We start from the raw sequence: 72089 nt of genomic DNA, 5'->3' as shown, positions 1-72089 counted from the left end.
CCCTATGAACTGGTCCATCTTTTGATATCAGACACGCTCAGATACAGTTTAATCGTAGAGTTTATACTCATTTCCTTAACTTCTCTGTATTCTGAATTTGACATATGAGTTGCCCTTCACCCTGCTATGGAGGAATATGTGGTTGATCACTACTTTTATTGATTTTAAGAGGAATTTTTTAAAACTGAATTCAATTTGTCTATATAAAGTATAGCCAAGTTAGCAGATGGGCTCTGTGATCAAGATACCATGCTGAGCCGTCCCTAAATGTCTGTTCAGGTGCCAAACTCCATCCCAGGCCAGACCATATCTTACAGCAGGGGCTCTTTGAAGCTGGCACAGGTGACACTCCTATCTTCTCACACTTGAGTGTGCAAAGCCATCAAATCAGACTTTTTGTCTTCACATTTTACACTTTAATAGCTCAATTTATCAATTGATTCATTTGATACAACATATTTACATTGCAGTTATGATTTTAGGTCTTATCCGCCACAATTATGTGATGGGTTAACCCTTATAAATAACTGTAAGTTCTCTCTGTTCATAAAACTTCCCCTTTTTGAGAGATGGCATGGGGATTGACTGACAGGTCATTGCCCAGGCCAACTCCCACAGATTTCCCCTGGTTCCACTAGGATAGCTGTTAGCTCGGTCTCATTTGGGTCTCTGGTGAGAAGGGTTAAGAAGGGGTTAAATACCTCATTTGGCTGGGACTTCTGATCCTTCAATAGCTGTGGGCAAACCTTTGCATTCTTAGCTACACTCTCTGTGCCTCTCATTGACTGCTTCTCTTGGTGGGTGCTGCCTGAGAGAATACCTCCCCCCCACAAAAACTCCTGTAAGGGGGAACCCCTTATTTCTGGCACAGCAGAATACCTACTTTCACTCTGCCCTGTTTCCCAGTTACAAAATTCCCTGTCAGTGGGACACACTATGCGATTCTTATCTGGGGGGCTACTTAACAGTACACTCCCCTCCCCTTTGGACTCATCTATAAGGGGGTGGGGAGTAGCAGGGAGTGTGGGCCCCTCATCTACCTCCTGTAAGCAGTAAGATGGCTGACCAGGAGAGGGTCAGCTAGCAACTGACCCTCTTGTCTCCATAGAAAATTCAGGTAAATGTTCAGAACTCAGATGGAGATCTGAGTGGTGAACATTCGAACTACAGCTCCCAGCAACAATGTAAGGACTACTGTCACTCACTATTTCCGGTTGGTCAAGTCTATATGTCTCCCCCACATTCTCAATACCCCTTGTTCAGGCACAGAACACACAGTTTCACTCTGCCCTCCCTCCCATTTACCTTGTACCTTATCTTCTAAGCATATTATTTGGATAGAAACATTGCCTTTCTCTAACACAACAGAATTAATCACATTTTCATCTGTCCCATTTCTAGAAAGCATTTTATCTACACCTGTATCAATGCCAATATTTGCAGTAACAGTGTCCCCTGTCCCTGCCTCAGGACAAGATGTCAGTGGAAAAACATGTGTAGATTCTAATGTAATACTACTTTTGGCATTATCATCATTATACGCATCAGGTACAATACGACATTCTCTTTCCCTGTCACATCCTGGAATCTGGGAACAATGTGGTTGCTTTCAGCCGATTCTAACACAGTGACAGGTGTGGCATTAGCATCATTACACACATCAGATACAAAACGACATTCCTTTTCCCTGTCACATCTTGGTAACTGGGAAAAAATGTGGTTACTCTCGGCAGATTCTGACACCGTAACAGGTGTGACATTAACATCATCATTAGAGACATACTGAGACAGCATCCTTCCTAAATCTGTCCCCAGTAACACATTTGCAGGCATATTATCCGAGATCCCTACATCTCTTAAACCTCTTCCAGCATCCCAATCAAGATAAACCTTGTCCACAAGCACAGTAAGGTGAATTCCACCCAACCCTTGCCCAGCAATACACTGTCCTGGAATGAAGTCGTCTAACCCTACCAGTTCTGAACGCACTAGCGTAACATCCGCACCAGTGTCTCTTAACCCCACATTTACTTTGTCACCCACAGTGACTGTTTGCAGGTTGTCCTTCCGGCCCCATTGTGGTTCAGCAACACACAGGACAGCTGGAGAAGATTGCAGGGAAGGTACCCCCCAGAGGAGGGTGAAGTGGTCTTTTTTTCTGGACAGGTGATATTGATGTGTTCCACCTGGTTGCACACAAAACACCGGCTGGTGTCTCCTAAAACAGGCTTTGCCCCAATCCTCCCAAAAGATGAACAAACAGTGGGTGATGGCATTGAGGGGGTGGTGTCGACCATCCTGGCCGTCCCCCTTTCCAGGCAGACTGCCCTGGCGCAAAGGTCCTTCTTTTAGCTGCAGGTGCCCGGGTGACAGTATACTTGTCAGGCAGTCTAGCTGCTTCTGCAGATGTTTCAGGGTCCCGATCCACTACCCATTCCTTCACATCAGCTGGGCACAAAGTGAGAAACTGCTCCTGGATCATCAAAGCATAAAATCTTTTAGAGCATCAAAGGTGGGGATCTTTAACCCTCCAATCCACTGAAGCAGACAGTTGGGCCACAAGTCCTAAATAAGTGTCGGAGGCACTGCGTTTTAAATCTCGGAATTTCTGTCTGTGTGCGTTTTGGTGTAATATTAAAACGCTGCAACAGGGCACTTTTGATAGCCTCATAATCTCAGTCCATCTCAGGTGGAAGATCTGCAAAGGCCTCTAAAGCATTCCCTCTCAAACCAGGGGTTAAATACTGTGCACACTAATCTTTGACCACTCCACACTGTCAGCACGTCTTTTCAAATCCTCGCAAAAAAACATCCAAGTCCCCATCTTTTTCCAATACAGGGAAATTCTCTGGACGGGTTCTGCTGATACCAGCCTCTCTGGCTTCTGGCTGACATTGGAGCTTGGTAAGCTCCAGCTGGTATCTCCTCTCTGCCTCTCGCTCGGCAGGTTCTCTTTCTGCCTGGCACTCTGCTGCCTCCATAGCAGTGCGCCTTTCCACAACCTGGCGCTCTGCAGCTTCCTTCTCCTGAAACTGCCGTATAAGCTGCATTTTATTTATAATGACAGAATAATAGAGTAAGCGCTCTATGGCCTTTAGTGAAGTATTAGAAAATGTTAAAATGTCAGTGTATAATATTAATACAAATATGCATAGGAACCCGTTTTAAATAAAAACTAGTAATTAAAATCAGATCGAATATAAAATTAGATATAAATTAATACATGCATTTATTACACTAAAAACATCAAATTAATGTATGACAGATACACCAAAATACAGTCAGATAAATAATAGGATAACACAGTAATAAGAGAACACTCGTGTCTCTAAATAAAATAATTGTCAGATACAGTTCCAGGGTAAATAAGTTCAACATATATGGAGGAAAAGTCAAATGGAATTAATTCAAACATGTGAAGGATGCTGTGTAAATGGATCCGTTACTCATATCAGTCTTTGACCAACCTTGTTGTCCTGGATGTCCGCGTCGGAGTCGGTGGATCCAATAGTGTCCTAAAGTGTGGCAAACTTATCACATGTTATGAAGTCCTGGGTATGTGTAGTAAGACGGGGGTATAAAAGATATCTGGAGTGGCAGTTCACAAATAGTATGAAGTTTCATTCGCTGAGTGAATTTCCTCAGGGGATCGGAAATTCGCTCAGCGAATGAAACGCGTTGGTACACACCTACTCTGTGACGTCACACCGGAAGGAAGTACTGTGTGTTCCACTGTGGAACGCATGCCATGCACCTCCCGCTACTACTTCATACTGTTCGTGAACTGCCACTCCGGATATCTTTTATACCCCCCCGTCTTACTACACATATCCAGGACTTCATAACATGTGATAATTTTGCCACACTTTAGAACACTATTGGATCCACGGGGACAGCCTTCCACACAGAAGTTGAAGTATCTGTACTGGTGTTTTAATGATGGGTGATCAACACTGATTTGCAGCGATCCACGGCTGGTGAGAACCCCTGGGAAAGCAGAGGAGTCCCTACAAGTCTGAGTGATTCTTGTTACTTATTGCTTCCTTTCTAGGTGAGGGTGCTGGGCATGAAAATTATCAGTGCTCACCAGACTATCCTACATGGATTGAGGAAACAACCTATAACATCTTCTACAGGTGGTAGTATACCCCTGATACAATAATAAAAGGGCATAAACCTATAATCTAAAATGTTCCCTATTATTAATCCAAGCTGCTAGAGAACCTGTGGCCCTAGGGGTACACGTTATTATCATAGCAGTTTTAAGGGGGAGGGGTGGCAAATCAGGCATTGTATGTTCCTGGTGTCTGCCCACTCCTCTGGGACCAGCCACCTTTATGCAGCCATGAATCATATATTCTGTTCCTCCCTCTCTTCCTTATGTGGGGCCACCATTCCTCTCCGTCACTGACATGTCACATGGGACGCACACCATGTGACAGATGCGCTGTCTCATGTGCACAGGCTGCAAGAGAGGCAGACAGAAGAGTCTGCATCTCCAACACAAAGCAGTTAGAAGAAGATACTGTTCGTGTGAGAGGGGAGGAGGTCTTAATAGGGTGGGAGGTGGACTATTCATTTAATGGTGTAGTGTGGGTGGAGTATAATTATTTAATGGCGTGTGCTATTCATTTTTTATCGGGTTATGGTGGGGTATTTACTGTAAAAGTGGGTCCTATTAATTTAAGGTGGGGGTTGATAGGTCCTTTAATTTAATGCTGGGGTGGTTTGGGAGGCATTAATTGAATGTGGGGCTCAGTTTGGGGAGAAGGAGGGTAACTTACTAATTGTGTATGCCAGTGGATCCCAATCTTTCTTAGTTCAAGGCACCCTTAGGATCTCCAAAAATTTTTCAATGTACCCCTAAGCCAAAATATTAAACAAGTAGTCCCTCGCCTTCTCCTATTGGCGCAGTGCACACCCCCCCCTTCCTGAATACTCTCTCATGCTTGTGGCGATGTGGACAGTGGACTCACCAGGGGATGACTTTGGAGACCCCTTGTACCTGACACAAGAAGCACTTGGGCACACACACAACTGCACAAGCTTCAACACATTTATTAAATGGTAAGGAAGGTAATTTGGTAAGTATAAGAGATTGGCAGCCAAACAAACAAACATGAACAATGCAATAAATGCAAGCAGTAGTAATACACAACACAAACAAATGACTTCAATGTGTACATTATAGACTTTTAATATATGTTACTTCAATGTTAACTTGGTTAATATTAACACAACAGTAACTCAACATTATGGATATCAATCACATGTACACCCCTGTACCCTGACACATGGTCACAAACTCACGTCACACTCCCATTGCTCCATACCCTTTGTTTTCATGTCTGCATTTATTTTGTCTGCCTTGTATGTCCTTGTTTTATGTATGTCCTGCTATCCCTACTGTAGAGCGCTGCGGAACACTGTGGCGCCTTACAAATCTGCGATGATAATAATAATAATAACTAGAAAATATAAATATTATAACAGTAATATTAACGTTTGAATGTTTCCAGTGTATATCTTTCTAGTGATTAACTTTAAAAATCCTCTGCAAGGGGCATATTTATATAGCACCGCATAAAATGATAAGAGAGTTTTCAATCCTTATCGCATTGATAAGGATTGAACTATCTTTCATATTTATCAAAAAACTTCAGCAGGGACAGCAGTCATGTTAAACTGCTGTCCCTGTGCAGTTTATCCCTTACCTTTTCTCAGCCTCTCCGGTGCAAAGAGAACTGTCTCTCCAGGATTTTTCTGAAAATCCTAGTGCGCATGCGCCGAGGGATAGTATCGGGCATGTGCACACGCCAAGTGGGGGGTCCTAAACAAAGAAAAATGTGGGATGGTGGATTTTTTTTAAAAATAATTTATTTCAGAAAGATAAGAACAGCCAATAAAAAATAATAATAATACAAATATATAAATATCAACCACAGGAATGTGCGCACTAATTTTCCACAAATGCTTGCAATGTATTGATGTAATATAATAATATAACAAAAAAGCAATGGATATGAATTGCACTTGGAGTTCAGATATAATTTGCCTCCTTATATTAGGAAACAGTGTCTGACCAGTACACTTATGTAGATTCAGCTAGGATCCTAACTTCTAAAAGGTGGAATAATGGGTTATTGGAAACAGTCTCACCCGCTAGTGTCGCTCCTAATGATGGTCTGAGTGTGCACCCTCACAAGCAGTGCTTCCAGGAGATCGAAAACCGATGAATTGGACACTCTGTGTCTCATGCTCCAGGATTAACACAACAGAAGAGAAGACGTCCAAGCTGTTGGGGAACAAATCCCCTGCAAACAATATAGCCTAGTATGCGTCTTCAGAACGCCGAATGCACGGCTATTCTGCCGTTAGTAGCGCTCCTATTAGCAGTCTGAGTGTGCCCCTCACAAGCAATGCTCCCAGAGGATCAAATACTAATAAATTTGGACACTATGTCTCATACTCCAGGAGTAACACAGTGGAAGAGGAGACATCCAGGTTGTTGGGGAACAATTCCGTGCAAACAGTGCAATCGAGTGTAAGTCTTCAGAACACCGAGTGCACGGCTGGTATGAAGAGAAGGGTGATGTGTACACTTAAAGAAGGTGAAATTGATATGGAATCCAATATATCTGTTATATGCATGTTTTTCCAAGTTTATGAGAACATGTCATACTAACGCGTTTCGTCAGCACAGAGGCTAACCTTTTCAAGGCACAGAAAGCCATGTCCCACTGCCAGTGTATCATGTGACAGGGAGGGATCTCATGATCCCTGCACACATGTGCTGTCCAGCTCTGCTCTTTGGAGCAGAGCTGACAGCACTGAACGTTTTCAATTATCATAATGTATGCCAGCTTCAGCAGGGGACTGCTCAGTGAAGCAAACACAGATGTAAAGCAGCAGATATCTGTCATATGTGCTGCAATGCAATGATGGTAAATGTCATTTTTGCAGTTATTCCCCGAAAACATCAGTTTTACACAGAATTACTGTATGATAAATAGGCCCCTATATGAGATAACTTAGCTTGTCATTGACGTTAACTGATGTAGTTGTGTAGTGCGACAGTTGCTCAATTCAGGGACAGTAGAAAATAACATTTTATATCAGTCACTTTGTGTTGTTTGTTTATATGTTTTACTGAGGAATACACTTATCTTTCCTCTACGGAGCACTCCCTGTTCCTGATGTCCCTGAAAGTCCTAAGGGAAGATTCAATTCAATGCCTTGTGCTGCCAGACTTCGCCTCGCAATAAAATAACAGTAGATAAAAAATATAATGTCTTTTTGAAAAGTAGACAATAGATTGAGCTGCTTTTATCATTCCTAAATTTGATCTTACTGGCATCCAGTACAATTTTAGAGAGCACAGTGTCATACCTCCCAACTGTCCCGATTTTTATTGGACTTTGCACAGACCTGTTACACACAATATAAATATGATGCTTGGTGGGAATCAATGAATCTTTATAAGGGGATAAAGAAACTGTAAGATCCTTGTGCAGACAGCAGCATTTGGATCTAACTGTAGAAGAACCCATTTCCATACATCTCACGACATTGGCTTTCTAGAAGGGAACAGGCTATGCCACAGAATTTACACCATCAGCAGTGAAAGGGTTAATGTTCCCTATTACAAGTGTCACCCCTGTTTGTACTGTGTTTATCATTGAATGCTACAGGGATACAGACAGCTGCGAAGTATACATCACTTCAGGCACAGTAGCAGGTGTAGTACTAACCCTTCTGCTGCCTGAAAGAGCATCTGAAATTGTGCCCTGCTCAACCCTTATACAAAATAAAATAAACAATTTTATTGTTGCGGTGTACGATGGAAAAAAATAACTATTTGGTTACAGTTATTTGTCTAACTCTACTTCCCCACACAACCTGCTGCATGAGATAGCTGTTCCCACATTCTGATGATTGGTGCACTAGACGTCATGTAAGCCCAGTTGCAATTAGTAAGTTACAAGTATTTCATTGTATTTTCTTCCATTTGTATTATTTTTTGCCCTTTCTGCTGTCATTTATTTTCCTGCCGCTGACGTCATTAAAATGCCAGTTCCACCCTGCAGGTCTAACACTGTCCTCACATACCCTGCTAGATTATTGTCATGTAATAAAACACCTCCTTTATTGCATCCTTCTGGTTTTAATCTCACCCAGGAGCAAGGCAGGATAATAGTTTAAATGTATATTTTGTTTTCTTTATTGGGGTTGGAAATTTGCTAGAAACCATTAGGATGCACATGAAATATTACTGAATCATAGTTTTATGCCCTATAGGGAGCATGAACCAGAGAATAAATTGACTCCTCAGTAGGAATTGGTTCAGTTAAACTTACAGCTCTGTATAAAACGTTCATAATTTCATAAAATTAAATAGTTTACTTACTTCTTTTGATGAATTGCTTTTTAACTGTGATATTGTTCATACAGTGTGAAACTAGCACTATACCTTATAAAGGTAATGTTCATCTAATGAAGGGTTGACAAACAACAGGGAAAGACGGTCTTAGACAGTGAAGAGTTGGCCCCATCAAAAGTGCAGAGTCCACTGCACTGATATATCTTGTGCTCAAGTGCAATGTGCAATGTATGAGCCAAGGCTCTTGTGAGCTGGATACGGATTCAGTACTAAGCGTTCTCAATTTTCTCCAGCTGCGACATGCCTGCTTTTCAGTGTTCAGTAACTGTTAGGAACCCCCCTAGGCGGTACAACACAACCCGGAGTCTGCTCTGCCAGTCAGGTGTTCACTGGAGCTCCTAGTGGTGGGGACAGACTTGGCCGCAGACTGACAGAGGGTCGTGAAGTGTGTACCGGCTGGGGAGAACCCAGGTAAGCGAAGTGGAGTCCAGGCAAGGGTCAAGGGCCGGCAGCAGACAGCAGATTCAGTAAACAGGCCGAGGTCAAGGGTCACGAGCAAACAGGAAGGTCTGTAAACACGCCAGAGGTCGGGGTCACAAGAAACACAGGCAGGGTCCAAATCCAGGCAAGGGGTCATACACAGGCAATCAGTCCAACAGGTTTCACCAATACAAAACAGGAGCAGGAGCAGGTTAGGCTGACAGGCAAACATGACGCTATAACCGGCAGTGAGGCTCAGTCCTTACTGCCCTAAATACTGCAGCCAGACGATCAGAGCCTAGCTCTGAAAATACCCACAGGACCCTGATAATTAATAAATTAGAACCTAATAGCCTGCTGGCTATTACTTAGAGCTGCGCACGCGCCCGGCTGTCCTCAGTTGCCGGGACGTGGCGCTACATAGGGAAGCGTCCGGCCATTGCCTTGGCAACAGTCGGGACCCCGGCGGCAATGATGTCCCGGTCGTCAAGGTGACGGCCGGTACGCCAGAGGGCACCAAAAGCGAGCCGCGGCGGCTGTGAGTACCGCCGCAGCTCGTAACAGTACCCCCCTTGAGGAGGGGTTAAGGAACCCCGACACCCAGATTTTTTAGGGAATTTTTTGAAGAATTCTCTTAAAAGTTTTGTAGCATTAAGTTTCCTCCGTGGGACCCAGGACCGCTCTTCCAAGCCGCGATTCCTCCACTGTACCAGGAGGTGCACCTGACCCTGCACTTTCTTAGAATCGAGAATCGTCTGAATTATGTATTTTTGAGGTTTATTCTGATTCTGTACATGCAGACTTGGAAGCTGGGATTGACTTGAGTATAGCACAGGTTTAAGCAGGGAGCAATGGAATGTGTTTGGTATCCTTAATGACCCAGGAATTTTTAACCTAAATGCTATGGCATTGATCTGCTTAACAATGAGAAACGGACTGATGAATTTAGGGCCCAATTTCCTGCAAGGCTGTCTGAGCCTAATATTTCGTGTAGAAAGCCACACTTTCTGGCCCACTTTAAGGGAGCAGGTGGTACGGTGGCGATCCAAATTTTTTTTTGCAGAGAATGAGGCCTGTCTTAAGAGGATTGCACTTTTTTCCAGATGACCTTGAGGTCAGCAGCTGTGGAATGAATCTCCGGAATACCAGCGGATCTGAGGGAATACAAGGAATTGGATCTAGGAAGAAAACCAAAGTTGCAATAGAATGGAGAGATTTGCGTAGATGAATGATATGAATTGTTATAGGCGAATTCTGCTTAAGGCAATAAGGAGGACCAGTTGTCGTGAAATTCGGAAGTGTAGCATCTTAAGAACTGCTCCAAGAGCTGATTAACCCTTTCAGTCCGCCCATTAGACTGGGGGTGGTATGCAGACGACTGGCTAATCTTGATTCCAAGCAGGGTACAAAAGGATTTCCAAAATTGTGCTATAAATTGTGAACCACGATCCGACACGATATCGGTAGGAAGTCCATGAAGACGGAATATATGTTGGATAAACAGGATAGCCAAATCTCGAGCACTAGGGAGCCTAGGTAGCGGTCAACTACCACCCATATGGTGTTATGTCCTGCAGAGAGTGGTGGATCGACTATAAAGTCCATTGATAAGTGTGTCCAAGGCTTCGCAGGGATGGACAATGGAACCAATTGGCCTGCAGGCCGACTCCTGGGGACTTTATTCCTGGCACAGTTTTCACAAGAGAGGACATAACTTTTGACATCAGCAGAGAATGAATGCCACCAGACCGTTCGGGAGAGAATTTCCAGTGTTTTCTGAATTCCAGGATGTCCAGCAGTCTTACTGTTATGTGCCTCTGCAAGAACCGCCTTACTTAAATGAACCGGAACAAATAAACGTCCCTCTGGCATATTATCAGGGGCTAGTCTTTGGAACCTTTGAAGTGTTGTGCTCAGGTCTTGAGTTAGCCCAGCATGAATTATGGAAGAAGGAATGATGGGTTCTGGAGTAGTAACTGGAACATGATGTGCCAAGAAGCTCCAAGACAGGGCATCTGCCCGAACATTTTTAGAACCCGGTCGGTAGGTGATCACGAAATTAAAACGAGTAAAGAACAGCGACCAACGGGCATGTCTGGGGTTCAGGCGTTTGGCCGATTGTATATATTGTAAGTTCTTGTGGTCAGTAATAACGGAGATTTGATGTGTAGCACCCTCCAGCCAATGTCGCCACTCCTCAAAGGCCCATTTGATAGCCAGTAGTTCCCTATTGCCCACATCGTAGTTGGCTTCAGCTGACGAGAACTTACGGGAGAAGTAGACACATGGGTGCAGGCCGTGGGTAAGAGGGTCTTTCTGAGACAATATAGCACCAGCACCGACATCAGAGGCGTCGACCTCAAGAACAAATGGTTTAATAGGATCCGGGTGTCTAGGGACCTGAGCGGACACAAAGGCTTTTTTCAAACTTTCAAATGAGGCTACTGCTTGGGGCGACCATTTAGTTGGATCCATTCCTTTGCGGGTCAGGGCGACAATAGGAGTCACAATGTCAGCAAAGCCACGAATGAACCGTCTATAATAATTGGCGAAGCCCAGGAACCTCTGCACCGCCTTGAGATTGTTTGGTTGCACCCAATCCAAGATAGCTTGGACCTTAGTTGCATCCATGGAGAATCCCTCAGACGAGATTACGTAACCCAGAAAAGATACCTTCTGCACCTCGAACTCACACTTTTCTAGTTTGGCATAAAGGTGGTGTTCTCGCAATTTCTGTAGGATCTGTTTGACGTGACCCTGATGTACGGATAAAGATTTAGAATAAATGAGGATATCATCTAAATAGACGACCACAAAACAATCAAGGAACTCCCGAAGAACTTCATTAATCAGGTCCTGGAATACTGCAGGTGTGTTGCTAAGACCAAACGGCATGACCAGATACTCGTAGTAGCCAGAATGCGTATTGATTGCCGTCTTCCATTCATCTCCTTCTTTGATATGGATGAGGTTATATGCTCCACGAAAATCGATTTTGGTGAAGACTGTAGCACCTCTTAATTGATTAAATAATACGGAGATGAGAGGAAGGGGATAAGTGTTCTTGACTGTAATGAGATTCAATCCTCGGTAGTCAATACAGGGTCAGGGTCCTCCGTCTTTTTTGGATACAAAAAAAGCATCCAGCACCCACTGGAGATTTAGATGGACTGATGAAGCCTTTCTCCAAATTCTCATCAATATAGTCATGCATGGATTTGGTCTTTGGACCAGAGAGAGAGAGAACAAGCGTCCCTTGGGCAATTTGGAACCAGGAATAAGCTCAATAGCACAGTCAAAGTCACGATGAGGTGGTAAGGTGTCAGCAGTCTTTTTGGAGAACACATCCCAGAACTCATGATATTGTGAGGGAAGTTGCTCCGGAATAGACTGGATAATTCGCAGAGGCATGGTTAAACAGGACTGTGAACAAAAAGAGCTCCACTGGATAATCTCTCCTTTCACCCAATCCACAACAGGGTTATGACGAGAAAGCCACGGATGACCCAGAATCAGCGGAACTGACGGAACAGTCGATAAGGAGGAGGGTTATGGACTTTGAATGGAGAGCTCCTATGTTCAGTTGTAGTGATGGAGTCTCCCAAACAATTTTGCCTCCAGGCAAAGGACTCCCATCTAGGCCACAAACTATAACTGCAGAACGAAGCTTGACCATAGGAATCCCGGCAGAACGGGCAAATCGATGTCGAGGTAGTTGCCTGCAGCTCCACTATCAATGAAGGCCGACAGGGCCACGGAACTGGCACTGAAAGTGACTTGTGAGGGAATCAGGACAGCATTCTTTTGGGAAACAATTTGCAACCCTAAGTGGACCTTTCCCAGACATGCTCCTTTTTCAGGTTTGTATGGACAAGAACAGGAAAAATGGCCTTTATTACCACAATAAAGACATAGACCTTGTGACCGTCTCTTGTCTCTTTCCTCAGGAGGGAGGCGAAATGCCCCTGACTGCGTAGGCTTCTCAACATCCGTGGAAGCTGGAATAAATGCAGACGAAAAAGAAGACGCCTCTTTATCTGTCCTCCTCTCCTTGATCCTCCTGTCAATTTTAATAGTGAGTTGCATAAGGCTCTCCAACGAGGTGGGGGAAGGATACTGCACAAGTGAATCTTTAATCTCCTCTGACAGTCCAAATCGAAACTGGCTGCGTAATGCTGGATCATTCCATTCACTGTCAGGCGACCATCTGCAGAATTCAGCGCAGTATTCTTCTGCCGAGCGCCGGCCTTGCTTTATGGGCCCGTAGATGAGCCTCAGCAGAGGCAACTCGATCTGGATCATCGTAGAGGAGACCTAATGCGTTGAAGAAGGCTTCCAACGATTGCATGATAGGACTCGACTGCGGTAGGGTGAAAGCCCAGGACTGGGGGTCCCCCTGCAGGAGGGAGATGACAATTCCAACTCTCTGCTGTTCTGAGCCAGAAGACCGAGATTTCAGCCAAAAATAGAGTTTGCAACTTTCTTTAAAATTCCGGAACAGGGCTCTATTTCCGGAGAACCGGTCCAGCAAATTTAACTTGGGTTCATCAACGGAACCGGAAATGGGCAGTGTAGTCCGGCAGTCCTCCTCTTGAGAGGACAACCGCTGGGACTATCCCCAGACTATTTGATATAGGGTCTCAACATGACCCACTAGGGCTTGAAAAGGAGACGATTTGGTTCCGCTTTCTTCCATCCCAACTTCGTCTCCGGAAAGTCTGTTTTTGGCCGGTTATAATGTTAGGAACCCCCCTAGCCGGTACAACACAAACAGGAGTCTGCTCTGCCAGTCAGGTGTTCACTGGAGCCCCTAGTGGTGGGGACAGACTTGGCCGCAGACGGACAGAGGGTCGTGAAGTGTGTACCGGCTGGGGAGAACCCAGGTAAGCGAAGTGGAGTCCAGGCAAGGGTCAAGGGCCGGCAGCAGACAGCAGATCCAGTAAACAGGCTGAGGTCAAGGGTCACGAGCAAACAGGAAGGTTGGTAAACATGCCAGAGGTTGGGGTCACAAGAAACACAGGCAGGGTCCAAATCCAGGCAAGGGGTCATACACAGGCAATCAGTCCAACATGTTTCACCAATACAAAACAGGAGCAGGAGCAGGTTAGGCTGACAGGCAAACTGGACGCTATAATCGCCAGTGAGGCTCAGTCCTCACTGCCCTAAATACTGCAGCCAGGCAATCAGAGCTTAGCTCTGAAAATACCCACAGGACCCTGATAATTAATTAATTAGAACCTAATAGCCTGCTGGCTATTACTTAGAGCTGCGCACGCGCCCGGCTGTCCTCAGTTGCCGGGACGCGGCGCTACAGAGGGAAGCGTCCGGCCGTTGCCTTGGCAACGGTCGAGACCCCGGCGGAAATGGGGCACCAGAAGGGAGCCGCGGCGGCTGTGAGTACCGCCGCGGCTCGTAACAGTAACCACAAAAGATTAGTACATAGCCCCACATGTGTATAGTTTGTTACATTTCCCTTGGGGAACAAGATCAGGCTGAGAGCTCTATGACAGAGCTGAATCATTATGAAGACATTTGGAATTGCAGCCTTTGTCTGAAATTATCCCAGAGCTTCACTGTCCACCCATGTAAGTAAAAGTTTGAACTTGGGGTGTGCAGTTTTATGTGTGTTTATAAGTAAAGATGAGCAATTTCATTGTACTCTGATGAACTGTTTCACAAAGTATTCTTCTAACTCCCATCTCTTAAAACAACGCTGGAATTAGTCCAATTCTATTACAGCTAATCTGAATCTAAAATTACAGAACTGGAGTGAAATGCCAAATTACCAAATTGTCTCTTTGGACTAAGGAACAAGGCCTTGGGGTATAACCATATCCCTGGCTTTGCTTTAAGAAAACAGATGTATGAGTGCAGTGGGTACAATTTTACACAGTCAATGGTTTTTCTTAGTAAATTATAAAATTTTACATCTTGTCCTGGTGGTGGACACATTGGATTTGGGCACAGTCACTGGTTTAGCTTTATGCATTATTGTAAAAACTAATAAAAACCAAAATACATCACTGACACAAATAATTTCTGTCTTAGCTTCCACTATATATTAATCAGTCACTGCTTTTGCAAAAGCAAAAGTTCTTGAATAAAAGGAAGAGAAATTACTAAAACAGTGATACATAAAATGACAGAGTGACATAACTGTGGGTACAGTAATAGTTATTTACAAACTGTGTAATATTCATTTCATTAGATGGAAAAAGGACAATAAAGTGGATCTAGTCCATTTTTTCAGGTTGGCATATGCTCCAGAAATTGTACTGGGTGGATACAGTACATATATATCACATCAAAATCCAACCTACTATCACTTTGGAAGTTTCAAAGTGTGTTCTACTTAGAGATGGGCGGGCTCGGTTCCCCGAGATCCGAATCCTACCGAATTTAGGGTATCCGAGTACCGAGCCGAGCAGGCTCGTTACTCTTCCGCCTATTCGGTTTAGAAATAGAGGCAAAACGTCATCATGACGTATTCATTCTTCTGAGCTCGGATCTCGCGAGATTTAAAAAGCATAAATACCAGCCTCTACAGCAATCCATCGCCATTTGGCAGAGGGAGAAAGCAGGGTTAGGTCACACTGGTTATATCAGCGCAGGGACAGTGATTGATTGTATTAAAAGGCATTTAAAGCTTAATACCAGATTGTTACAGCAGTAAGAGGAGAAGAGAGGAGGGTTTTTTGTTCAGTTTCTGGCACTCCAAGTGCTATTGGGGTGTCCCCCATTATTTTGCTGAAATTTATCTGGCTGTGAAAAAAGTACTATATTGCAGAACTTTAATAATTAATATATTTAGCACTTCCATTTGCTTTTGGGGTGTCCCCCATTCTTTTGCAGAAAATTATATGGCTGTGAAAAAAGTACTATATTGCAGCACTTTAATAATAAATATATTTAGCATTTCCATTTGCTTTTGGGGTGTCCCCCATTCTTTTGCTGAAATTTATCTGGCTGTGAAAAAAGTACTATATTGCAGCACTCTAATAATAAATATATTTAGCACTTCCATTTGCTTTTGGGGTGTCCCCCATTCTTTTTCTGAAATTTATCTGGCTGTGAAAAAAGTACTATTTTGCAGCAGTGTCAAAAACAATTTGTAGCACTACAAGTGCTTTGGGCTCAGAATGGATTCAAAGCAGTCCACATATGAGCAAAATGAGCAACCAGGTTCTATCACCAGTCCTGATGGTAGTGTTCCCAGTACGTCATCTGGGAAAGGCGATGTCAAACTACACCGTCTTTTGAAATCAGCCAAAAAAACACACACCCAAAAATTTTTTACCGTGTTGAAGCGAAAACGAAGTGTAACTGAGGAAAAGTTAACTGCCGATAAAAAAAAAATTGGCAACATGCCATTCTACACACGCAGTGGCAAAGAGAGAATGAGGCCTTCGCCTTTCTCTATTAGTGGCAGATTCAAAAATGTTACTGAGCCTACAAGTGGTGCACAACTACTGTTACGCGTGAAAGCCGAGCTGCAAGATAACAGTAAGGCATTAGAGGAGAATGTTTGCTCTGATTCACAAATGACACCAATCCCTACAGAGAGTCCATCCAACAGTGGGATGTCTAATCGTGAGCATTCTGTTAGTGTACCCATAAAGAAGGGTCCTTTAAGCAGTTCTGCTGATGTGTGCCTGAACAGCCCGAGTGTAGCCGGTGATACACAAATTGAGGATGCCACTTTGGAATTAGAAGAGGATGAGGGGGAGATTTGTGTAGGCGACGAGGGCGCTGATGATGATGTGGATGATTAGGATGCAGACAGATACCAAACTGCCTTTGTCCATTTCTTTTAATATTCTAATTCTACAGTCTATGCAGGCTGCTTCTTTTCTATTTTAATACAAGTGGATGGGGGGGGGGGGTCTGATGCAGACAGATACCAAACTGCCTTTGTTCATTTCTTTTAATATTCTAATTCTACAGTCTATGCAGACTGCTTTTTTTCTATTTTAATACAAATGGATGGGGGGTCTGATGCAGACAGATACCAAACTGTCTTTGTCCATTTCTTTTAATATTCTAATTCTACAGTCTATGCAGGCTGCTTTTTTTCTATTCAACTACAAGTGGAGGTCGGGGGGGCCATAGACAGCCACCAAACTACCTTGGTCCATTTATTTTTTATATTGTTTCGTCTATCCAGGCTGCTTTTTTTCTATTTTACTCCTAGTGGAGAGGGGATCTGATGCAGACAGATACCAAAATATCTTGGTCCATTTATTTTTTATATTGTTCAGTCTATCCAGGCTGCTTTTTTTCTATTCAACTACAAGTGGAGGGCGGGGGGGAAACAGACAGCCACCAAACTACCTTGGTCCATTTATTGTTTATATTGTTCAGTCTATGCAGGCTGCTTTTTTCTATTCAACTACAAGTGGAGGGCGGGGAGGGGGGGCCACAGACAGCCACCAAACTACCTTGGTCCATTTATTTTTTATATTGTTCAGTCTATCCAGGCTGCTTTTTTTTTTTATTCAACTACAAGTGGAAGGGGGAGGGGGGGCTATAGAGACAGAAACCAAACTGCCTTTGTCCATTTCTTTAGATATTTAACTATAAGTGTAGGGTGTAATATACACCCAAAGACGATGGCTGCATTGCCAATATGCATAGATGAAGAGGAAGACAATCTGGTTTGTGTGTAGAATTAATGAAGGCCTACCTACCAGGGATTAAACAGTTTTTTTGATAATTTATTAGCTTTACAATTACATTACTTATCCAAGAGACAGGTGGAGCACTAAATTTGGTTATTTTATGCCCAAAAACACTGATTTTCCAACAAAATAGCAAAACAAAACAAAACAAATCTAAAACCAAAACACGCAATGGCGGTTTTGCAAAACCAATACCAAAACACGAAGGTATTCCAGATCCAAAACCAAAACACGGGGGTCAGTGACCATCTCTAGTTCTACTATAAATATAGGTGCAATACAGGATCTCCAAGACTTTAGAGGTGGAGTAGTATACATGTCTTTTGTGGGGAGAAAACATCTGTGCGTCCCTCTCCACCATTTTATCTCATTTAATAATCCTGTTCCGAAATTATTTTTTTTTCTTCTACACTTCAGTGGAAAACCAGACAATCGCACCAAGGAACTCTCTCACTCTGCCCAATTCCTGCCTTCAGCCAGTGCAAACTTTTGGAACCCTACAGATATCACCATTTTGGTTCAGAGTCCATGGGCTTCCCTGTAAATCCTGGTCACACAAAGATCGACTCTTTGACTGAGCTGCTTTTAAAGTTGGACGTAAAGATGCCCCTTCTGTGTTTGAGAAAGATACACCTGCACACTTGTGTTTTTACATGTTTATTTTGTGTTGCAAGTATATTAAGATTAGAGATGCTTAGGCTCGGTTCCTCGATAATCGAACACACCCGAACTTAGGGGATGACAGGACAGTGTAACAGTGATGGGTTTATACAACACGCTGCTACAACACAGGAGAGTTAGCTAACACGGGAGTGTTTTACATCGCAGCAAAGCACCAGAGATGACCAGTGATTTTGAAGATCAGGGTAAAAATCGCAGCTTGATAAATTTGAGAAATTTTGGACTAAAATCGCAGGTGATAACACGCTGAAAAAATCGGACCTTGATACATTTACCCCTATATCTCTGTATTTGGTTTTCTTCATTTGAATTTGCCCCTGATTTGTAAAGAAATGTCATTTATATACCAGAAAGAATGCTAACATACACACACATATTTATTTTCATTATGTGCCATTTGACCACGGCACATATATGATATACATGCCCCCTTGTATATCTGTTGATGTCTCAGATTGGGCTGTCCATGCCTACAAATGTCAAAATGTTGCTTGACAGTTTTCCCTTCTAACATTTTTGGACCATTAAAAACTGCATCTTTTATGTTTATCTCCTAAAATACTGCTCATTGAAACATCATCATTGTCTTATGACAGTTAAATCGGGGCTATGGGGTGTGTTTATTTCATGTGTCACAACCCACTAAACTGAAAACACCTGCTAAATACTCAGTCTCCAATCTCTGAAACGCTTTTAAATATCTCTTATTATGGCTAGCCAACATTCATTAAGGTATGCCCTGATCTGCACAATTTCACCCCATCAAAATGGAGCTAAATTTTGCACTTGTCTACCATCTTCTGTCATTCATGTGTTCACCCACACAATTACCCTCAACTACGTAAACCCCACTCACTGATAAAGAACTGTGCAATACAATCTTTTTCTATATGAAAATATTTTTTTCATTTTTACATTTTGACCAATTTGTTAATTTCTTCCAGTTATTGTGTGTTACATGAAAAAACAGTCAGTATTTAACTTTTGTGCAAAACTGAACACTCATTTGCACCCCTTGCATTGTAACATGGTTTTGTCCAGGAGACTGAAATAAGAATCCTCTTCATTTAAGATCCTTAATGAATCAGGCCCCTTATCACTATATGAGTGTATCAATTTTTCAAATTTTCCAATTCTTCAGATTTGTCAGAGGCAAATAAATTAGTGCATTGGCTCTGATTCATACATACAGAAGTAATAAAAAATGAACATAGTAGTTTCACAGTCAATCAAAAGAAAAGAAGACAATGGAAAAAGCAACAACAATCATCACATACCCATAACACTATAATAGTCACATTTAACCTGTTTGATGTTCATTAATTTTCTGTTTCTATGAGTGGAACAGATCTTTGACCCTCATGACAGTCACCTTGGGGTAAATGTATTAATGTCCGGATTCTTCAACTCTGGCGTGTTCAGCGTCTTCGGCGATTAAATTTAAAGCGGCGCTGCATTGTAAAGGGAAACTTCCCTTTACAATGCAGCGCCGCTTTAAGTTTAATCGCCGAAGACGCTGAACACGCCGGAGTTGAAGAATCCGGACATTAATACATTTACCCCCTTGTGTCTTCCACACAACTCTTTATATTGCATTCTTCCACTCACACTGGTCGATCTGTACACTCTATACTGATTTGTCTGTTCTACACAGATTTGTTACACCTTTTGTCATATATGTTTTATTTACATTAAACAAATTGTGATACATTTTGCATACTGATTGATATATCTTTTTCATATCAATTAGCCTTTCATACATATTTTTCAGTCAAATACATTTATCAGTAGGTGGTTCAAATGATTGGATGTATATAGGCATGACAAGTTGACCCTTTAAGAAACGATTGTCGGAAAACACATTGGTAACATCAAAAATGCCCTTAGGGACCAAAACAACTTCAAGACCTTGACGACAGTGGCAAGACACTTTACAATTGTGATCCTAAATATGTAAAGGCCTTTGCCATGGAGAAAACCAGATTCAATTTCAGAGGAGGTGATTTACAGGGACAATTATTGAGAAGTATGTGAGTATGTCACCGCATGGTCTCAATGGTTACAATAGTTATTCTGCGTTTTTGAAAATTTTATGTTTAATATATATCAATTATTGGATATCAACTGGTGACCCTTGTCACTTTGATTTCTTCACAGTATCTTTCACTTCATATGTTTTTATGGTTCTATACCTCTTATGGTTTTTATCACTTCCTTTATGGTTAATTATACCTCTTATCTCTTTATGTATTGCATTATTTATTGTATCATTATTTCACTTTACCACTATTCATTCATATCAAAGATTTTTCGACAACGTATTTTTATGCAGTTTATTTATTGCATACATATTCTGGTCGCTTACAATTGATAAATTTACCACTAACGTTATTATTATTTTTTAAAAAGGTATGTTAAGCACTTTATTATTTATCTTGGTTACTTTTGTTTGTCCATAGAGATCTTTTTTATATTTTTTGTGAACAACATACTCTTGTCTCCACAATATGAGTCCCTCCTGTCTGAAAGAGATATTATGCCTGATTATTGAATTTAGAATTACATTGTCGATTCATCTTTCGTTTATATGAATCCTTTGTTTGTAATAATGAGGGATGGATGATCCTAGTTTATGTGTATTTACTTTTACTTACCTGATTTGTAGAACAATCTCCTCCCTCTGTTTCTATTTTGTACCAATGATCCGATCTGTGGCTTTTGTTTATGTTTTTTCTTGTCTCTATTCACCATCCAATCACGATAGGCAAGGGGCGGGATATAATCGATAGACTCGTTCCTTATTGGATATTCAATACGTCCATCACTGTCATGAACACTGCGGCCTGATTGGTCGGATTTGTTATGTCAGCACAGGGGCTGTTCTGACTGACTATTTAATGCTCACAACTTCGGGTCTCTGGTTTGCCTTGATAAAGCTGTTCAAGTAAAAACGCGCGTTGGCGTTTTGCTCTGTGTGTCTAATACTAATCACCATGTAAGAAGCGCTTTGGTTACTTCCCCCATATCAAGAAAATACTATTATTTATCTTACTTATGTAATTAGGATTGGGGATACTGATACTTAGTAGCATAGCGTTTTTATTAATGAGTCTTTAATCTATCTCAGACTCAGTCTGTTCTATTCACTATTATAGGAAGATCATGTCTATGGAATGAACACTAACATCTGATCCAGATCCGATTTCCTCAGTGCAGCTAATCCACTACTTGAAACAGCAGCAGGGGATAACAATAGATACATTATTAGTGTGAGATTGTGAATAATTAATCATAATTAAGTTAAATACTGACTGTTTTTTCATGTAGCACACAAATATCAACTTTAAATTTCAGTGTACAAATAAGCTATCAAGTATTTGTGTGTTACATGAAAAAACAGTCAGTATTTAATTTATGTGCAAAACAGAAAACTAATTTTCACCCCTTGCATTGTAACATGGTTTTGTCCAGGAGACTGAAATAAGAAACTTCTTGATTTAAGATCCTTAATGAATCAGGCCCAGAGTCTTTATCATTTATTCATTTATTCAAAATCTGACCACAGAGCAATTTTGCAGTTGATCTGCAATTTTATTTTTTCACTATTTTTGTTTTGTTTTTAATATTTTCCTAGCTTTTTGGATATTAGGTTGATCTATTACTTTTAATGAATACCAATAAAATATAGTTTTAATCAGTTGTCATATAACCATCCATATTTCCTTGAGTGCCCCTTTTCAGTCACCTTCTTTTTCTTTTCCTTCCAATATTGTATTTCTGGTGCTTGGGCGCACCACTCAGGGGTTTATCTATATTAAAATACCCTGGGTAATGAGTCATATAATGATTAACTCATTATAAGTTATATGGTTTTGGATCCACCTTTCTTTTGGTTCAAATGATTTGACTACACTCTACGTCAATTTGTGATGAAAATGATTTCTCTTATAATCTTCTTTTTCAGTGTAACAAATCTGCAATATGCGGTGCCTATTTTCAGTTAAACACTGTATTAGCATTTCAAATGTATCCCAACCAGTGGGTGATGTTGCTGACTGAGGGTGTGGAACCACTGTGCTGCTAACAGATTCTAATGGGTGACTGGTCTTCACCAGGGACCCCCACAAGGCTGTAATGGACTTTGCTGTGAATCACCCACAGGTTCTTACCCAATGCTACCATCTGACAGTGCATGTAGGAGATGACAATATGCCAGGACACGGGCATAACTGGAGATGGGCCAAGGGTCAGGATAGGCAGCACAGGTTCCAAGTCAGTCAAAGATCAGAGTTGTGATCAAACAGAGATGATCAGAAACAGACTGTGTCAGTAACAAGTATAGATGCTAACTGTCCCCCTGGTTTTGGTTTTGGTTTTGGATCTGGATTACCTTCGTGTTTTGGTTTTGGTTTTGCCAAAGCGTCTTTGCGTGTTTTGGTTTTGGTTTTGTTGGGTTTTGTTTTGCTATTTTGTTCAAAAATCAATGTTTTTGGGCATAAAAGAACCAAATTTAGTGCTCCACCTGTTTCTTGGATAAGTAATGTAGTTGTAAAGCTAATAAATTATAAAAAAAACAGTTTAATTCCTGGTAGGCCTTCATTAATTCGACACACAAACCAGATTGTCTTCCTCTCCATCTATGCATATTGGCAATGCAGCCATCGTCTTTGGATGTATATTACACCCTACACTTATAGTTAAATATCTAAAGAAATGGACAAAGGCAGTTTGGTTTCTGTCTCTCTAGGCCCCCCTCCAGTTGTAGAAAATACAAAATAATTCAGCCGTTATAGACTGTACAATATTAATAGAAATGGACAAAGCCATTTTGGGGTCACTCTGTGTATGACACCCTACCCTTAAGGATAAATTTCCCAAACAGCAGCCTTTCAAGACGGTAGGTGATATGGAAATGCCCCAAGTCCCTTTCCTCTTTGGGGGTAGATTGCACCCTACACTTAAATAGAAAGTTTTAAAAAGATGTTATCATCATCATCTTCAGCTTCATCCTCACTCTCATCAGTGTGTACGTCATCATCACAGACTATCAATTCATCGCCGCTTGAATCCGCCATTAGAGAACAGTCAGTGCTTGCATGTCTTGGATGGTGAAGGCCTTCCTCGTTGTAGTTCATTTTTATAAACATCATTTTCTCCGCATTTTTGAGAAGTAACCTTCTACGGCGATCACTGACTAAGTTCCCTGCTGTGCTGAACACTCGTTCAGAGTACACACTGGAGGGTGGGCAGCTTAAGTATTGCAAAGCAAGTTTGTACATGGGTTTCCAAATGGCCTTTTCTTCCCAGTAAGGAAAGGGACTGTCTGACGTTTCCATATGAATTACCTCTTGAAAATAATCCTCCACCATCCTTTATTTGAATCCATTTTAATAAGGCCAAAGCACTTGTGGTGCTAAATATTGTTTTAGATACTGCTGACAAATATGACTTTTGACAGCCAGAAAAATTAATGCAAAAGAATGGGGAACACCCCAGAAGCACTTGGAGTGCTAAATATTATTTTTTAAACTGCTGACAAACAGGACTTTTGACAGCCAGAAATAATAATGCAAAAGAATGGGGGACACCCCAAAAGCACTTGGAGTGCAAGAAACTGCACACAAAAAAACCTCCTCTATCCTACTCTTACTGCTGTAACAACTGGTATTAAGATTACAATGGAATTGCATACAAACAATAATGTGTCCAATTACTTTTAAATCCAGCACCTATTAACTTCAGCAGGTGTGAGCTTAAATGTGGCTGCATGTTTAGGCTGCAATACAGTACACAGAGTTTGTGGATATACAGAGATCCAGCACCAGAAACGACATTCCAGATCATGTAATGCCAATGTGAGCTTCATTACAATTTGGACAGAATTTGTCTTCTTTCTTCAGTCAAACAATTACCGCAAAAGATGATTCCATTAAGTGCAATTTAATTAATATCATCATCATTTATCTATATAGCGCCACTAATTCCGCAGCGCTGTACAGAGAACTCATTCACATCAGTCCCTGCCCCATTGGTGCTTACAGTCTAAATTCCCTAACAAGCACACACACACACAGACTGGTTTCAATTTGATAGCAGCCAATTAACCTACCAGTATGTTTTTGGAGTGTAGGAGGAAACCGGAACACCCTGAGGAAACCCACGGGAACACAGGGAGAACATAAAAACTCCACATAGATAAGGCCATGGACAGGAATTGAACTCATGACCCCAGTGCTATGAAGCAGAAGTGCTAGTCACTTAGCCACTATGCTGCAAAACTGATAACGACTTTAGATTATCTGTTCAGATGATAAATATGACTATACTGTACTGTATGTTATTCCAGTTGCGACAGAGAATTGTCTATTCAGCAAGTCTTATAGTGCCCTTTTTCAGTATATATGTGATTCAGATTATCATATGCTTTTTATAAACTAATAGATAAAACGAGTGAAGTTTGCAGCAAGAAATTACCAACATTAAACAACAAAAGAATGGTACTGAACACCCTCCTAGCTTTCAGTCACATCAAAGATAGAACAATGGATCTGGGGGTGGAGTACTTTGGCTATTCAGAAGCTTATTGCAGGATACAACAATTTAACAAGGGAATTGCAAAATCACTTTGCATAATTGGATATTTTATGGCTGCATACTTCACAAATTGAATTTTGAGTGATTTGTTTATCTTCAGTTGAGTAATAGTTAAGTAAGCAAAAAAACAAAATGGCAGCAATATCAATTGAGAGGCTAAGCAGGACACATTTTTATTCTTGGAGACAATATTACAAATGAGACCCACATTCTACACAGGATAATATACAAGTGGATCCAGTAGCATAAGTACATGTTCACCAAACTCTGCCCCCAGTGTCTCCAGTAGATGAACTATAGAATGTCAAATACTTGTACTACATGATAAATAGCCAACTTGTGGGTTCTTGGTGCTGCTATCTCATGTCCATAGTTTGACTCTGGGATTTACAGTGTAATAAATGTATTTGGTGGCCTATTTGTGACATACAGTATGTATCTTAACTTGAACCTGGGATTTTGGTTGTACTTTTTGTCTATCATTATTTTCTATATGTTCATGGTGGCAATATGTCTAATTTGTCTATCTGTCCTAGCCTGTCATTGCCTTGCTAATCCCTATCTGTTTAATTGCAGTATGACAATTGCAACATCTCAGGCTCTGGTGATAAGATCAGGCCGGAAGCAACAATCAGTAGGCACTGTAGGAAGTAGGCAGGAAGACGCTGTGATCTCTGAGGACAGACTGATTCTATTGTTTATAAAAGACAGTAAACACATTCCGTTTACACAACCATAGAACAAGCCTCAAATCTTCATCTATTATCTGTTAGTTCTGCATAACACCCCCTCCTTATCCTCTATAAAACTCAAATGTGTCCTTGTCCTGACTAACCTTTGTTTATTATATAAACCATACAGCTGAACATTCATTTATCTGACAATTCACTTCTTCTAATTAGGACATTTATAAAGAACAAAAGTTCATTATGTTTAATATTGAAGGACATTTTCGCAGGGTTTATGCATTTGCAAAATACAATTGTTGACATTAATAATATTTTCCATTAAAGTGCAAATGTCACAACTCATAGTAGTGATGCAGCCTTTCAATGTATTAGTACTAGTGACATCACTAAGGCATACAGCACATTTTGCCTCATATGTCAGTGATGTCACTGGTTCATAGTGAATTGATAAGATGAAAAATTGCAGATTGAAGATAGCAGTGCCTAAAGCTGGGTACACACTACACTGTTTTCGTCCAATAATCGGCTCAAACAGCCGACATACGACCGCTCGTTCAAAAGTCGGGTCAGTGTGTGCAGTGACACGATGGTCGAAAGTCTGCCCAGATGGACGATTATCGCTTCATTTGGTTGGTCGTATGGTTTAATATTTTCGTTCCAATCTCGTTTCCGCTGTGTAGTGTGTATAAACTTCCGACCGATCCACAACAGTGAGTACGAAATTACAGTCATTGCTCACGACAACATGGCTGTAAAAAGTCGCTAAAGGGACGTCCGCTCTTCCCTTTATCGTCCTAAACAAGGCTAGTGTGTATGCAGTCCATGGACTGAGCGATCGGACCATCGATCGCATGTAAAATCGATCGGCATAAAAAGTTGGTCGAAATTTCTGTAGTGTGTACCCAGCTTAAGGCTAGGTACACACTGAAGAATTTTCCAACTGACTTGTTCTCTCAAACGATTGTACCTAGGACTGAAAGTCCAATCAGTCTGACGATTTATGCAAACACACGTACACGATTTACCTTCAGATCTGTGCTTTTCATTTGGTCTTCTAGTCTGCAGAAAATAACAGCACAATATTCATTAATTCATTATTGTCACATTGTCACACTGATTAAAACTGCCTTGTTATAGCTATCCACATGTTCTAAGGAATTTTGTTAGCTTCTGTAACTCTGAAATGAAACATTCTGTCTCAGAACGAACAAATTAATTATTCCTTCTACAGCACTCTCTACATTTATTCACTGGGACATTCATTGTTAGCATCGGCTGAAAAGAACACGACCCTGTAAACTCTATGGAGATTGTGAGCATGAGTGCATACACACTACATGATCGTTAGGTGATTGGTCGGAAAATATAAACAGTATGACTAACCAAATGAGCTGACAATTGACACTTTCGAACGGCTTTCGGCCATTGTGTCATTATACACACTAACCCGACTACTGACCGAACGGTCCTATGCTGATTTGCCCGATTATTGGATGAAAGTGCTCCAGTGTGTTCCTAGCCTAACTGGGAATACAGATCAGCTCCCACATACACTTGCATGATCAAAATCAATTAATTTTCCTTAAAGGGATTTTCAACCCTCACATAACTTTACTGTATTGACCTGTAGCATCTGCTCAACCTATGAATTGACCAGGCAGCTGCCTAGGGATGCAGCATGCTGGGTGCTCTGTCAGCAGGATTTTCTGCTCCGCTGTGAGTCTGACTCACTGTTGAGCAGATATGGCAGTGGAAATCAGTACTTTCATCTCCACACAGAACGTCCGCTGCTTATCTTAGTGACGACTCACGCTACGTCCTCATTGGTGGACAGAAAAAAAGTGTGTGTGTAAAAATATATTTTATTATTTATAATGTATATAAAATACAAAAGTAACCCCTGGACACAGCACTTACCTGTAAAATGGGCAGGGTCCCTGGAGTTAAAATACAGGGGAGGAGGAGCCACTGGCAAGGGGTGGTCCAACACTTCCTCAGTCGCTGGAAACTACACATACCAGCATACCCCAAAAGTGGATGGAGATGACATCAGAGCTCGCCAGGTTACTGGGAGAGCAAGATAAAGTGTGGTAGTGTGGCTAGAGAGGATATAGACATGCCCATTGTTGGGATGGCCACCTCATCAAGCCTGGCAGAGAGAGGAGAAATCACTGGAAGACTGAGTACTGTGGAGAGAAGTGCTGCAGGGAAAGGCAAAGACGCAAAAAGCAGTGTCACTCTAGTGAGACTACAAACAATGAGAAGGGCTGCAAATCCCATTGAGAAAACTGCGTCTTACAGAGAGAGCTGCCAACCTTATAGAGAAAGCTGCCGGTCTTTCCGAAAGCTGGAGGTTTTCAAAATCTTTTAGGCTATTAAAAAAAAATACAGTTATCAATAAGATAGGGATTTTTTTCTGAGTAAATATAAAAATTGGGGTAGGATCATCATCTTCAAAAAGTTGATATGGCCTAGCAGGTACATTTAATTTTAGTGTTTTTGGAGAGAAGAGAGAGAGAATTACATGGTCTACAAATAAGCAGGTTTTATAATCAGATCCTCAGAAGCAAATTCTTTGAACTAAGGAATTATCTCTGGTTGTTAGAGCTGGAGGCTCCATTGCTAGGGAGAATATTACAGCAGAGAAAGGACACCCCTGTCTTATGCCAATGGAATTATTAAAGTATCTATAGATAAATCCTGAGGCCAAGATTATTTTCAAATATATCCAGTTAAGCGATTGAAAGCTTTTCAGCATTAAAGACAAGAAGTATTGCTGGGGCCTTGATATGCTGGATATAGGGTAATATTTTAATGAAAGATCTGCTATTATCTGGTGTCTGTCTTTTGGGTATAAAACCTGGTTGTTTGATATTGCTTAGGTTGGGGAGAGGAGAATTTAACCTATTAGCAAAAAGGTTTCATTATTCTTTAAATCCAGATAAAGTAAAGCTGTTGGTCGAAAGAGACTTATCAATTGTTACAATTCTAGCATTTCTATTTGAAACAGGTGATGAAATAGAACAGTTGTTAATTAATTTGAATCATTGTATAATTAGAATATTTTAAAGGTTTATATTAAAGTTTTATGAGCCCATCTGATCTGAGGACCTTATCCAGTTTTAGACTATCAATAGCCTTAAATTATTCTTAACTATTTCACTATTTCAAACAATGTTAGGTGGCAGCTTGCAATTCTGTGTTTACTAGTTTATTTCATAGTGCAGAAAATACAAATGGGACAATTACCATGGGATACTAACAGATTCTAAGCAATTACAGGATTGTAAGCTTACTTTAATTTTCTCTACTAGGTCACGCAGTATTCTTTTATATCAATTACCACATGCTTTTATTCCCTGTTCAAACCATGTACAAATGAGACCATTCCAATTCCTCTAAATACAATATAGCCAGGGACAAGAACAAGATATTGGAGGGGATTGAAATGTATAGTACTGTATAATGGAAGCTATCATCGGGGGTGACACTGGATTTCCATGGGTACCCTCCTACTAATGCCATACATGGTTAATACATGTAGTATAGTATTTTGCAGATCCTGCGTTTCTTTAATTACTTTACATATTTTGTACATTATTTCTTACCTTGCAAGATTTCAGGCACCTGTAACCATCTTCTGTTCCGATCCACAAATATGTTAATGACATGTCAAGCATAAAATAAAAAATAATGAAAAAAAAACAAACTTAAATCACATCTAGTTAATTATTGCCAACTGTTCCTAATGTTTAGTGATAGGCCCATGTATTAAAAATTTGTCCCTGAAAATATCCCTATGTTTAAGTAATGACCAATTGCACAATAAATATGATTGTCCCGCTGCCTGGCTGTCTGGCGTTGCTGGATCTCAGATAATGCAAGCATAAAGTTTTAGCACATAACCGAGAAGTGTAAATAGTGTTAGCTTTGCATTGCATGTAAATCCATGTTTGGGTAAATAAATTACATCATGATTCTAAAAATAACCTTTGAGGCTGTGTCCAAATCAGTACAAAAAGCCCTGTCTTGTATTGAAAATTGTTCTTTATTTCTTCATCTGACCTGCTCCTGATACCTTCAACCAGTGTAAGCAAATAAACAACACTTGCTTCAAAGCCCTGCTTGGAAACTTCTCTATTCCTGCGACCTACAAATTAGACTCAAAATCTAATCCGTTTCTGGCTGTTGCTGAGGTTTGGGCCCAGCTTTTCCGGTACCACCGCTCTGCCCACTACCAAGCAACTCTGGCCAGTGTGATAGGCCAAGGGGAATCCATCCACAGCAACCCTGATCAATCGGAAGAGGTCAAGAGTACCGGCCCAGGTGCACCAGCAAGGGGTACATTAGCAGCGTCATTTACCCAGAAGAAACCCGGTACTGGATGCCGGTAAGGAGCATTTGTAAGCCCCTCGTACTGCGGCAAGAGGGCACATTTGGGATAACGCATGGGAACGGTGGCAAAGTAAGCCCAGCCGGTTCCCAGCAACAGCAGACAGGGTGACATAGGCGGCTCATCCTGTCACAGTAATTAATGTAATTAGTTAATTTGTACCAACGGTAATTCACAGATATATGAATATGCTGATTTAGGGGCTAGTAGGAAATGCACATATAAGCAATCCGATAGTAAGTGGGAAATATAGGGAGGGCTTTTAATATATGGGGAAAGAAGTATGTAAAGTAAATGTGTGTAATGCAACATATGTAAAGAAATGAATGTGGAAAGTGAACATACATCCATTAAAGGAACATAAGTTAATGCAAATTGCAGTATAAAGATGCTGTAACATAAACATGGTGGACCTGTTTCATCATTGGACATAAGTTTTGCATTAAATAGCCCTGCGCATGTATCAGTTTGGGATTTACTCCAGTAGATGCAATTGTATGCAATCCATGCCTTAAAGCAAAGGACACTTACGACTGCCTGTGACTTGCAGGCTGGAAAGGACACACTAATGTAGCCCAGGTACAGTAAGGGTGATTCAAGTCCTGGCATAGCCAGAAGTATGCCTCTTTTCAGACGTAAGGTTGGCACCCGCTCCTGGGCAGGTGTAACTGACAGATGATAATGATGTCCAAACATGGCATTCACTCTCACAATATCATGGGATGATTGACAGTTCACCTACACACCTGACATGGCAGGGGGAAACTATTGTGCCATTTTTTTTCCAAAAAAAAAACCCCTAAAAAAATTAAATAACTGCTAACTGCGTCCTGAAAAAAAGTAGGTGAAACTTTCACATATGCATCACAGTAGCAACTGGTACAGCGCTGACCGACCCATGGAACATGTTTTCAGGCGATGTGCCAGTCTCTTTGGGTTGTCAGATGCTGGGGTGGTCTATCACTATCAGCTTTCACCTCATGTCATCATAGACACTCTGCGTATTGTGCAGAGTGACCTAGAGCTGGCCACATCCCTACAACAATAGTGCTCTTGGCGGTGTTACACTTTTGTGTGTCTGGGTTATTCCACACCACAGTGGGTGTGTAATCTCAAATGGGAGAAAATAGCAATGAACAATGAACATACACAAAGCAACGGTTCCAATGACAATGACATAGAACAAAGCGAAACTGTACATACAGTCAATCGAGGTGTAATGACAGATAGTCATACTGTAGGCCAAATATGATATAGTAGCTGCCATAGGGGAATGATATTCACTAAAAGATTACTGGCTGTTTCACCCAAATACCACAGATAACAAATATCTCCAAATATATTAAAATAATGTATAAGTTGATTAGTACAGTAGAGATTTTCATGACGCACATTAGTAATTTCACATGTGAAATGTATTCTTTTTTTTCATGTGTAAATATGCGGGATAATATAGAGAAAAAAATGCCAACAAATATATTGACAGTATGCATAAAGTGCAAATTTCATTTATTTCGCTGAATGGCAATTTTACTTATGCAGCCATTTAGTTAGGTTATTCTCTAAGGTGTCATCACAGAAAATGCACAGTAAACTTGACCATAGGACCAGATTATCCAATACTGACTAAGTCTAGGGCGCTAGGCATTTGAGAAAAAGCAAGTGGAGATTCATTTAGAAAACGTGGGAATATTTACATTTTGGTATGGGCAGGGTCGTCAAAAGGAATATAGCAACCGGTACAGCGACTTTTTGCCCCCCCCCCCTCCCCCTCTATAGATGAAGAGGTATAAAAAAAGATTTTGGAAGAGACATCTTCATCTATTTCCTCTGGATATGCTAAATTATCTTTAGGATTGTAAGTACACTACATAAGGGGGTATACGGAAGAATCATCAACTACAATTTTTGACATAATTTATTTATAATATATTTGACATTTTATGATTTCAGTATTCTCCTATTCTTAAAGTGGGTGCACCTATCTATTCTATTGTTTGTATTTTTAACACAGGAGCGCTCCAATTAGCCATGGAAATTAATAGCGATGATGTTGGTTAGCTACTCTTTCATCAGTTTCCAGATTAACCCCACAGTATCTGTATGCACAGAAAATAAAATTAAATGTTTTTCCAGTCACTTTGCCTAAAACATTTGGCAAGATAAGTTGGTGCAAGATTTATGGGCGGTCAGTGGATTTTCTTGTAAAAATGTAGCGATCCACTTATAATTGAACGAGCAGCCTTTCTGACAACTGATAGTATCGTCTGAAGAAAAAGAAAAGATAAAATTCTGCTTTCGGAGGCACTGCTAAATCCATATTCCATAATGTGATAAATAAGCAATTAAAAATCTTTATCTTTACTATTTATTAACTTTAAAATAATTATTAGAGTCAGATGTTCTTAAATAGAACTTTTTCTCCCAAGCAAAATTAAGGTTAAAATATAAGTGAGAACATGCTAAAATATTTTAAAAAAGGGGGAATGAAACAACTTATCCCTTACAATCCACCGATGTTTGTGTGTGTATATATATATATATATATATATATATATATATATATATATATATATTATTTCTAATGAGAGATTGGTATGCGAGACTCGGAGATTTGTAAGTTATTCAGAATTTGTGACTCTATTTTTGTTTTTATGCAGCTCAGATCCTATGACTCTCTTATCCCATCATTATTGTTGTGCCATTGACTTGTGTGAGTGGTTTTTAATCCTATCTGCAGTTTTAAATAATCACATTGTATTCCAATCTATGTCGCAGATTTATAATGTTTGCAATAAGATTTATAGTAATGTCATAGATCAGGGCTGTTTACCAGAACTCCTTTATTGTACATTAAGTTTTATATAGGATTCAAATCACGCTTTTGTGTGTTCAGTTTTTTTTTTTTGCCCCTATTCTGAAACTTGTGACAGAGACTATATTCTGTATCTTACAACAGCACTGTGAGTTTAAAAATGGAAACATTTGTTTCTTTATCCTGTCAATGTCCTTCATATTCTTTCAGTATGTTAAGATCACCATTTCTCTGGCTATTATCTAAACCTCACAAATATAGGATTCTGCTTTGTTAATCTGTTACTCTTTATGTATGAACAAACATCATTTATCGTCTGACATAGATATAATATAATCTTCTATATGGACTATATCTCCAAAAGCAGAAATCTTTCTTTTCTTTTTCCTTAGACAATATTGACAATTATTATTATTATCGTATATTTGTAAGGCACCAAGTGCTCCACAGAGCTGTACAGTAGGGAAAACATACATAAACCAGGGACATACAAGGTAGACAAAATAATGCTGACATGAAAACAAAGGGTATGAAGGACCCTGCTCATTAGAGAGCTTACATTTTAAGTGGAAGAGGGCATAGCTGAAACAGGAGTACCAAATGTGTCTCAGAGTAGAAATTAGGACAGTTGTGAGGGTGCATTAATGTGAATAGTGTTATTGGAGATTGGGTCACCTTTAACAAAAAGATGGGTATTCAAAGGGCGTCTAAAGATTTGAAGGCTGCCTGTAAGTCTGATAGAGCACGGTAGGGAATTCCATAAGTAGGGAGCAGCACGGGAGAAATCTTGTAGGCGGGAGTGAGAGGTGGTTACCAGAGATGAGACAAGACGCAGGTCAGAGGTAGATCTAAGAGGACGGGAGGAAGAGTATTTTCATATGAGATTTGAGATGTATGCAGGGGTAGTGTTGTGGAGGACTTTTTAGGTAAAGGTGAGTAATTTGAATTTGATTCTGGAGGACACAGGGAGCCAGTGTAGGGATTTTCAAAGTGGAGTAGCAGATGTGGAGCGGTGAGAGAGGAAGAACAATCTTGCAGCAGCATTTAGGGTGGATTGAAGTATGGATATATGGGTGTCAAGAATACTAGTTAGCAGGAGTTGATGAGTGAATGGATAAGAGTTTTGGTAGCATGTTGAGGTAGAAAAGGGTGTATTCTGGTAATGTTTTTAAGGTGGAGTCCACAGGACTGGGAGAGGATCTGAATTTGAGGAATAAAGCAGAGGGTGGAGTCAAGTGTGACACCAAGACAGCGGGCTTGGGAGACTGAGGGAATTGTGGTGTTTTTAACAGTGAGGTAGATTTGAGGGCAGGTGGTGATTCTGGCAGGAGGAAATATAATAAGCTCTGTTTTGGATATGTTGAGCTTTAGGTAGCACTGGGACATCCATGTGGAGATAGCTGAGAGACAGGGTGATCAACAGTGTCAAAATCAGCAGAGAGGTCCAGGTGAATAAGTATGGAGAAATCGCTCAAGTAGTTCGGAGGCAAAGAGGAGAAGAAAAATAGGGTGGTAGTTGGAGAGAGATGGAGGATCAAGAGATGGTTTCTTTAGTATTGGTGAGATGAACGCATGTTAAAAGGAGGAGGGAACGGAGAAGTTGGTAGGGATAGGCTCGAGGGGACAAGTTGTAGGGTGAGATGATGAGATTAGTGTAGAGACTTCACCTTCAGTATGAAATAAGAATGAAATAAGTGTGGATTGGGGAGTGTAGGTGTAGGTGGGTAGAGTGGGTGGAGTGTGTGGAATTTGGTATGAGGAAATATATTATCGAATAGTGTTGATTTTTTTCTTTGAAGTAGGTGGCAAAAACATGGGCTGTGAGGGAGGTAGAGGGAGGAGGTGCAGGTGGGCATAGAAGTGAGTTGAAGGTGCCAAAAGACTCAATGTGGGGTTAGAGACTGAGTGGATGTTAGAGAGTTGAAGAGTGTTTGTTTGGCAATTGATAGAGTAGTGCTGTAAGATGAAAAGATGAATTTATAGTGGAGGAAATCAAGATAGGAACGAGATTTCCTCCAGTGGGGCACTGCAGTGCGGGAGCACTTTTGCAGGTAGCGGGTCTGTTTGATGTGCCATGGTTGGGGTTTGGATCGTTGGAGACTGTATGCGGTAACCGGAGCTGCATTGTCTAGGGCTGAAGTGAGTGTTTTGTTGTAGAAAGAGGCTGCCTGATTAGGGCAGAAAAAAGCAGATATTGGAGAAAATAGTTGTTTTAGTGAAAATGATAAGTGGATTGGGTTAAGGGTACTTAGATGTTGTGGTGTCTATGCAGATTTGGGTTAAGGGGAAGGGCATGAGGTAAGGTGAGGCTGAGGGAAAGGAGGTTGTGGTCAGAGAGTGGGAATGCTAAATTTATGAAAGTAGAGATGGAGCAGTAGCGGGAGAAGACAAGGTGAAGGGAGTGTCCATCACAGTGGGTGGGAGATGAGGTCCAGTGGGAGAGACCAAAGAAGAAAGTAAGTGAAAGAAGTTTAGTGGTAGAAGAGAAAGTGGGATTATCAATGAGAAAGTTGAAATCACTTAGAATGAGAGTAGGCAGGTCAAAGGATCAGAAATAAGTGAGCCTGGGGGGCGATACACAACAGAAACAAGAAATTGGAGAGGATAAAATAAATGAACAGTGTGGACTTCAAAGGAAGAGAATGACAGTGAGGGTTCAGAAGGTATGACTTGGAAGGTGCAAATTGGAGAATGTAGAATGCCTACACTACCACCTTGTCTGTTTCCGGGTCTGGGGGTATGGCTGAGGTGCTATGGCCCTCATATGAGACAGCTGCAGGGGATGTAGCGTCAGAGGAGGTGAGCCAAATTTCTGCAATGGAAAGGAGGATGATGGATTTAGAAATGTAAAGATCATGAATGGATGTAAGTTTGTTACAAACAAATCTGGCATTCCATAGTGCACATGAGAATTGAAGAGAGGGTAGTGGAGATATGTTGATAAGGTTGGTGGGGTTGGAAATATGAGGTGGATGGAAAAGTTTGGGATGGAGCGAGGAGTGTGAACAGAGAATAGCGTTTGTATGGGATCCAAGGTTAGGTGTCAACAGCAGCTATGAGCAGGGTGAGGAAGAGAACATTCAAGATGGGTTTGTGAGTGTTATGACTATGGGTAGTAGATGAGCCTTTAGAACCAAGCTATTATAGGTCTTCAACTTTAGCAGCCGCATTTCCCATAGAACTAATGTTGTTTGGAGGTACTCAGACGCCCCCAGGACAAAATGTTTCAACAGAAAAAAATGGAATGTCATCTGAATTTTTAAGGATGGAGGCAGTCTAAGTCTCAAAGTCACAGGATTGATCTTCTTGATAATAGTGAATGGTCCAGTGGACCAGGGCCCAATTTCCTACAGGGATTCCTCAGCTTGATGTTCTGGGTAAAAAGCTAAGCCTTGTTCCGACCTTGCTAGCTCTACGATGGTGATCCGATAAGTACTTGAATCTGAAGAAGGCCTGAATCGGAAATAAGTAGAGTGGATTTTTTTCCAAAAATCTTTGAGCCGTGAGACAGAAGAAGGAATTCCGAAAACACCAGGAGACATGCTAGAAGAGAGAGAATTCGCCCTGGGATGGAAACCGAGGTTGCAGAAAAACAGATATGCGGATTGAGGAATGACAAGAATTGTTATAGGCAAATTCAGCCCATGGGAGTAGAGAGGATCAGTTATCATGAAATTTGGAGATATACAAGTGAAAAAACTGATCCAGGGACTGATTATTTCTTTCCGTTTGGCCATTGGATTGCGGATGGTAAGCGGATGGTAGGCTAACCTTTGTTCGCAGAAACTGCAGAAAGATCTCCAAAAGTGGGTGGTGAATTGGGAACCACGGTCAGAGACGGTGTCCTCAGGAAGACCGTGTAGCCAAAAAAATAGGTTGAATGAACAACGAGGCCAGTGTTCGTGCATCAGGTAGTTTAGGTAAACTAAATTGATCCACAACCAGTCACATGGTATTGTGACCAGATGACCATGGTAGATCAACAATGAAATTCATCGAAAGGTATGTCCAAGGTTTAGCTGGAATAGACAAGGTCATCAACAGACCAGAAGGGCGGCTTCTAGAGGATTTGCTTCTGGCGCATTCTTCACATAACTCCTAATATAAGAAGACAAGGTGGGCCACCAAACCTAACGTGAGAGGATTTCGATGGTCTTAGATATTTCTGGATGACCAGCATTTTTGGGATGAGTTTATTTGCATTGAATCTTTAAAATGCTGCCACATATGCTGGACTTGTGAATGCTAGAGGATTAGGTGACCACTAAACAACTTCACTGCTACAGATGTGGGGGAGGGGCGGGCACCTGTTTGGCCTGTTCTGTGCACCATATTGAACTGATTAGAGGAAAATATATGTCCAAACTATGTTTCTTTGGTAAGTTTATTTGCATTGAATTTTCAAAATGCTGCCACTTATGCTGGACTTTGCTTGTGAAACATTTTACGACTGTAACCTGTCTTACTCTTTATATATAAGCTGATGACATAGAGGAAGTGGTCAGTACGATATTCTTATGTTCTCCTTTTGTCTTTTTGTCTATGTGTTCTTTTTCTTTTTGTTTTGGAAAAAGCTAAAAAAATAAATCATATCCGAATAAAAAAAAGTATAACATTATTTGCATAGCCATATATAATGCACTTTATAAAACATAGGGTATTATGTACATGTAGGTAATTACTAATGTATTTTAGAGGTATATTGTTAAACAATCATGTTATGCTTCAGGGTGCAAAATGTGTGGTGTCATTTAAAAACTTGGATAGTGGTGTCTTGTAAGCCTATTAAAATATGAATGATCAAAATAACAGGTGAACTGGATTTGAAGGCTCCATTTATTACATGGGCTGAATGTATTCGTTATTTACACTTGCAACATTTGCATTGCTGCATATTTCACCATGGTGTCATCAGGATGATGTCTGTGAGATAAATTGGCAAACACATCTATACTGGGTACATCTATCTATCTAATATGTGGCATGTTACACAAAACTTTGGAGGGTGGTGCACAGCCTCCAAGGTAGGTCAGCAGGAAGAAACATTTTGTAATCACACCCGTATTGGATACACATTTCCTTCTATGCAATCTTATGGTGTATTTACAGCTGAAGCGTTGTTTGATAACACCCTCATCCTCTGCCTATTTTCCATACTCTCAGTACCAGTGTCAAAGTATTCATCTATTAACACATCCTAATCCTCTTTAGAAACCCTCAGTGCTGCCATCGGGGTACAATTGTAAGGAGCCCGGAGAGACTTGGGAGACAGAAGTAACTGAGGGGCCTGCAGTGACCTGCTTGTCCGGCCACCTTCAATTTTTTTTTTTTTTAAAAAAATGATTTTTCTTGTACTTTTGCGATTCAGCAGCTCTCAGTCACTGATCTTGCACCACATCAAGAATAAGACGGTTAGCTAATCAGGGTGTGAGGTTTGAAGAAGCCCAGGGAGATGGTGTTTGTGGAGTTTCTAACGGCAGCCTTGGGTAACCCATTCATAATGGCAATGTTATGAAATATAGCACAAAGAGCAGTTATGTCACACACAATTCTAAACATATACATAAGGGCTCTGCCAGAGCAATTAAGACAACAAAAATGCCAAAGGCTCTTTCTATGACTGAACTTTTTTTAGAATAAGACAAAGTACCAATATGTTGCTAAATCCTATCCTAAGCCTTTAAAATGTCAGTCTAATATATATATTAATAAAACCTTACACAATATGCTGTTTTGTATCGTAATCAAAATAGAGCATATTTGTACCCAACCCTAACAAGTTGTGATCCTTGTGGTTATTTCTTGAGCTTTAAGACAATACAATCCTTCCTATAGTGTGTGCTTGCAGTGTTGGTAGGAAAATGTGTTGATTACCCTAACCAACAAATACCATAATGTAGTTCCCCGAGTGGGAGACAATATTTTTTTAAGAAAAAAATATTTTTGTTATTGTGTGTGTATACAGCATAGGAAAATGCACCAATTACACTTAAGCAATAAAATAGTAATTAATTGCAAACACCCCCACACCTGTCACTTTACGACAAATGAGTTCAATCAGAATCATCTGCTTCTTTGGATCAATGCTTGTAAATCTTAAAAGTAAGAAATGCAAACACAATGAACATTAAATGAACAATCAAAAAAACAAAAGACAGAAGCGCCACAAATTGTGCAGGGAGCATGCAGGGGGGTTTCCTAGTCTCTGGAAACCCCTGCCCTGCCTGGTGTGCCTTATGTATTTATTAACTTTCTTTTTCCCCATCCCTCCCCGAGTCGCTGCAACCCCCCCGCGCTGGGGGGGGGGGGGGGGTTAGGGGTTGCAGCGAGCCAGATAAGAATCAGCTTATCTGGTAGCCGCAAAGTCTCCTACAAGTGTTCCAATAATGAAAGCCTTCCGGCCACGAAAGCAACACATCAAGAAGAGGAGCAGAGGGGTGCCAGGTAAGTCCTTCCCTTAAAGGGGTATGAACTAGCATGATGTTCCGTGTTTAAATAGTGTGCATGGCGATAATGATCCAATCAGGGAGCAGCACACTTCAAAGTGTGTTTCCGCCCTCACTAGCGATGGTACTTCCGCCCAGATGATAATCTGTAACATCACTTCCGTTGCCATGATGACCAAACGAGAATAGTAATAACGCTATTTATACATACATATACCATATACCACAATATACCACTGAATATACAATAGATCTAATAATATAGGATATATATAAGATATTCTATCAAGCAGAATAATAAAATCACATAAAACTTCATAATATAAAGCAGACTAAAAACAACTAGCAGATATAAATTAATACAAGAAATATAAAATAATAAACTCATATATGCAAAAAATACAAAGGATGATATACCACCAAGGAATACAGAAGAATGTATATATATGTACATAAACAAATAGCCAACAATACATGGATATAATATACATAATATGTCAATATATAAAAAGGCATGAAAATATATGAAAAGAATATGAATGGAATATAGAATGGAGAAGGAAAAAAGAAGAAAAATATGATTAATATACACAATAATTAAACAAGATCAAATGAAGGGGCTATCCCAAAGGCTTCATTTAGACCTCGCGGAGGGAGGCTGCCTAATTTAAAAAAAAGACAATGGCAAGTTATTCATCTGCAAATAGATGATAAAAGACATGAAGCTGCATACTGTATATGATCATCATTTTATATCATATGCACTTTTGGTTCACTTTGTATTATTCTAGGGCCGTTGTCTTTTTCACGTTTGTTTTTCTCACTTTATTTGCACTGTAGACTTGGCTGCTGGTGTGTTTGAAAAATGTTTAGATCTCATATTGAAGTTATACTGAAATATACTGAATTTGATTCTATGGACAAATTCTTTTGGGAAACAGAAAATTCTTATGAAAGAAATGAGGCTTTGGTGGGATGTTACAGGTCTTGTGGAATATATTAAGGTTAAGCATATTCCAAGGGGCCTAAAATAAAAAGGCACCCACATTTGGAATTGGTAATCCTCATTTTATTAAGGAATGGGAGATTAATCTGAAGGATTGTTCTATTAATTTAATGAAGCTCATTATTTATGAGAAACAAAAGACCTTAAAATTAGTTAAAACTGAGTTAAAAGAAAAAGCAGCTGGACTTTTTAAAACTAAAGAGGACTATAAGGTTAATGAGGCTGTACTATATAAACAAAATGGATAAAATGGAGTCTGAAATTATTGATAGGAAGGAAAGAAAGTATCAAAGGGATAATAAAGAAACTAATCAGGTTTTTAATTGAAGAGGGTCTGTTGCCTCTGATAGGGCTATGGATCCCTCTACAAATTGCAAATTTTCCTGGGCTAATAAGAAAGATCTTAATCAGTGGACCACGGTTGCATCCAGAAGGAATGGTGAGATGAGAATTAGAAACAAGAACTCATATGTACCTCAAAATCAGTAATAGGTTCACCCCCTGCAAAGAGATAAGTTTTGGAGTGTTGAAGAGGATTTTTATTATCCCCCACTCCTACTCCCAAACAGGAATCAATTTTCAAGAAATTCAGTGTGAGGGAAAATATAAGAATAGCATCCTGTGACAGGATGGACCGCCTATGCCACCCTGTCTGTTGTTGCTGGGAACCGGCTGGGCTTACTTTGCCACCGTCCCCTTTCGTTACTTTGAATATGCCCCTCCTGCCACAGTAGGAGGAGCCTGCTCCCTCCACAAGGGCTCCTTTATGGAGCCCAGAACCACATTCCTTCTGGGTAACTGTCATTGCTAGTGTACTCCCGTGCTGGTACACTTGGGCTGGTACCCCTGACCGCTTACTATGGATCAGGGTGCTGTGGATGGATCCCCCCTGGCCAATCATACTGACCAAAGCTGCTGGGTAGCGGCAGAGCGGTGGTACTGGAGACCTGGGTTCAAACCTCAGAAACAGCCGGAGAACAGATTAGATTTAGAGTCAAATCTGCAGGTCACAGGATTACAGCAATATTGAAGAAGCTGTCAAGCAGGGTCTTGAAGCAAAGAGTGATATTTTATTTCGCTCAGGTGCCCTGACAAGGACAGTTCCACTGATAAAAGGTATTAGTGGTCAGGTCAGATGGAACATCAGAATGATACATTTCAGTTTACAAGTGTCCCTTTTTATACTATTTTTGACACAGCCTTACAGGCTTTTTTTTAGAATCAGGATGTAACCTGTTTACCAAATTATATATATACATGCATTGCAAAGCTAAAAACATTTACGCTTATCTGTGATATCTTTAAACCCTGCTGTGATATCCTGCATCATAATTTGTACACTGTGAACATCTGACAGCAAGTCTTATTACATCTTCCTATGACCCTCACACATCAAAAGGTCTAATTAGCATGAGATTAGCATGAGTTCTTTCTTCCAACAGTCGCATACTACATCTCTGTTACAATTATTAAGAGCGGTTGATTGAAAAGATAGTTACAGATGGGTCACTATTGATGTCCAGGCCCTATATACCTCATTTAGTCATATGAAGGGTATTACAGCTATTAAATATTTTCTGGCACTGGACCTTGGAGTAACTGATAATCATGGAAAGTTTATATGAGATCTTGTGCTGTTCATTCTTTCTCACAATTATTTTAAATTCTTAGATACTTTTTACATTGAAACATGTGGGACTGTTATGGGCACAAAATTTGCCCCTAGTTTTGCAAATCTATATATGGGCAAATGAGAACTAGATTTTATCCATAGCAATTCTGTATTCTTTTTTGGATTGTGGTATATCATCCTTTGCATTTTTTGCATATATTAGTTTATTATTTTGTATTTCTTGTATTATTTTATATCTGCTAGTTATTTTTAGTCTGCTTCATATTATGAAGTTTTATGTGATTTTATTATGCTGCTTGATAGAATATCTTATATATATCCTATATTGTTAGATCTATGTATATATTCAGTGATATATTATTGTATATGGTATATGTATGTATAAATAGCGGTATTACTATTCTCGTTTGGTCATCATGGTAATGGAACCGGAAGTGATGTTACAGATTATCATCTGGGCGGAAGTACCATCGCTAGTGAGGGCGGAAACACACTTTGAAGTGTGCAGCTCTCTGATTGGATCATTATCGCTTTACACACTATTTAAACACGGAACATCATGCTAGTCCATACCCCTTTTGACAAAGTCTTGGAGACGAAATGCGTCAAGGGAAGGACTTACCTGGCACCCCTCTGCTCCTCTTCTTGATGTGTTGCTTTCGTGGCCGGAAGGCTTTCATTATTGGGACACCTTATCATCATCATCATTTATTTATATAGCGCCACTGATTCCGCAGCGCTGTACAGAGAACTCATTCACATCAGTCCCTGCCCCATTGGAGCTTACAGTCTAAATTCCCTAACATACACACACACAGACAGACACAGAGAGAGGGAGAGAGAGACTAGGGTCAATTTTGATAGCAGCCAATTAACCTACTAATATGTTTTTGGAGTGTGGGAGGAAACTGGAGCACCCGGAGGAAACCCACACAAACACAGAGAGAACATACAAACTCCAAGTAGGAGACTTTGCGGCTACCAGATAAGCTGATTCTTATTGTACTTTATTTCTTTTTCTGGATCATCCGACAGATGCATATGATATCGCTATGGAGGAGGTCAATAATTATTCCTACAGATAAGCTTCTGATTTATATACCATGGTACGAGGCCATTCACTTATTTATGTGGAGTGCACTTCTTCATTGTGAAAGATTTTACACTATGTGTGGCGCTTCTGTCTTTTGTTTTTTTGTACCATTTAGGTATTCATCAGCAAATAGATGATAAAAGACGTGAAGCTGCCTACTGTATGTGATCATCAATGTATATCATATGCACTTTTGGTTCACTTTGTATTATTCTAGCGCCGTTGTCTTTTTAACATTTGTTTTTCGCACAACCAGTTGCATTTATGAGAAGAGGCCCTTACTGTTCTCGGCCTACGCATAAGAGCCTGTTGCCTCCCCCATTCCACTTATCTGAACATCAGGAGTCGTAAGTGTAATATGCAACCAAATCTGATTGCAGATGTAAGCGTATGTACTTTTTATGAGAATGTGTGATACGGAAATTTACTTTACGGAAAAAAAATATGAATACATTCAACTCTACATGACGTCATTTGAGTGATCCTTATCAATTTTGTTTCCTACTGTGTCTGAAACTTTATAAAAGTGCAGAAAGCTTGTTCAAAGCATATCTGCTATGACATTTACACCTCCTTCCTCATTAATTTGAACTTTTCCTGTTTCCTTCTATAGTACTGCTGATGTGACTGTCATTAACTATTATATAACAGATAACTCATCAAAGCACTTTATTTCTGTATTTAATAAAATCTGTTTGGTAACTGGTTCATTTAGTACTTACTCTTAAGCATTTAACAATTTACTTAAAACTTTTTTTTCCAGCGAGTATAGCTCTCTCACTTTAGTCTCAAGTTATGTTACTGCATTTGCGTATTGCATAGGGTGTTTATTTTATTCCTCTATTGCAGTAACTCTCTATCTTTGTAGTAGAAGGCCATACAGTTCATTTTTAACACCACTGTTAAGGAGTTTATACATATAATAACATCACTTGTTTGTTATTATTATTATTACTATTATTATTATTACCGAATGAAGGTGAAAAACAGACTATTGGTATATTTACTAAAAGAGATAAAGAGATGTTGCCTATAGCAACCAACCAGACTCTACTTATAATTTATTTAGTACATTCTACAAAACGACTTCTAGAATCTGTTTGGTTGCTATAGGCAACAGCTCTATTTTTTCAAACCCGCAGTTTAGAAAATATACCCCTATATGTTGTAAAGAATTGAAGAAGTGCATCAGAAATAGTTTTTGATAGGTTTATAATTTCTTTCTACAGTATATTAAAATTATAATACATTACATGTTGTTTATATGCAGCTCAGTAAAATTATTATTATGGTTCCAGGGTTGCACGGAGGATTGTCGAGGGGGGGGGGGGGGTTTCTCCCCGCCGACCCCAAAAAAACCCACAAAAAACCAGAGAGAGAGCTGCTGCGCGCAGCTCCGTTTTGCCAGCGCTGTCCTATACAGCAGCCGTGGCGCTGTCTAGGAAGCGTCTGCGGCGGTGCTGTACAATACAGCACCACCGCGGACGCTTCTTTGACAGCGCCGCGGCTGCTGTATAGGACAGTGGCCACTTAGTTAGCGCAGGGGGGGTTCCTAGAGACTCAGAAACCCCCCCTGCGTGCGCCACTGGGTTCAGTGCTGTGGATTCCCAATAGTATAGGTTACATCTAACACCTACAGTAAGAGACAGGACTTTATCCCCAGTCAAGATTTAATTTATTACAGATGACTGTTTTGGTTCTGCTGCAATTCTATTTTCATCTTTGTACTGTTTAGTCTGGCATGTACATACTGACTGCTGCTGCCAATGTTACAATTGATTTCATCATGTATAAAACAGCAAAAGGTGCATTGTGATTAATAACAATGACACTATTGATTTCATTCTCAAATCAAGTAGCACAGGGTGGTTAGTGATAAATAACCATGGTGCTAGCTGGACCTTCACTACACTGCAGTTTTTGCTCTTTGGATTGTTACTTATTTGACTTCATCTCAGTAGGAAATATATTTTCAAAAGGAAAAAATACCGTTTATAAGTTTAGTTTAATTTAACCTAATTTGATTAAACTTTTGGATGATTAAATAATGACTCCACTTTAATGTCTATAAGTCTGTACTGCTGTACTTGCCCGCAGTACTGGCCCCTGTCTAGGTCAGTTCTCCAGGGATGAACACTGGGAATGGGAATTATTTTATGGAGAAAAAAAAACATATAAGGAGACAAAAAAAACTATTGAGAGATTTTATTGTACGTTTGAATTTACTAACATGATTTGTACTTGTCGTAATGTTCGTAATATTCGGATGGTAGATAAATACTGATCTACATGGAAACACTGCCAAACCAAAATAAAAACTTAAGAGAAGAATATATGTGATTTCCACAAAATATACCTTATAGATGGTTTGCTTGGCTCCTAACGTTATGATAGCATTGCTGTATATTATGTATTATGGTGCTGTGTTGATTTTGTTAATTTATACAGTAAACTGTGTTTTATCATTATTGTGTCCAATAGTCTTGCTGAGCTATGTATGTGTGTCTATGAACATCTGAACAAAAACATATTTTTATAACATATATGACATCTATAGCCATTTTAAATGTTTTAAAGTGTGATTATATGATATTAGCAGAACATGTGAATGGATGAATCTTACCCCTCAAGCCAGAGACAGACTGAGGCATGAAGGGCCAAATGAGGGAATGCAATGGTTGGGACCCATGAAACATTGAGTGTGGAATGCTAAAAGGGCATGGCCAGCCAACAGAAGGGGTGTGGCCAGCCAACAGAAGGGGTGTGGCCAGCCTCTAAAGAGGCAAGGTCACTCACTAGAGGAGGCATGTTTTTTTTAAAGTTGCACTTAAATTAAAATTAAATTTAAATTATTTAAGTATAATTCTTTGTTTTGCCACTTTTTGATCATTATACAGACTCCTCTTCAGCTCTGTGCCTCTTCTTCCACCAGAACTGCCTTTTTCAAATTCCTTTTTGACGGCCACTCATCAGTAAAGAAGAAGTCATCACGTCAGCCAGGCAGTGGAATATTTGAAAACAGAGGGCTAGATTTACTAAGCTGCGGGTTTGAGAAAGTGGAGATGTTGCCTATGGCAACCAATCAGATTCTAGCTGTCATTTTGTAGAAGGTACTAAATAAATGAAAGCTAGAATCTTATTGGTTGCTATAGGCAACAGCCCCGCTTTTTCAAACCCGCAGCTTAGTAAATCTAGCCCAGAGACTCATATGGACATACCAGCGTAGCATCTGTAAACTTTACAAGTACCAAAAGACAAAAATAAATGTTATTAATTTAAATAAGTTTAAGTTAAAAAATATTATTTATTTTTTTTAAATTATATAATGTACGTATTATTTAGATTTTAAAATGTTTTGCACCTGAGAGGGATTTTTTTTAAAGGGATTTTTTTTTTTAATAAAAATAATAATATATTTTTAATAATAGTAATATCTTGTTTCTTTCTCTCTCTCATTTCTGTCATCTTTCTTTTGATGTCTCCAGTGCATTTATGAAAGAGGTGCAGGTAGGCCAGCCTAGAATCTGGTAGGAGAAAATGGTGGCAGGTGAGGTACAGGAGCAAGGAATGCCTGGCAGCAGGAAGGGGAAATGTGTTGGCAGGGCCTACGACAGCATGAGGTGACTTGTAGCAGGGAAGGGGAGTGTGGCAGATGCAGTGTCTGGCCAAAGGTGGCGTAGTGTGGCAGATGGGGTGTTTTGGTATCAGGGAGGGAGAGAACATATAGATATAATGGGGAGGATCATAATGCAGCAGCCTGGATGAAGAACATACAGATATAAGGGGGAGCCGGGCCAGAGGAAAGGGGGAAGGGACCCTCAGACAGTGGGGACCACCGTCTGGTTCCATGTGCTAAATAGACTGTATATTACCCAAATGGTCCAATGACCTCATGGATACAGATTACCATATGTTCCACAAATTAACACCCTTCCCCAAGTGACCTTCTATTTAAATGAGGTGTGGTTGGGACAAAATCACCATAATCGAGACCAAACATATACAGTAAGTTTAATCATTCAAAAAAGCACTAGTGAATATGATTTAATCTGGATCCGTTTTTGAAATTAAACGGCCCTTTGTAGGCAAACCAAGGGTAAGAATAGTCTTTTACGAATCATTGCTGTTGTAAATATTTAGCCAAAGAGTCAATGCTGTACATTGATTTAAACTGAGTTTAATAGCATTACTATCCATTCTGTTCCACAAAGGAGTTTGAGACTAATACTAACAAAGTTTTTTAGTGAACAAAAACAGAAATAATTATTATTGTATACTGACCTGTGTTTGTTTCTGCGAGCCACTAGTAACTCAATAATGTGTTAGTGTCTTCTATAAAAAGTTTATCAGCGTAACTTCTAATACTACAATTTATACGATTTTAGTCTATATAATGGAAGATTATACTCCCTGCCCTTTTATTATTATTATTATTATTCATTTTTATTTATAGGGCGCCACAAAGTATCCGTAGCGCCGTACAAGGACAAACAATGGCACAGTACAAGGTCAAACAGCACAGTACAAGTAACAGTAAGCACTATAACTCTGGGGGCTCAGGCACAGCTTGAAAGAGAGGGAGGGAGGGGAAAAGTGAGTATAGGCAGGTAACTATGGCCCAAGAGGGTGGGCACGGATGACAGGTTGAGAGTCACTGAGGGGAGCGGAGAGAAGCGAGAGGAGACAGAGGGCAGAGGGACTGAGAGGAGATGAACTGAGTAGCTGGAGAGCGCAGTTAAAAGTGATGGAAACAGAAGGTAGGAGAGCCCTGCTCAAAGGAGCGAACAATCTAAAGGGAGGGGAAGACAGACAAACACATGGATGAGACAGAGAGACGGGACAAACGGAGACGGAGTTGAGGAAGGGGGAGAAGGGAAGAAGGGATGAGAAAGAGAGGTAGCCGACCGGTGGGAGTTTAGGCATGAGACTGGAAGGCTTTAAGGAAAAGGTGGGTTTTTAATGTTCGTTTGAAAGAGGACAGATTAGGGGAAGTTCTGATGGAGCGGGGGAGCTTGTTCCAATGGAGGGGAGCGGCGCGGGAGAAGTCTTGGACAATTGTGTAGCCCTGCTACACAATTGTCATCATTACATTTGCAGATATCTTAATTCTACCATGTGCCCTGGGAATCTTTTTCATATAAACTCATATTGTAAACCAGGGACAGACTGGGGCTAAAAATTGGCCCTGGCAGTGAAAGCAGACAGGCCCACCTGCTCTAAACCCGATGCAAAATATTTTTGCATGCTGATGGGCCATTGATAGTGCAGTGAGACATGAAAATCACCTTTTAATTTAGTTTAATTATCTGTAGTATCTCAAAATACATACATACATATGGAGGAGCACATGCCATTTTTCCAAAAGCAACATCTGCTAGTGCCGACAGCGGTGAATTGGAAAAAAAGTCAATCAGGGACAGCAGGGCCCATTTAGAGACAACGCAGGCCCAGTATCCACTAACCCTTCAGGCATTTGCCTGAAATGACAGATAGCCAGTCCTGGCTTGTTGTTAACCTTCAGTATCAATTTCTCAATCAAGGCAGGAAAACCACCAAAGTTACAACAATCACATTTTTCTTGTAATATTTTACATTTTCCACCGACGTTTATACAGTTATTTGCTATAAGGATTCTATTTATTCCTAATAGTGTCTTATATCATGTTTTTGTTGTGAAAGGATTTATATTAGTCTACCTGTTACATTGAAACCTACAGTCTGTTATGAGATTGAGAGTTATGTATCTACATTAACCCCATGGGATAGATTGTCGGTACAAATTTACTTAATATTTTGGCTGCATAAAAGTGAAATAAAGTGGATTAATAATTAAATGTTGTATTACCAATTGATAGGCTAGATATTGGACTCATTAAGAAACCGTATAATAATGTTTAGCACAAAAATAGATGTAACATGACCTTGTGTATTATATAACTTTTAGCCTATGTTATGTCTACAAATGTATGCTAGCCATTATTGAAGTCACTGATTCAGTTTATGAAAAGGAGGAATTTCATCACCATTTTGACAGCTTAGTAAAGTCTTACCATTCACAAGCTATCTAATAAACTTGCATTGCTTAAAATCATTTGTTCTTCTTGTTGGCATTCATTTGTCTGCATACTGCTTGGGGGAGCATTGCTTTTCTGCTGTGGTGGGTGTTCCTATAGATCCTGTGAAGCAACAGGAAAAGTCCAGAATAGTAAGTAGCCTGTCGGCCCACACCCCCGTGAGGTAACGTTCACCTTATTTATACTTTTGTGCCCATACACCACACTCCAGATACAACACATACTTGCCTACTCACTATTTTCTAGTTTGTCTTTTGGGAGTTGACCACTCCTTAGAGGTGCTGCAGGCTTTATAAGATGGAGGTTCAGGGGAAGGTTTTAAATGGAACACCGTGAATGTAAATTTGTATCACTAGACTCACCTACAGGAGATGCCCTGACGCTGGCAGGTGAGCTTAACCCCAATATAGCTATATTGTGCGCGAAATTCTCCTTTATGTATATGCTGACAAAGTGATTTTTTAATTTTGTTTGTTTCTGAGCGCCGGACAACATTTTTCTTTTACTCACCCGGTATGTCTGGTAGACTCCCAAATTTCAGGGAGTTCCCGGAAATCTTGTAACAGCAGGCCTCACTCCTAGATCCTAGAGACAGGACTTAACGGCACGTATCAAGGTTGTACACCAGGGGCAGGACCACAGTGATGTCTTCGCATCACCACACACACTGCCTAGCATTAGGCAGTGTTTGTGGCCACCTAGCCACCACTCCAGGAGGTTTTCAATGTTGCCAAGTATGTATTAAAGCATACCTGTTGTCTACACACAGTGAAGGCAGGTATTTTATGAGTTGATCTGCTATTGAGTGGCATCATTGTGGCTTTAGCCGCAACTATTAGTGCAGCCAATAAAATGGTTGCCCTCATTGTATATAGGTGTCAGGTACACATTAACAAGTCTATTCTATTGCAGGGAATATTCTGTACATGCTTTGTTCAAAATCTTGTGTTTTCTTCCTTGAAACCTGAGATCATTTGCAGACCGTAATTCTTTTGTGTATATCCTTCCTCATATTTAAAACCTTTATAGTCCTTGGGGAAGTGTGGCAATGATAAATCTGACAATAATGGCAAACCTCACAGGGAGGAAAGGGAGGGGAACCCTATGGGTACATTCTGGAGTGTCTCATACATAAAGAAAAGAATATTCAGATCCTGTGTCTCAGGCTGTGGTTAATAAACAGATAGAGTTATTAGGTTAATAATGTCCTGTAATTTTTACTGTTTTTATGCTATTTCCAGCCACACTTAAAAATGGCATATCCTGTGGGATTTGGAGCAGAGATCCCAATGTCATGCAGATGTTGTGAACATTTAGTATTAAGCATGAATTAAATGTTTAAGGGAATTTATTACATAAACATTATATTGAGAACATCCATATGAATAGAATTATGAGTTCCACTTTAACTCCTGGTAGCGTAGGATGTAAATATGACAAGAGGTTGTAGAATGCTCATCATCTTAGATCCTAGGCAAGAAGCACCTTTTGTGCTTTCCCAGTGTGTCTGTGGTATGTACATTCAGGCCCTGTTCATAGACTGCAGAGTTCTTACTGCTGTTACTATAACCCCATCTAACACTTTAACAACAAAACTTAACACAAAAATAACGACACCAGACAACTGTTAATTTTGGCAAAATTTAGGTCTCAATTTATTAAATTTAAATTTGAATTTAAATAGTTGTTGGAGAAGGCAAAATCGTGAGGTGACCCGACCTACGTCAAAATACCAAACAGTGTATGGCCATTCGGCACTAACCACTGGTCCCAGGACACATCCTTTATGATTGGCCGGTGCTAAATCTGGCGTCAGCGTGACTGCCCCCTTCTGGGCTCACAATGCCCCGCCCATAAAAAGCTGGACAATGGGTCCTGTTCAAAGGATCAAGAGCCAAGGTGCTTTGAAGAGGGTAGTGCCCTTCAGCCAATCAGCGGTAGCACCGTGTGACCGGTTGCCGATCACAAAATGCCTTTCTGCCAAAGCTGGAGGCCTTTGACTGCCTACATCCCGCCACCGGTGGGATGTAACAACCTCTTCTAAACCCCTATATAGTTGTTCAGTGAAATAACCCAAACCCTCGTCTGTGAGGTGTACCCTGTCTGGACAATACAATTGTACCTGATCGCTGGTGATTCGGGGGTGATTAATGCTAAGCCTTCCTAATGACCTAATTGCTCTACCTATATTTTTATTCAGTTTTTTGAGGACACCTTTCATGATGGGGGCAGCAATATGGGATCTTCAGGGTAGCCTGGATATTACTTCTGACCAACAAAGATAAACCGGTGGCCACCGGATGTTTATCGCCCGCAAGTCCTCCCTAATAGCTATAATTAAATCGAGAGACTTGCCTTTCCCCAAATCATTACTACTAATATGTCCGGGGGACTATCTCTTTTGATTTTCATGGACTGAAGGGGTAAAAAGGCTGACCATTTTAAACCTCGTCTATCTATCCTTCATATGCTAACAGGACTTTGAGCCAATTTGGGTAAATTTTTTGCAGCCTTGTGCCTGGACACCCAGTGCATGTATGAATGTCCAATGACCCAAACCCGAAACTGCTCCGGTTGGGCACCTGGGGGTAAAACAGAGTAATCCCATGTCAGGAAGCGTCAAAACTGATGCTGACCAACCCTTGGTACAAATGAAAACAAGCTTGTTAGCGTCATTCAATAAACAATGAAGAAAGGGAAAGAAGAAACAAAAGGGGAGGTGTCACCGGTAACCCAAATGAAGGCGAGAAACCCATAAAAACACAGAGGTTTACCACTAATCAGGCCTTAATCCAGGGAGAAAATGGGAAAATTCCTTCTTGACCCCACATATCATGATGAGCGATTAAGCCTAGCACCATTCAAAATGGGAAGGGGGGGTGGGAGGGATCATGTGGAGAGGGTAGGTGCCGGAAGAAAAGAAGCATGATAAAAATGGACAACAGACATACACCAAGCGTCAATATCAATGGCAACAATTGCTTGTCTGGTGGAACCAGAGGTCTACTGTCATATATATCTTTTATAAGCGTCAGATTTCCACCGTCCCAGGGACTCAATATCATCGATAGAAGCACCTGAATGTGCCGCGGCAGAAGCTGCCCCAATCCTGAACGAGTGGGTGCCAAAAGTGTTGGGTCTAGCCCCGTGTGCTGCCAGGCTTTTTTTAAACAGGCATTGAATTGATACCACCTCAGCTGCGGCGGTAACCTCCCCAATCCTGATGGAGTGGTAAATCATGAGGCGGCACAACCAATGTCAAATACCAAACAGTGTATAGCCATCCGGCACTAACCACTGGTCCCAGGACACATCCTTTACGATTGGCCGATGCTAAATCTGGCGTCAGCGTGAATACCCCCATGTGAGCTCGCAATGCCCCGCCCGTACAAGGCAGGCCAAGGTATCCTGTTTAAACGAACTGAGAGACCAGGTGCTTACAAGAGAGTAGTGACTTGCGGCCAATCAGAAACAGCACCATTTGAACAGTTGCCGACTAAAAAAATGCCTCAGACTATAGATCGAAATCCCGCGAAGTGGGTACATCATGCTACAGGACATAGCGAGTTATCCCCGTATACTGGTAATGTCATCCAACGGCCTCTGCCCAATTGATCAATTTAGGAATGGAAGGTTTAGCAGGACACCTGTGAAGTAGCCGCACTTAGTCAGTAGTACAGTGCCTATGGTGTGTTGAGACTGAGACACTAGCTCACCAACTCGGAATGCCCCAAATCAGCTAAGGTAAAGGTTGTGCTGCAGTATAAAAATTCATAAAGGAGATATGCATGGTTTGTACTAAGAGTAGCTCCCCCTCCGGGCTCGGGCCTATGTCAATTAGGTACCCATATTTTGGGTATATCCTAGAGTCCACACATGCAGATAAGCTTATTCCACAGACTTTCATTTATAGTTGGGGTAGGATATGTCCTAGATCAACTTTAAATTTCAGTGTACAAATAAACTATGAAGTATTTCTGTGCTACATGAAAAAACAACTAGTATTTTCCTTATGTGCAAAATAATAAACTCATTTTCACCCCTTGCATTGTAACATAGTTTTGTCCATGAGACTACTTACTCAGTTTTTTACTTTCCTTAATGAATTAGGCCCGATATGTCCATTACATATGTTGAATATAAAGTCCCAAAAGAATGCAAAGAAATTTTTTTTTCCAAATCATGTCAAATGTTAATAATATAGGGCCTGATTCATTAAGGAAAGTAAGTCAAAAAAATTAGTACGTTTTCTCTTGGACACAACCATGTTGCAATGCAAGGGGTGCAAATTAGTTTATTATTTTTAGAGATGGTCACTGACCCCCGTGTTTTGGTTTTGATTTTGGATCTGGATTACCTTCGTGTTTTGGTTTTGGTTTTGCCAAAACCGCCCTTGCGTGTTTTGGTTTTGGTTTTGTTTGGCTTTGTTTTGCAATTTGTTAAAAAAAAAAAATTTTTGGGCCTAAAATAACTTAATTTAGGTATTATTTGGTACCTAAATTATTATTAACCTCACTAACACTAATTTCCATTCATTTCCATTCAATTCTGACCACCTCATAGGTCACAATATGATTTTCATACACTTTCAAAGAAAAATTGCTGCATTTCTTGCCAGTGATAAGAAAAAGGCCATTGTCATGCCTGGGCATAAGACCAAAAATCCACTTCTTAAGTGTGGAATTAGTTTTACACAAATACTGACAACAGTTGTCTAGCCATTTGTAGCGTTGTTAAAGCCACACTCAGTAGAGGTAAGGACCTTAACCATCTAGGATCCTCATCCATGTTATTTCATTTTTCAGCGAGTTCATGGAAAGCTGTTGGGAAAATCAGAAACTTAGGTTAAAAAAAAGTAACAACAAGCAGTCCAGCATCATCTATCTACCTTCTCTCATCTACATCCCAGTACCTGCAATCTACACCCCCAACACCTTCATCATCAATGTCCCCAGAAGCAACAATTGACAGTTAAACAATCCTTTACAAGAGGAAGCAAGTATGAAACCTGTCACCCAGTTGTAAAGCGGATCACATATGCCCTGGGTACTATGCTAGTATTAGATCTGCGTCCAATGTCCACTATTAATACAGTTGGTTTAAGACATTTAATTGAGGTGTTCTGTCCCTGTTAGCAAATGTCATCACTATACCATTTTACTAGAAAAGCTATTACCTGTACCGGAAGGTTCCTAAAAATTTTATTATTGGGCTACAAAATGGCATTCTACCCACTCTACGTTTAACCACAGATATGTGGACAAGCGGAACTGGGCAAACTAAAGATTATATGACTGTGACAGCCTACTGGGTTGGTCATTCGCCTTCACCAGCAGGGACAGCAGCAGCATGTACCCAAGAAGGTCACATTTTTCAGAAGTAGGCTACTCTGTGTATCAGCGGCTTCACTAAGAGGCATACAGCTGACAATCTGTTACAAAAACTAAGGGATGTCATTGCAACATGGCTAATCCTGCTTGGACTCTCCTGAGGATATGTCATTTCTGATAAGGACACCATTGTTCAAGCATTACAGCGGGGTGGAATTCCATCACATTTCCTGTTTTGCTCACACAATCAACTTGGTGTTACAGAACTTTTAAAAAATGACATGCAGGAGATGCTGTTTGTGTCCCGAAAAATTTAGGGTCATTTTCTGGTTTCTGCAACAGCATGTAGGATAATGCAGCAGCTGCAAGAAGACTAGCATTTGAGGGGAATGTACTTTAGCCCAGGGAAGTAGTCACCTGTGAAGAGAGTGCAGACACGGTTAGCTTGAGTCAAGTGATTGCCTTAATAATACATTTTGACAAGGAGCTACAGAAATTTAACGTATGAAATAAAACAACGTAAATGTGCTAACTATATTGTAATTGTAGATTAAATACTTAATTTGCTTCGCCAGGATCCAAGAGCTATTAACATCTTGTAAGGACGTCTTCTCCTTCAGTTTCTCTGCCAACTGCTTGTTGGAAGGAAATTAGCTTTGCTATAAAAGAATTGGCCAAAAATCGTGACAGCTCTGCCCTAAAATGAGCTACTTATTCTATTTGGAAGCCCATTACCTATATAACGCAGTAGAATTTGCCTGCAAATTCTACAGACAAGCCTGCTTGTCTTCCTCTTCATCAATGACTCTTAGCAATTGAGCACTCGTATATTACACCCAAACCTTATTAGTGCAAATTTGGAAAAATACAGTTTAATCCCTGCTAAGCCCTCCACCATCCTTTGCATGTTAATAGTAGAATTGGTTGGAGTTATGGGCAAGGTCAAAAAAATTTTGGTCAAATCTTTCAAACCAGCCCAGATGTCAAACTGTTGTGGTCTGCCACCTGCATCATCCCTGCTTGTGTTTGGAAAGTGCAAATTAGTGCCAGAACCTCACGTGCCAGAACTGCTGCTACTGGTGCCACACTGCTGCCACTGCTGCAGGACTTACACAATCAACCGCATCCTCATCAGCGCCCTCGTCGGCTACCAAAATCTCCCCCTCATCCTCTTCTAATTCCAAAGTGTCATCCTCAATTGGTGTATCAACGGCTACACTCGGGCTGTTCAGGCACACATCAGCAGAACTGCTGAAAGGGCCCTTCTTTATGGATACACTACCAGAATGGTCACGATTACACATACCACTCGTGGATGGACTCTCAACAGGGATTGCTGTCTTTTCTGATTCTGAGCATACATTTTTCTCTAATGCCTTACTGTTTTCTTGCAGCTCGGCTTTCACACGTAACAGTACTTGTGCACCACTTTTGGACTCCAAATTACTTGGTCTTGCTTGCTCACGTGGGACTTTACAAGAAGAAGGCTCAGTAACATTTTTAGATCTGGCAGTAATAGAGAAAGGCGAAGGCCTCATTCTTTCTTTGCCACTGCATGTGTAGAATGGCATGTTGGCAATTTTTTTTCACGCCATTTAACTTTTCATCAGTTACAGCTCTTTTTCTCTTCAACACGGTTACATTTTTTATTTTTTTTGTTTGTTTCCCTGACTTAAAAAGACTATGTACTTTTACATAGGCTTTACCAGATGGTGTACAGGGAAGACTACCATCAGGACTGGAGCCAGCACCTGCTTGCTGATCCTGCATATATGTGGACTGATTTGAATCCATTTTAATGAGCCCAAAGCACTTGTAGGGCAAAATATTAAATAGATAGTGCTGCTAATAACACTTTCAACACCAGAAAAATTGTTTGTTCACACTGGGGAATATGGGACACCCGAACACACTTGTAGTGCAAAATATTAAATAGATAGTGCTGCTAGATAAAACTTTCAACACCAGAAAAATTGAGCTTTCACACTGGGGAATATGGGACACCCCAAAACACTTGTAGTGCAAAATATTAAATAGAAAGTGCTGCTAAATAAGACTTTCAACACCAGAAAAATTGTTTGTTCACACTGGGGAATATGGGACACCCCAAAACACTTGTAGTGTAAAATGTTAAATAGATAGTGCTGCTAGATAGTACTTTCTGCAGCCAGAAAATAGTTTCTGTAGGAGTAATATGACACCCCAAACAGTTGGTAATGTTTGCAAAAATGTTTCTATCCTACTCTCTTACTGCTATAACAATTGCTAGAAGAATTGGTAGAAGAATTGCAATAAGAATTGCAAGAATAATTGCTCTGTCCCTGCTCTAATGTTCCCTGCTCTGATGTTGCCTGCGACCTAACCCTGCTCTCTTCCTCTGTCACCTGGCGATGGATTGCTGTGGAGGCGAGTATTTATGGATTTCAAATATCACGAGAACCGAGCTCCGAGATCCGACAACGTCACAATGACGTTTTGCCTCGATTTCGAATCCGAATTGGCGCGAGAGTACCGAGCCTGCTCAGCTCGGTACTCGAATAGGTGAAGTTCGGGCGGGTTTGGATCTCGGGGAACCGAGCCCGCCCATCTCTAATTATTTTGCACATAAGTTAAATACTGGCTGTTTTTCCATGTAGCACACACATACTTGATAGCTTTATTTGTACACTGAAATTTTAAGTTGATCTAGGACATGCCCTACCCCAACTATAAATCTACCATCACATTTTAAATTTGCCTCTCCCTTCATTGCAACATGGTTTTGCCAAGGTGCAAATTTACTCATTTTTATTTTAATTTACTTTCCTTAATAAATCGGGCCCATACTCATTAATGACAAAACATTAAAAATGAAAAATAAAGTTGTTAAAATCCATTTATGAGATTGTTATGAATGTCTAATGTACATAAAAGGCATTTTTATAGTTGTGCCTGATTATAAGCACATGTTCTAGCTTGTATATGCGACTGTCATCACTAGCTCGAGCTTGGCACGCCCTTACTGTAAATTGACTATGTGCTTATGTCCATTTCTTTCCTGGTTCCGCACGTAAAATAGTAGGCTGAATTAATTGCACTCGAAGATGAATTGGACTTTGCTGCATTCTCTGGCACATGGTTCATTTCTGGGCATGCGCAATTTGATTTTATGCAAAATACTGCGCGTATTGGCATTTACGTGCCATAATGAATCAGGCCTACTATATGTTTGATATGCTGTTCATGTGTGTTATACCCATGGTTCATATGCGCTGGACTTGTTCCCGTGTGTTCGTGAATGTATTCAGACACATGTGGCACAGAGCTTTTCCATTAATTTCAATAGTCCATTAATTCAATGTGGCAGTAAATAAACAAATCTTTCTTAATTTTTTCAGAAGACACATTACTAGCATCACCAGCACTATACAGCTTGTGGCAGTGCCCACTAAAATCAGGGCACAACGAGCATAAGGGCTTTCTGTTAAAGTGGGACCATTCCAGGCTAAAACAGGCTTGGCATCAGAGTTGGGGGCCCCTGTCATAGTGTAAACAAGAAACAGGCTGGTCAGTACATGACTGGGGTCTCTTTGGCTATTGGGAGTATAAAAATAAATGCTCCTCCACCTAAAGACTACAAGCTCTGTGATGGATATCGCTGTGGCTCTTCCCATCACTCCTGGGCTGTAGGTGCTGGGGTAATAGGAAAATATCGGTACTCCAGAGACCCCAGTATAGTGTTAAGGAGTCCATAAAACTTATGCCCATTATGCACATATAGCGTTGTGACAGGATGGCCCTCCTATGCCACCCTGTCTGTTGTTGCTGGGAAACGACTGGGCTTAATTTGACACCATCCCCTTTCGTTATACCAAATGTGCCTTCTAATCACAGTAGGAGGGGCTTACAAATGCTGCCCCCAATGGACTCCTTACCAGCATCCAGAACCGTGTTTCTTCTGGGTAACTGTTACTGATAGTGTACCCCATTACTGGTGTACCTGGACTGGTACCCCTGACCTCTTCCTATGGATCAGGGTTGCTTAGGATGGATCCCCCCTGGCCGATCACACTGGCCAGAGCTGCTTGGTAGCGGGCAGATCGGTGGTACCGGAAAGCTGGGTCCAAACCTCAGAAACAGTCGGGAACGGATTAGAGTTGAGTCTAATCTGTAGGTCACATGGATAGAGAAATTTCCAAGCAGGTCTTTGAAGAAAGTGATGTTTATTTGCTTACCCTGGTTGAAGGTACCAGGGAGCAGGTCAGATGTAACGAGAAGAACAATTTTCAATACAAAACAGTTTTTGGACACAGCCTCACAGGGTAAGCCAGCCCCCTGAAGTCTGAGTTATTTTTAGAATCAGGATGCAATGTGTTTACCCAAACATGGATTTACATGCAGTGCAATGATAACAATATTTACATTTATCTGTGATATCCTAAAACTTGCTGTGATTTCCTGCATCTTGCTTTAGACACAGGAAATATAACGGCAAGTCTAATTAACCATCCTGTGCCTTCAGGTGTTGGACCCACACACAGCAAAAGGTCTAATTAACATGAGATTAACATGGGTCCTTTCTTCAGACATTTGCAGAATACACATTCCCAAATAAAACTTTCAAACCCCTAAACAAGTCATTTCCCTACCAAAATACACAATAGACTTCTTCAACAAAGGCTTATTGCATCAGGTATATACCTCAGAAATAATGCATTTCCTCTAGCAAAGTTAAAACACAAAATTAATATCCTCCCCTGGTCTCAGAAATAAAGATATTTCCTTTACCAACATACACACACAATATCAAAAATAAGTATATTTGCAATTATATAAATAAGTGCCCTGCACTATTTCCTTTAAATAAATTTATACCATAAGTTATTTACAAGTGATCCAGTCATAAGCATAAAATAAGTTCTTAAAAAACACTTTTTCTTTCAATAGCCTGTAATTAAATAAAATGCGCTCCAATTCCTTTGTTTACTACGTTACTGCAATGCAATAATTCAATGGGAATTCTTATAGTATGCAATCCAATGACATTCTGTAATCCAAAAAGGAAAACCAAACTAGATTTTATTAGTTTAATACCATGGGAAATGTCCTTAATTTGTAATACAAAACAGAAAGTGAACCAGATCTTGTTCTTTAAACCCAAGGGGTAATCCATGGGAAAATCTTCTTTCTTTTAGTCCATGAGAAATTAAAGAACCCATAACAGATGACTCAAACTTCTCCTCTTGGAGCCCCACATTAGCCACAGGAAGGTGAGTCAAAGTGGCTCCCTGCTTTTATCACACATAAGTAGAAATTAATTGAATCTCTATTGATGTGAAACAAAAACAATTGCCAGTGCTGTTCAGCTGTATTGATGTTTTTGGCCCATTAATTTATATTGCCTGTTAAATTCAGTGGAGATTCTACATGCAGGGCACAATTCCATTGAAATGAATGGACGGTAGGAATGGATGTGCCATAGAAATCAATGTGAAAAATACAGCACAGCGCTGGTGAAATGGCATGTATAAACCTCTGGGAGGAGCTTCATTTAAGATATTACATATTCTGCTTAACATATTCTTCTATACTAATTTTACACATAATATAAAACATTTTAGCATAGGGGGGGTGTATCTTAATGTGATGTGGGTGGGGTGTGATATATTAATTTCATAATAGGGTGAGAGTGGGGATGCTAATCATTTAAATATGGGTGGGAGCTTTAAATTTATTGGTGGGTGATGGTGGGGATATTTATTTGTTGGCGCAGACTATTTCATTTAATAGTGAGGTTGTGGCGGACCTATTCATTTAGGGTGGGATGATGGGACTGTTAATTTAATGCTGGTGTGATTTGGGTGCAAATAATTGAATGTGTGACTTACTAGCTGAGAGGAGAAGGATAGCTATTTCTTAAAAGTGAATACTAATTATTTAATAATTAGCAGCAAATAGGTTTATTTATTAATTGTAAGTACTATTAATTTAATGGGGTTTTTTCGGGTGGGGGGGTAGGTCTTTTTATTAAAAGTGAATGCCATTAATGTACTGTCCAGGTTGGTAGCTGGGAGTAGTTGCTGGGAGGCCTACTTATTAAACGAGAGTGCTTTCATATAATGTCAGGCTGCTTTGGGGGAGGCAGGCTTATAGTGTTCACTCATCACTGGGCTTTCTATATCTCATATAGCTGACCTTTTTCCATACAGGGACCCAATATTCCGGAATCCAGACAAGCAGCAACTGAGCTTAGGACACGAGCAGCAGCAACAAGTTGTGAAAGCAGCAAGAACAGGTAGGAGAGAGCCGGACAGTCTGCCAACTGTCCTGATTCTGTTGGGTCAGTTCCGATTTTGGGGACTAATCCACTCAGTCAGGACTTCGTAACTGTAGGGACAGTTGGGAAGTGCATGCACCTAAAAGTAGTGCATGCAGCATTGCCTGTGTATATGGTAGGAATAAGAAGAGTTGGAGAGCAGCCTAGCACTGTCTAAAATGATGACCACACCCCAATGCATGCTGGTCATACCCTCTGGAGGCATGGTGATCAAACTGCCATTAATGTGGTGACGTATCAGGATCATTCTGCCACCTCTTCTGGGAATGGAGGGAGCACAGGAGAGAGAATTAGTGGGCAAGATCTATATCTATTTCAGTTGCTGAAGGGTTGGTGCAAGGTCTGTGCTGATAATGATCTTGCTAGTGTTGAAAAAAGCTAATAAATCAATAAACGAAAAAGTGTTCCCAGCAGTAGCGCTCATAGCCTAGGCTGGTATTGGCGAATTTGGTGCAGGGGGAAACTAACACACAAACATTGTAAAAAAAAAGACTTTATTAAGAAAATAACATGCCCACACACCCATGTCCCTCATTTACAACTTTATTGGTCATCTAAATCCTGGGGGGGTTTGTCATCTTCTCAAAACGAATGTCGGTGACAAAAAAACCCTATATAGATGATGACAACATGTTCCTTGTTAAGGACCAATGCTACTGAAATGATGGATGGCCTGTCAGCGTCATATCAATATAGAGAGGCTGACATTTTTCAGCCTGAAAGTTTGAATTCAAAATAAAATTAAGGAGAAATCCATCCTGTCTCCTAAGACCGCTACCTTCACTATCAATTTCACTTTGTTGGATAGAGACTATGCTAATTTCCCTCATAAATTTTGAGTATATTAAGTTTTCTCCTACACTTCTCAATGGTATTAAAATCCCATGTATCCCACCAAACCAGATGTGATACTATCTTTGGTATTAACTCTATGAATGTAAGGTTCGTAAGATATGGTATGTTTCCATTCAGAAGGTCATGCTGATGAAAACCAGATGTGCTGGAGATAACCACTGCTACAAAACATTCCATCTATATACAGTTAAGAAGTGAGATTGGACACCTCTTCCCATTGCCCACCAATGCACTATTGCCCTGGAACAAAAAATTGCTGTCGCACATCCAAGTCATCTCTTATAGACCCCTCAATGATGCAGAGCTCTTACTTGTGGAAATGGAATATTTTGATTCGACTATGGTGTGAAGTATTTGAAAAATGTACCCGAATCTTTTATACTTTTAGGTTATATATTTTGTGAAGTGGTATATTCGTATTGGCCGTTCAGGCATATATATTTTAGCGACAAAACCTATACCTTGTGATTTATAGTCTGGAGTGGTTTCCTTGGGAACAATATGTTAATTAAGACATTCTGATTGGATGGAAGGAAGTTAAAAGGAAGACGAGTTGACTGTGACCACATTGCCTTAAAAAAAGATTTACCAAATTGAAAGGCGTCGGCAGGGGGTGGTTACCAACGGAGAGACACGGACTCATGAGTGTTTGGTCTCGGTCGGACAGCAACGCCGTGTGGATTTTATTCAGCTGGCTCCTGATCGTATGAGAAGGTGTAAAGTAAAATCCTACGTGCCTGTGTTTAATCTGAATGGGGTAAGAGTCCAACCTCATAGAGGACGTATCCCGCTGTTTGTTTTATATGAGGGAAGAAATATTTTCTGGAAAGTTTTTATGTGTTTTTAAATGGTGGTTATTAAATACATTTTTATTTGGGATAATACACCATTGTTGGCTTCTATTCTTCTTCCTTGTTTGGCATTTATGACAAGGCTGTATGTCAAGAGGAGAAACGTGACATAATAAAAGGGAGGTTTATATGGGTTCCGGATGTCTATATCAACCACTGTTTGAGAATCATTTATGTAAGTGCATATCCAAAACGGATGTTTTTTACTCACGGGGTGTCTGTATAAACATAAGATCACCTATATTGATATCCACTGGTGTAAGGAGTTGTCTGATTTTTTGATAGACATCATAATGACACACTCTGTTTTGTGATCTCTTTTATGTGCACGAAATTGGATGAAACATCTATTGAGATACTCCTCTGGATATTTGGAGGGGAGAAAGAACGTGTCTCTGTATGTACTTTGAAGTTTCAACATTCAACATTTCCATTTTGTTATATTTAAGGAGAATATTATCTCTCATTCTGGGACGTATGGACAATAGAGTATGAACATTGTATTGTGACCATAGTATTTTGTAATTGGAGGGTTAGCGCTGTACCTGTTTTCCATATTGTGCTTGATTTGAATTATAACATACTTGGGTGAATGTATGTAGGATAAGAGGTGGCTGTTTCCTTATATCAGCGCGGACAAAGCTGAATAATATTTTATAATCTGATTTTTTCCATCTGTTGTAATGTCTGCAGCAGATAAAATGTTTAGATATAGGGACAAACGTCAGTCCCAACTAAATTGGGTATTCAAAGGTCTGGATAATTTGGATAATTTTGATTTTTTTTGAGGATGATTTGGAGGGAATTATGACCAGATTGGAAAGGAAATTAATTAAGGAGAGTAAACTGTGGTGGGAGATTGCTATGTTGGAGAAATACTTAGCAGAGAATCTAATCCTTAGAGGTTTAAGAATCGTTAAAGGACCAACCCTAAAGACCGACTCACGGGAATTTATGGAGAAGTGGCAGAGAATTTTAGAAAATTGTTTATTGTCTTTGATAGAATTGTTGGTGAATGAAAGGAGGAAAGATCTAATGACAACTAGTCAGGAAATTGAGGTATTAAAGTCTTTAATTTCCCCATTTGGTGAGTTAGAGGAGTATAAAGAGTTGGAAGAATTATCTATTGTGAAACTTAGGAAACAGGAGAAAATTATTCAGGGAAAAAAACAGAAAAAATATTTAAGAGATAAACAAGATTTTCAGGTAGGGAGAACATTCCCAGTCTCAGTGAATTTTAGGAGAGACACTAAATTAGAGAAAACTAAGAAGGAAAAAAAACAGGGAAGAAATAAACAGGAAAATGAGAATCAGAAAGAGGATCAGAAAGAAAATAGACCCCGGGAGAACAAATACAAGGGGAGAAGGTCTTCAGAGGATAGAAACATCCGGTTTGAGAAAGATAGGGGAGAAGAATATAATTTTTGGGAAAAAAAGAAGGAGAAATTATGATTTTGATAGAAATAGATGGGAAAGGAAAATGGATAATAGAAGGGATCCCACCCCTAGGAAATATACAGAGAGGAGGAGGGACAGACGAAGGGACCAGGAAAAACAGGATTTTTTTTTAGGAAGATCCAAATATTAAATAAACAAGTTAACCATAAAAGAAAAAGGGGGAATAGGGGGTGTGTGAATCATAAGGTTAGAAGCAAAAGGATTAAAAATTGTGAGGAATTAATAAAAAACAAGAACTACATGAAAGAAGATGAGAAATCTATTATTGGGAAGGGTGTTAAAATATACAATCTTAGCACACACAAATTATCTAAGGAGGAAGAATGTGTATTACAAAGAGGGATTAAATTTGCCCCTTCGAGTAAACCTGATGATTTTGAAATATTCATAGACCTCCAAAAATTTGTGAGGAAGATAGCCCTTTAGAAGTTCTTTAAAAAGAATAATAAGGGTACACCAGTGGGCAAGGAAAAAGAAACGATTATATTTAAACCTAAATCTACCTTTTTCCCCACATTCTGCAAGGGCCACATGATGGAAACTTTTGAAAAACTTGTAAAAGATGATTTAAAAACAATTAAATTGAAAAAGGGGAAACGAGGATTGAATTTGAATAAAAAGGAACGAATAGCACTGAAGGAATTAAAAGAAAATAAGTCTATAATCGTGAAACCAGCGGACAAAGGGGGAGTGTAGTTATTCAAGGGAAGGATCAGTATAATGAAGAGATAATGAGACAATTGGGAGATACCAACACCTGTAAAACTCTAAAAGGAGACCCTTCTATCCAAATTGAGGCTAAGCTAAAAAGCCTGTTGAACAAATATATGGAGGAAGGAGTCATATCAAAAGAAATTAGAGATTTTGTTGTTGTTTTAAATCCCTCAATTCCTGTATTTTATACCCTCCCCAAGATACATAAGAATATCTCCCAGCCGCCGGGTAGACCTATTGTCGCTGGTACGGAATCAATAACATCAAACCTCTCTCAGTATATAGATCATCATTTGCAGGGATGCATGAATCTTATTCCATCATATCTGAGAGACACAATGGATATACTTAATAAATTAAGTAATATCACTTGGGAGAATGATTATACGCTGGTTACAGCAGACGTCAGCTCCCTGTACACTATTATAAACCACAACCAGGGGAAGGAAGCTGTTCTATACTTTTTAAACCAAACCACTATGTCAGAAGGTTTAAAAAACTTCCTAATTTATGGCATAATGTTTATTCTTAATAACAACTTTTTTTGGTATTCTGACCAATTCTATTTACAACTAAAGGGAACGGCCATGGGAACCAGATTTGCTCCGTGCTATGCCAATATGTTTATGGGGTGGTGGGAGGAAAACATCATCCACGGAAACCCTGAGCACGGAGCAGGTCTGATTTCCTGGTATAGATTCATTGATGATATCTTTTTCATTTGGCGAGGAGATAGTACCTCATTGACCAATTTCTGCAATTAATTGAATACCAATGAATATAACATTCAACTTACCTTTGACATTAGTCATCAGAGTGTACACTTTCTGGATTTATGTATATATATAGAACATGGGAAGTTGAACACCAAAGATTATAGTAAACCCACTGACTCAAACTCTTTCATTTCGATGGATAGCAACCATTACGAAAAATGGCTTGAAAATATTCCCACGGGGCAATTTCAGAGAGTAAGACGTAATTGCACCGAAGTTGATATATATAAAGAACATGCCCAGAACTTAAAAAAAACAGTTTTTGGAGAGAGGGTATGAAGATAGTCATTTGGAATGTATGATTGATAAGATCCAAAATATGAAAAGGGAAAATTTACTTATACCCAAGTCTAACCGGAAAAGTCTAGAAATGAATCCTTTAGGAAAAGAGGCGGGCATTCCTTTTATCACGAAATATAACACTCATTATAAGGATGTAGAAAAGATTATAAAAAAAACATTGGCCTCTTCTAAGGAATGATCCAGATTTGGGAGATATTGTATCCAAATATCCACATTTCATATATAGGAGAGCTACTACCTTGAAAGATGTTTTAGTGAAAAGTGTAAGTTCTAAACCTATGAAAGAACACATCAAATCAAAAGGTTTTTATAGGTGTGGGATATGTGCTACTTGTAAAAATATGAAATCAAAGATTACCAAACAGGTGGAAATCAAATCCAGCTCCACAGGCTTGGTTTACAATATAGAGGATTTCATTACATGCAACACGAAAAATTGCATATATTTAGTGGAATGTGGATGCGGTAAGCAATATATCGGTAGGACTGGACGTAAATTGAAAGATCGATGGGGAGAGCATATTCGTAATATTAAAAAAAGGATTCGAATTGCACTCATTGTCATTGCACTGTAAAAAAGAGCATGGGTGTGATATTTCCTGCATAAAGTATTTTTGTGGTCTGAAAAAAGTTTGGGGAGATTGGAGAAAAAAGGACTCAAAAACCGAACTTGCAAAAGCAGAGATGAAACTAATTTATTCAATGGGAACTTTGATGCCCAATGGTCTAAATTTAGATTTTGAAGTTAAGTGGTTTTTGTAAGTTATGTGTTGAATGATGTAGATTTTCATGTTTCCTTATTTCGTTATGAAAGGGATACTATATGAAGGGGGAGCGGAAGAAAAATATTATTCCTATGATTATAGTGAATATATTCCTGAAACCCATTGGTCTTAAAAGGAAATGGGGCATTTTTACATAATTATGGACAAAGTATATATAAGATGTAATGGAATATTTTTACTTAACTATGGTGTGAAGTATATGAGAAGTATACCCGATTCTTTAACATTACAGATCCCTTTTTTATGTACCTGGTTAAGTGGTATGCCCGTTGTTGCCGTTTGGGCACATATATTGTAGTGATAAAATCTATACTTTGCGAAGGAAATCTCCCCCAGTAATATGGGGAATATATCCCCGACACTTACCGGTCTTAATGGGGTAATTGACAACTATGAATTGGGGCTTTCTTATATAACCATGGAGTAAGCACATATAAGATGAAATGGAATATTTTGATTCGACTATGGTGTGAAGTATTTGAAAAATGTACCCAAATCTTTTATACTTTTAGGTTATATATTTCGTGAAGTGGTATGTTCGTTTTGGCCGTTTAGGCATATATATTTTAGCAACAAAACCTATACCTTGTGATTTAAAGTCCGAAGTGGTTTCCTTGGGAACAATATGTTAATTAAGACATTCTGATTGGATGGAAGGAAGTTAAAAGGAAGACGAGTTGACTTTGACCGCATTGCCTTGATAAAGATTTACCAAATTGAAACGCGTCGGCAGGGGGGCGGTTACCAACGGAGAGACACGGACTCATGAGTGTTTGGTCTCGGTCGGACAGCAACGGCGTGTGGATTTTATCCAGCTGGCTACTGATCGTATGAGAAGGTGTAAAGTAAAATCCTACGTGCCTGTGTTTAATCTGAATGGGGTAAGAATCCAACCTCATAGAGCACGTATCCCGTCTGTTTGTTTTATATGAGGGAAGAAATATTTTCTGGAAAGTTTTTATGTGTTTTTAAATGGTTATTTAATACATTTTTATTTGGGATAATACACCATTGTTGGCTTCTATTCTTCTTCCTTTTTTGGCATTTATGACAAGGCTGTATGTCAAGAGGAGAAACGTGACATAATAGAAGGGACGTTTATATGAGTTCCGGATGTCTATATCAACCACTGTTTGAGAATCGTTTATGTAAGTGCATATCCAAAACGGATGTTTTTTTACTCACGGGGTGTCTGTATAAACATAAGATCACCTATATTGATATCCACTGGTTAAGGCGTTGTCTGATTTTTTGATAGACATCATAATGACACACTCTGTTTTGTGATCTCTTTTATGTGCACGAAATTGGATGAAACATCTATTGAGATACTCCTCTGGATATTTGGAGGGGAGAAAGAACATGTCTCTGTATGTACTTTGAAGTTTCAGCATTCAACATTTCCATTTTGTTATATTTAAGGAGAATATTATCTCTCATTCTGGGACTTATGGACAATAGAGTATGAACATTGTATTGTGACCATAGTATTTTGTAATTGGAGGGTTAGCGCCGTACCTGTTTTCCATATTGTGCTTGATTTGAATTATAACATACTTGGGTGGATGTATGTAGGATAAGAGATGGCTGCTTCCTTATATCAGCGCGGACAAAGCCGAATAATATTTTATAGAGCTCTTACTTTGTTTGCATTCAATTACAATCGATAAAAAAACAACCCCGTTGGCATTACCCAGCATGCCAAAACCAGGTGACCAGTAAGTGACTGGAGATTCTTAAATGTGACCTTCTTGGAACTTTTGAATCTATTCACCAATTTTCTCAGATCTTGCAGCTTGTCTTCCATCACACCATTGCCTCAATACCCAAGAAAGCAATTCTTAAATTTGGGCCCTAACTCTTATTCTGGGCAACATATCAACCATTGGAAGATCGATAATAAGTGCAGGGTAATCTGTGGTTTGGACAAGTTTAAGAAGAAACCATCCAGTTAGAAAAACTCACTTTCCACCTGTGCTTCTACATGTCCATATAGTACTGAGCCTGAACTTGACAGCAGGTGGAAGCATTCATGATGAATGAGCATGAGATAAAAAGCTGACTCAATGTAATAATAAATATCCCCTAACCCAGGCACCTCTCTAAAAGCTTACACTTTGTCAAAAGACACATACTGGCAGGGCCATCTTAACAACATTATGGGCCCCCGGGCAAAGCAGTGCACTGGGGCCCCTAGATATAGATATAGATATAGATATAGATATATAGATGTATACAGATACAGATACAGATAACGATATAAATATATAGAGATAGAGATAGAAAGATGTACTTGCTCAGTGACCCTTGTAGGTTTTTTTTGCAGGTTTTTTTCTTATGCAGAATTATTTATTCTCATTAAGAGCCGTGCCTATGGGGCCCCCTTCCCCGTGGGGCCCCTGGGCAGCTGACCATCGTGCCCAATGGAAAAGATGGCCCTGCATACTGGAACTTTTCCCCTTTAAGCCTTATTAATTAACAATGGTCACAATTCTTGTTCCAAAGTTGTTTTGATATTGTTCCTTAGGCCAAAATGATGGTTTTGATATGAGCAGGTGAATGCATGCTACCAATTCATCGCTGGTTCCTGCTCCTCTTGACTCATTTTAAGTTCTTTTGTTCTTAGGGCCTGCTGGGCGTCGTGGGCTGTGCTTTGACGTCTACAGAAAATACAGAGTGCTCTTGGCATGAATTTAATGGAACACCTGTTACGGTATTGTCTTTGTTATCTTTACCATGAATATAAACAAAGCATTAAGGAAAATATAAACTGTTTATAATTATTCAGACTTTGTGGATCATTAGTAGATGCTTTTACCATCATTAGTAGATGCTTTTAGCAAGTCTACAGTAAATGTAGTTGAATAACAACAATTAAGTATGTGAAACACATTTGGATGAGCACAAGTCTGTAATTAAAATATATAATCAATATAATTCAGTCTAGTAGAGATTAATAGTCTAAATTTCTTTCTACACTGTGAACCTGAATTTTGCTCATATTTGTATTAACACGAGTGGGACCTGTCCAACTACATTTTTGATCAAGTTTCTTGGAACCCTATTTACTTGAAAGAGAACATTCTGTCCCAGACAGACTTCCTGCAGTCGGTACAGCAGTCGAGCTGTGAGTCAAAGTTGAAGCTGGCCTGGGACTGATCTCTTAACTCTGACAACCCAACTCGCAGGGCCGGCTCTACCATTAGGTGACCTGAATCAGTTGCTGCTGCTGCTCATCCATCACATCCCAGTTCCATACTCCCAGTCTGACTGTTAGGGCTCACGCCCCAGGTATCAACTCCTAGAAGCGCTTCAGAGGTCTTCGCCTATAGCAGCCGCCTTTCCCGTAGAGCTATATGCACTCACAGGTACTCGGATGCCCCCAGGTCTTGTTCTCTAGTAGTAGGAGCTGATAATCGGAGAACGTAGCTCATGTGTTTAACAAAGAGGCGGAGTGACGGACCAGGCAAAGGTTTCAGGGTCACAGGCAATTCAGCGGCGTCAGTATCCAGGCAAAGGGTCAGGGTCACAGGCAAATCAACAGCGTCAGTAACCAGGCAAGGGGTCAGCAACGGTAATCACGATAACAGGAGCAGCAGCACAGCAGGAGAAGTATGCAAGGAAGCAGGGACTATAACCGGCAGGGAGGCTTGGCCCTCCCTGCTTAATATACAGGCAACAGCCAATGATATACATAGGCACAGCAGGAATCATCAGCCACAGGGGGCTGATGATTAATTGCCCAATTGCGCATGCGCCCGGCTGCCCTGGATGCCGGGACGCGTCGCTATCACAAGAGAGCGTCCCGACCGTTGCCTTGGCAATGGCTGGGACAAACCAGAAGTGACGTCATGACGACGGCCAGGACACTGAGCCAAAGCAGGGAGCGAGTCGCGGCGGTGCCCGGAGTCACCGCGGCTCATGACACTAACACAGCGGATAGCAGCACTGACATTTCCCAATTCTGCCGGGTAGTGCACGTTATTCCCAACCTGTAAATGTTGACAGTTAACCTGCTGACATGAAATCATGTCCGGCGGCTATACCACAGATCTGGCAGCATTGGTCTTTTAATATCAGCATTGTGATTGGCGACATTGTGAATGTCGCCAATCACACTTACGACATTGTCCACCTGTCTAGACAATGCAAGTGTCGTCATTTAGCCTGCAGACTTTTTCTTGTTGGAATAATGACTGCCACCGATACTGCCCCCCCCGTCACCACACTTGCACAACACAGGTGAGAAGCAGTGGAAAGGGGCAACCATTTCTGAGACGGAAGCCGCAGTATAGATTGCTTACTATACAGTGCACAAAGTATCGGTGGTAGTCATTTTTTCAGTAACACAAGTTAGAGCAATGTGACAATTGCTATGACAGCGACAAGAAGTAAATCTAGAATTACTATATAATAGGCATACCACATTGTCCACAGGTTATATGGGTGGTACATGTAAATTTTGACTGTGTAAAATCTCTCCACTAATAATGACGTCACTTATAATGGACAGAGAGAGATAGACGTTTCTAAGGCGGCTGTATAATGTAATCCAGGGAGCAGGTCCGACCATTGCCACCTTCAAACTGGCAATCTTACTCTGTCCATTAGAAGTAGAGATGTGCGGGCTCGGTTCCCCAAGATCCGAATCCTACCGAATTTAGGGTATCCGAGTACCGAGCCGAGCACGCTCGGTACTCTCCCGCCCATTCGGATTCGAAATCGAGGCAAAACGTCATTGTGATGTATTCGTTTTTCTGAGCTCGGTTCTCGCGAGATTTGAAAAGCATAAATACCAGCCTCCACAGCAATCCATCGCCATTTGACAGAGGGAGAGAACAGGGTTAGGTTACACTGGCTAGATCAGCGCAGGGACAGTGATTGATTGTATTCAATAACATTGTAATTAGTTGTTACAGCAGTAAGAGGAGAAGAGAGGAGGGTTTTTGTTCAGTTTCTGGCACTCCAAGAGCTGTTGGGGTGTCCCCCATTCTTTTGCAGAAATTTATCTGGCTGTCAAAAAAGTCCTATTTTGCAGCAGTGGCAAAAAAAATATATTTAGCACTCCCATTTGTTTTTGGGGTGTCCCCCATTCTTTTGAAGAAATTTATCTGGCTGTCCAAAAAGTCCTATTTTGCAGCAGTGCCAAAAAATAATATTTAGCACTCAAGTGCTTTTGGGCTGTGCCCCATTCTTTTGCATTAATATTTCTGGCTGTTAAAAGTCCTGTTTGTCAGCAGTCTAAAAAAATTATATTTAGCACTCCCAAGTGCTTTTGGGGTGTCCCCCATTCTTTTGCATTCATTTTTCTGGCTGTCAAAAGTCATATTTGTTAGCAGTATCTAAAACAATTTGTAGCACTACAAGAGCTTTGGCCTCAAAATGGATTCAAAGCAGTCCACATATGAGTAGAATCAGCAACCAGGTTCTGTCACCAGTCCTGATGGTAGTGTTCCCAGTGCATCATCTGGGAAAGGCGATGTCAAACTACACAGTCTTTTGAAATCAGTCAAAAAAACACACACCCAAAAATTTTTTACCGTGTTGAAGCGAAAAAGAAGTGTAACTGAGGGAAAGTTAAGTGCCAATAAAAAAACAATTGCCAACATGCCATTCTACACATGCAGTGGCAAAGAGAGAATGAGGCCTTCACCTTTGTCTATTAGTAGCAGATCCAAAAATGTTACCGAGCCTACAAGTGGTGCACAAGTACTGTTACGCGTCAAAGCCGAGCTGCAA

The sequence above is a fragment of the Mixophyes fleayi genome, chromosome 8 (genome assembly GCF_038048845.1).
Source record: "Mixophyes fleayi isolate aMixFle1 chromosome 8, aMixFle1.hap1, whole genome shotgun sequence".
In the NCBI taxonomy this organism is placed as follows: domain Eukaryota; kingdom Metazoa; phylum Chordata; class Amphibia; order Anura; family Limnodynastidae; genus Mixophyes; species Mixophyes fleayi.
The sequence above is the reverse complement of the archived record's forward strand: the minus strand, read 5'-3'. Positions refer to the sequence as shown.